At 49.7% G+C, this 70,823-nt stretch overlaps 1 protein-coding gene across 2 annotated transcripts; it reads right to left on the bottom strand.

Annotated features, from left to right (window-relative positions):
• Positions 1-10,918: 10,918 nt before the first annotated feature.
• TBX3 (T-box transcription factor 3) lies at positions 10,919-30,747 on the bottom strand. 2 transcript variants are annotated; one of them, XM_081538115.1, is made up of 8 exons: positions 23,502-30,747; positions 21,578-21,845; positions 20,613-20,672; positions 20,206-20,352; positions 18,165-18,241; positions 16,900-17,057; positions 14,789-15,465; positions 10,919-12,968 (listed from the first exon to the last, which is right to left on the bottom strand). In XM_081538115.1, the coding sequence occupies exons 1-8, from the start codon at positions 23,888-23,890 to the stop codon at positions 12,492-12,494; spliced, it is 2,253 nt and encodes a 750-aa protein (XP_081394241.1). In that variant the 5' UTR covers positions 23,891-30,747; the 3' UTR covers positions 10,919-12,491. The 2 variants fall into 2 exon arrangements, with proteins under 2 accessions (XP_081394241.1, XP_081394242.1); XM_081538116.1 differs by lacking the exon at positions 20,613-20,672.
• Positions 30,748-70,823: the final 40,076 nt, after the last annotated feature.

Genomic DNA, 70,823 nt, shown 5'->3' on the forward strand with positions numbered 1-70,823 from the left:
CCAGGAGAAGGAACTGACTGGGAGGTCTGGGAGTTGTTGGCTTGTTTCTGGAAATGCACCGGCTTATGTCCACTTTAGCAGACGGTATCTCAGACTCCATCCCTGATAATAACGGCAGGCGGGCATTGGACTCACTCTGTCGGTCCCGGACTCTCTGCTGTATCTATATTATCTCCCGACAACCCCGTAAAGCAAGGATTACTATCAACCCTGTTTTAAGAGCAGAGAAATGAAGGTTCCTGGAGCTGAAGCTTTTTTTTTCCTCCCAAAGAAACTGGAAAGGGGGTGAGGTGGGGGGTTGGGAGGGTGGGGGGTGGGGAAGGATGGGGGGATGGAGGGCAAGGATGGAAGAGGGGACAAAACGACTCCGCAATTCCTTCTCTTCTACGAGATTAGAGAAGATTCATTTTCAGTTTTTAAAAACTCCTCTACCATTTCCTTTGGACAAATCTGCACGATTATCGATTCCAGTTTCTCAAAGCCAAAACTCTCCTGTCTAAAGATGTCAAGGAAACTAGTCTGGCAAACAAAAAGCATAAAAGAGAAATAAAAAAATCCTCCTTTTTGTGCCTCGTTTTCTTTTCTAATGGGCGCGCACACACACACAGAGGTGTGCGAACGCTCTTGTGGCTTTGATGTTTCCAACGTGGAGAGTGTTTCCACTGTCAAATTGCTGGGGGGCGGAGTGTGCCTCCTGGATGGGGTTTTGATGGAAACACAAAGGTTATTGACCTCAAACACAAATTGGCTTGGCCCTATAGAGTTTGCCCGGCTTCTAGCCCGCTCTCCTTAGCTACCGGGGCCCTGTTCAACCCCGGACAAAACAAACAGGGGCTGTCGGGAGAATTGCCTCTTCAAGAGCACAATGAGAAGAAGTGGAAACAATTACGCCAATAATTCAGACCGGGATGTTAAAACACTCACCACACAACCCCGACGTTTACCTAAATTATCTGGGTAATTGCCTCCATTTTCAGCTTGGATTTGGGCTCTGTAAATCCTGGGGCTTCCGAATGATAAATAAGGAGGCTCTTCCTGAAGCCAAAGCTGAGAGAGAGGGAGGTAAGTCATCACTGTAGACAGAACAGAGGAGGAGTCCCCGAACTTCTCGATGAAGTCACCTCTCGGATGCAAACAGTTGGGCTCAGCACTGAAGTTCTCGGAGCCCCCATTCCCTCCCCCTGATCCTCAGAATGAAGGCCGCTATCTGGAATAAGGTGGAAGGAAGGAAGAATGGGAGGGAAGGAGCCAGGGAGGGAAGGAGAGAGAGAGAGAGAAATGGAAATGGCTATAGCCTCTTTTGTGTTTTGAATCACTACAAGCTGTGGAGAGGAATAAACATGACCTTATGGCGCCCCCATTCATACCAAAGCAAAGCAAATCACAAAAAAAGTCATTCAAGGCAAGCCTCAGCCTTTGTCTCTCCTCCCTTAGGCCTCCTGCTTTTCTATTCCCTGAGTGTGAGACCTAAAACAAAGCTGATTCCACCTTGAGTCTACACAAGCCCACCCCATGCTCTTTCCTTAGGCTCTGACAGTCTGTTATTTGTAAACTTCGTCAGAGATTTTTAAAACCGAAACCAGCTTACTTCACTTTGTGTAATAGGCTCTAGGTTCATCCACCTCATTAGAACTGACTCACTCAAATATTGTATACTGACGTCAATATATGAAATCTAGAAAGATGGTACTGATGAACCTCTTTGCAGGTCAGGAATAGAGACTCGGACATAAAGAACAGACTTATGGACAGAGGCGGGGGGTTAGGGGAGGAAGGAGAGGGTGAGATGCATGGAGAGAGTAGCATGGATTGTCTATACACTACCATATATAAAATAGATGGCCAAGGGAAATTTGCTGAATGACTCAGGGAACTCAAACTGGGGCTCTATAACAACCTAGAGGGGTGGAAAAGGAGGTGGGAGGGAGGTTCAAGAAGGAGGGGACATATGTATACTTATGGCTGATTCGGGCTTCCCAGGTGGCTCTGATGGTAAAGAATCTGCCTGCAATGCAGGAGACCCAGGCTCCATCCCTGAGTTGGGAAGATCCCCTGGGGGAGGGCATGGCTACCCTCTCCAATATTCTTGCCTGGAGAATCCCATGAACAGAGGAGCCTGGAGGGCTACAGTCCAAGAGGTCATACAGAGTCTGGCTAATTCATGTTGATGTATGGCAGAATCAAACCAATATTGTAAAGCAATCATCCTTCAATTAAACATAAATGAATTAAAACACACACACACACATGCAAGCAAATTAAGAAAAAAACAAAGCCAAACTGAAACCATCTACATCTTGCAACTGGTGCCTTTTCTCCAGGATCCTGTGCCCCTGCCCCGAGGAGGTGACCTTATTGAGAACCTACTAAGCGCTGGGTGTCTCCTCCTGCTGCAGTTCATTTCTATTTCGAAGAAACTTTGAAATGATTACCCTGAGCTTCATGTAACACATTCTGAATCCAACCTTTAGGCCGGGAGACATTTTTAGTTTGTTTGTTTCCCCAAAGCAATGCAGGAGACCTGGGTTCAATCCCTGGATTGGAAAGATCCCCTGGAGAAGGGAAAGGCTACCCACTCCAGTATTCTTGCCTGGAGAATTCCATGGACTGTATAGTCCATGAGGTTGCAAAGAGTCAGACATGACTGAGCGACTTTCACTTAGAAAGAAAGAGCTTCCCTGATAGCTCAGTTGGTAAAGAATCCACCTGTAATGTAGGAGACCCTGGTTCGATTCCTGGGTCGGGAAGATCTGCTGGAGAAGGGATGGGCTACCCACTCCAGTATTCTTAGGCTTCCCTGGTGGTTCAGCTGGTAAAGAACCTGCCCGTAATATGGGAGACCTGGATTTGATCCCTGGGTTGGGAAGATCCCCTGGAGAAGGGAAAGACTACCCACTCCAGTATTCTGGCCTGGAGAATTCCACGGACCGTATAGTCCATGGGGTCACAGAGTAAGACACGAGTGACTGAGTGACTTTCATTTCACTTCACTTCAAAGTCCTCCAGACTTTCTCCAAATTTGTAGCGCCGTTTTCCATTTTGAAAAATCGGGGGGGGTAGTAGCTAATCTTTCCTTTAGACGTGAGGCCAGCAAACTTTTTCTGCAAGAGGCCACAGAAAGATTTCTGACTCTACAAGTCACACAGTCTCTTGTCGAAACAATTCAATCTGGCAGCCATAGAGAATGTGTAACTGAATGGGTGTGGCTGGATTCCAATGAAATTTGATTTCGGAATACTGACATTTGAGTATCAAGTCATTGGCACACGAAGTGTTCTTCCTTTGATTCCCCCACCCCCAACTATTTAAAAGTGCAAAAGCCATTTCTAGCTTACAGGCCACATGAAACGGGTGGCTCAAAGGACCTGGTTCTTTCTTCTGACATCTTTGCTCTCTCTGTATCTTACTTACAGGGGATGGCCATGAAGCTGGATTTACTGGGACGCAAATCTGATGAGAACAGAGATCAAGTCTCAGACACAGCTAGCTATTTGCTTAATAAATAAATGGATAAAGAATGAATGACTCTTCACCCTTGAAAGTCTTGAAAAAGCGCCCTGCACTTCCCACAACAAACCAGCAGATGGCGGCAAAGGAACGGCCAAGCAAAGGCGCCAGAGCGGTGGCGGTGAGCCGCTTTCATTTCTGATTCTCCCTCCCCTGAGCTCTGCAAAACAGGTAGCTCGAAAAGAAATTTTTTTTTTCAGCCCGGAGGAAAAACCAAGAGTTAGTGTTGATTGACTGTGCAGTCCTCCCTTCCTGTTTGAGTTTTCTCACCTCCTCTGCTCTAACTCAGAGACCAGGATGTATCAAGAAATCGGGGGAAGTAACACTAGAGAGGCTTTTGTGTCAAATAAAACCAGCACAGAAATGGCCTGTTTATTGACAAATAGAGAGAAAGAGAGAAAAAAGAAACGCTGCATCTTCATCTCCCTGAGTCAGGTCCAGGCTTTGGTCAAACACTGGTCACGCCATGCACGCTTTTCTTGTGATTTTAGTGCGGGAAAGCCTTGGGGGAAAGTTTGTGGTGAAATTGGGGCAGCGGGTAGGGGTTGCTGATTCAGGAGGGCTGAGAAGGTATGGGTGGAGAGAAGTAAGGAGCCCTTGCTTATATCACCTCCTATGAAATCCATCTTGTCTTGACGCAGGGAGGAAATCCATCTCTAAGTGGCCAAGTGCCACCAAAAGGTTATTTTTGCTTTTTTTTTTTTTTTAAGGCCAAACTTAGGAGTGGAGATGGGGGCTTCCCCTGGGGCCCTATGTTATCAGAGAGGAAACGGGGGAACCCTCCCTTCTCTCCTCGCACATTCTGCCCTGTCTAGGAAGTTTCTTTTAAGTGCTTGTGAATTTTCACGTGTGCTTGGTGTGTTCGCCTAAATAAAACAAAAGAGGGAAGCATGACAGAGAAAAATGCAGGCGACGTTTTAAAATGTTTCCACTATAACCTCTGCCTGCTAAGTTAATGGGGTTCCTGAGCAAGTTTAGGCTGGCCTCACACACAATTTGGGTAGGCGCCTACTTTGTTCTAGGCTCTACTGGGCAGTAAAGATAAAGGCAGTTTTCTGCAGTGAAAAGAGGTCCCCGGCTTCCCCTTGTCCATCATTTCCCCCCAGGGTGGGGCAGGGGGAAGCTCTGGTGACCCTCAGATCCTAAACACTCAGATCCCCACCCTGGTCAACACATACACATCTATCTTCCAAAATTTATGTCCCTGATTCCACCAGGCATGATTTTAATTTAAAAAAAAAGAAAAATTCAGCCCTTCGCAAGATCTAAATAAAGATGAACTCTGCCACCTCCCCATGATGTACATGGAGGTGGCTCTAAGGGGGTGTAGATGCAGGGGGACCCCTAACCTGGACCCCAGTGTTCTCTCCCCAAAGGAGACTCCTCTGCGGCTCCCCTTGCCCTGAATCTTAAGGTGGGAGGAGGGTGTGCGGGGGGGAAAAAGCAATTTTGTTTTTATGAAAAGTGGTTTCCTTTTATTACCTGTGATAGTCGAGTGGGGGGTGACCTTAGCAACAGGAAATTAACACAGAATTCATTGGGAGTGATAATGACTGTTCATAATCATTGGGTTGATAAGTTAATATCATTAATTAGTCAGCTAATTAGACTATGCCTGAAGCCTTCCGGGTCTGGAGGCTCAGCTTCAGAATAAGCCAGGAAACAGTATCCTTGCCGTAGGTGAGCAAGATGGATACCCAAAGAGATGGAGCTGGTCCCCAAAGCTGCATTCCACGTGACCAAAACTAAACTCTCCGAACAAAACCAGAGTCTCCAAACTCTGGAGGGTTTCCTCCCCAAACCCTCCCCCCATTTCTTTCTGCACCTCAAGCACAAGTGCACCTTAATTTGCTTGGGTTCATATACCTCTGAGAAGCTGACAAAAACTGTATGGTTTCCTGCTTTAAATCTGTACATATACACAGTACAAAATTTTTGTATATGATTTCTGGGGATCGGCTGAGGTCAGGAGCCCTGACCTCCAGTTAAGAGCCCTCACCCTAAAGAATGCCCAGTAGCTAAACGGTGAGTGCTTTCTGGAGAGGGGGCGCCGGGGCAAGGCCTGGTGTTGACTGGGGTACACCACTGGTAGCCACACGACAAACACCGGCTCCAAACAGGCTCCTACCCCGGGACTGGGGCGTGGGAGCAACTAAAATAACGGCCGGCGGCAACTGGCGCTCCTCAGGAGCTCCTGAGAAAGCGAGGGGTGCCTGGTTCCAGCACAAAATAAGGAAAAAAAAAAGTGACCTCGAAGATGCCCATGCTGGGGACTGGGGTGGGCGGCAAAGCGCAAAAGCCGGAGGCAGTCAGTGCCTCGAGCCTCAGTTCCGTGCCTGGGTATCCTTGACACTTTTCGGACCTTGAAAGGGACCAGGGGTGCGCCCCGGCCTGGGCCCGCCGCGCCGGCGGGGGGAGAGCCTAGAAGGAGAGGGGTGGCTGGTGCGGGCCCGGAGAAGCAGCCCTCAGCTCCGGGTGCCATTCGCCAACCCGAAACCAGAGCCCGGGTCATTAGCGGGAAACCGAAGTGGCGCGGGGGATCGCATTTCAAAAGCTCAAATAGACGGACTGACTCGGATCGTTGGACTGGGGAGGGCGAGGGGGTGTCGAGAGCCGGACGGCTCGGACAGGGCCAATGTCCCTTCTCTAAGTCTCCCCCCGTACCCCACACTCTCACCCCCACCCTAACCCAGGACTGGCTCGAAGTTGCGGCATCCGAGGGACACGGGCCGCCAGACTTCATCCCAGCCGCGAGGGAAGAAAGCGCCTGCACCTGGGGCACGCGGAAGAGGGGTCCTTATTCCCTACCCAAGCCCAAGGTGGGGGTGTTGTGTCCACCCGTCACCCCCGCTCCCCGCCTCGTCCTCGCCCAGCCTGCATCCAGACCCCGGCCTCGGTCCCCGGGGTGCTTGGGGCCTCCAGATGCCCAGGCTGGAGAACCTGTGCCGCGCTGTTCGCTAAGCAGACACCCCCTTTCCTGAGTGGGGCGGCGCCCTCGGTAGCCCCCTCTCCCGCCTCTCGGAGGATCTATCTCCCCACCTGCCAAGCCCTCGGCTCCCACCTGGGACCAAAGAGTTCAGAGAACGAGACAAAGTAAATTTGCTTAAGTTCCTGGAAGCTGATCAGGATCGAACCAGGAAAGAAAAAAACGATGCCTGCGGCCGGGAGTGTCCCCACCTGCGGTCCCAGCCTCCGCGCCTGGGCAGATGGAGCACAGCGAGGGCTAGGGACGCAGGTAAGGACCTGAGGGCGGCGGAGAAAAGCCCGAGTCTCGCCCTCCCACCCGGCGGGAGAAGGAAACGAGTTAGCGTGGTCACCCCGGCGCACGCCCGCACGATCGTACGCCCTGTCCCTCTCGATCTGGACCAGAACACCGTATCCACTTGCGTGCCCCGCCGCGTGCGTTTATAAGTGGGGTTTTGTCCCCAGCCCACCTTCGCTGCATCCGCCTGGGAACCATGGCCCCAAGCGTGCGGTCTCCTCCCTTCACCCGGGAGGCAGGGCCAGAGAATGACACCCCGAGATAGAAACTGCACTTTCGCAATGCCGGACAGACGCCCGAAGAAATGTAAAATGTTCTCTCGTCTGAAAACCCGCTGAGACACACACCAAAATCCGACACACACGCCCATAGATTTCTCTACATTCGGGATATACGCACACCTCCACCTGAACTAGATAGAGTGGTTCGAGTGGATTCCGGGGCCCACTTGGTCTCAAATGCTGGCTCCACAGTTTCCCCGGGTGCTCCCGGGTCAGTGGTTTCATGGTTCTGAGCCTCCGTTCCCCCTACTTCGTAAACCAAGGCTAAAGGTCGTCCGCGCACACCATAGGGTTAATTGTGAGGCGGCGTTAAAGGCGATCTCTTTTGTGGGGCGCTGAACCCAGTGCCTGTCTCTTGCACGTGCCCTGGTCTGCCAGTTCATTTTATTATTGTTGTTCCGTGTACTTTGAACGCCGACATCTGCAACATATACATCTTGATTATACGCATCTTGATTATAAAACAACCAAAGGCATCTACATCCGGAACTGTCTTGTGCAGCAACTTCGAAATACAAATTGGAAGAGACGTCTCCTGGTGGGGCACGTACAAGTCTACGCGGGCGCACACGCATCTACTTCTAACACCTGTAGCTCCTGGCCCCAGAACGCCCAAAGAGTTACCCACAGGTACGAACTTCCTAGAGCTTTGTCTCTAAGAGCTAGGTCGCGATCGAGGCCTGCCATCTACACCCCAACAGCCACTCTCTTGGCTGGCTGCCGTGAGGTCAAAATTGGAAACCAGCGAGGCAGAAAAGCGCACGGACGCGAAGCGTTTCAAGCTTCTCGCAGAGCCTAAAGGCGGCTGCCTGTCTGCTGGCTTATGGGAAAGGTCAGCACCAGGGTTTTCCTTCTTGGATGGAATTTTTGGAAAGGCCTACCCGCCGGGAACTTGCCCCACAAAAGAAGGGTGGGTTCTAGGACAGCTCAGATTCAGAGGGAGGCTCTACACACAGACACACACACTAGCACACGCACGCCCGCGAGCGCACACACGGCTCCATCGAGCTTGTTGGGACCCGGGAGGAGAGAGCGCAGGGTCGTGACCCCAGCCTCTGCTTGAGCGCGCCCTTCGGCCCCTGCAATTAGCGCCGGGAGGTCAGCAGGAACTCGGACGCCTTCACCCGCGGCTCAGAGCACAGCAAAAAAAACGAAGAAGAAGGAAAAAAAACGAGCCTGCCCCCTCCCCCGCCGCCGGTCTCAGACGCCTGGACGCAGCCAGACTTGGAGCCGACCTTCCCAAGGGGCGGGGGCGAAGGGCTCAGGCTGGCACCCGCATTTGTCACCTTAAATCTACAAATCACCAACGCGCTCGGCTCAGCAGGTTGCAGTAGCTGACCCCGGCCCGAGCCCTTTACGGACTGGGGCTCCGACAAGCCCGGTGCCCTTCGTCCCTGTAGAAGCGACCAGGGTAGAAACCAGAAAAAAAAAAATCCAGCGTTGTAAAGTAAGGAAGAGATAGCGCATCAGGCACAAGGGAGTTGCATCCAGGGGAGATTCTGAGTGGTGTACAGTGGGGAGCGGGGATCCTTTCTCTCTTTATCTACAGATAAGGAACTCGGGTTATGCCCAGCCCGACAGGGCCGGGGAACAAGTGGAGGTTTCCACACGGATCAGCAGGGTACTTGGAGAGAAAATAATGAGAGAGGGTCCCCCTCACTGAATTTCCGAAGGCTCCTGGAAACCCAGAGTCGGGAAGGACTGTTTTTCTCATCTGAGGCCCAAACAGGAGTGAAAATGATATTCAGGAAAGAGATGAGGGCGGCTTCTTCCGATGCTGGGGGGTGGGGGGCGTGCCGGGGTGGGGGGCAGAGAAGGAGGGGAGCCCAGGGTGGGGGTGGAGAGGATGAGAAGGGGCAAAGGTGAAACGCTCCAGCTCCGGAACCCGGGAGGCTCCGGGGAGTCAAGGAAGTGGCCGCCACCGGGGCGCATTCGTGGGCCAGACAGATAGGTGGCACTCGAAGCCCGGGGAAAAAAAAAAAAGGCGAAGGCGCCGGCCCCGAGTGGCCTCCGCAGAGGCCGCCGCCACCATAAAGCCCGCGGCGAGATTGCGACCGGCGCCAGGTGAGTAATAGGCAACGAAATCCAGAGAGATTGTGAGCCGCTCACCCCCCCGTCCATCAGCGCCACAAGAGTTACTCATTAACATCACTATATACAAATAAGATACACGGGAGATTAAATTAAAAAAAAAAAAAAGAGGAAGCACTGGGGTAGAGAGGCTGGCAACACGTCTGAGCACCGTCCGAGAATTTGGGGGGTGGGGTGGGGAGGAGGTGAGCAAATCGGGACCGAGAAAGAAAAGCATTCGTTCCCTCCTGGAGGCCGAGGCTCTTTTCTGCCTCTCCCCACCCCGGTTAGGGAGAGCGCCTCCCGGGCACCCCAACCGACTGCCACTTTCCCGGGGCGCAGGCACTGCGCTTAATCGTTGGGTCAATGAACAGCCCCAGTCGGCTGCAGCTTCTGCGCCTAGGGCGCGCGCCCTGGAAATCTTCGGGCCCTTCGGGAAGCTAGCGCCCCAAAGGCCCCCAGGCCCCGCAAAGCTCCCCCACGGACCCACCTCCGACCCCGGTGGTTTTCCCTCCCACCCTGGGAGACAGCATTGGAGAGGCTGTGGGCTCCCCACGTGCCTGGTTGGAGATGGAAGGGGCTATGCCCCCTCTCCAAAAGGTCTCGACCTCGATCTCCTTCCAAGTACAGGATGGGGGGGGGGGTTGCGGTTCCTCCTCGTCGGCCATTCAAGAGGCCCCGAAGGTGACAGGGACTTGGGGCCGGGCTGGCGGGCACCAGGGAGGTGGGCGGGCGGGGGTGGGGCGGGGGAGAGTGGAAGGCAGCCGCCAGGCAGGCTCCGGCTGCGTCCTCACGTCAAGGCCCCCCGGGGCAAGAAAAGGCCTGGAGAACCTTCTCGTCCTCAATTCCACCCCCCACCCCGCCAGCACACACACTTACACACACCTCCGAGGAGAGGCTGGGGGTGGGGAGGCCAGGAGACCAAAGACTGTCATGGCCTCACCATTTTTTATTGAATGTTTCAAAGATAAATCGAACTTCAAAAGGCAACTCCCCAAACAGCCCCGGAGGCTGGTTGGAGGGAAGAACTGGAGGAGGGTGTCAGCCTCCTGGTGACTTTTCTCTCGGAGGGGGTCAAATATGTGCCCTGGAATTACCTTTTGGAAACTGCCCTCCTCTCTCGCGGGACACAAAGTTTGCGCAGAGCTGGCCGCGCGACGCACGCACAGTTCGAGCTGAGGACTCGGAGGGTTGCCTTGGGTCAGCCTAGTCCAGTCTGAGACACCGGGGATTCCGGGGGACGTTCGAGTCTGTCCCCTTCTCGGGCGGCCTGGAGGGTTGCTCCCTTGCCAGGCCGGGGCTAGCCACGGGGAGATTCTGTTTTTTTTTTTTTCTTTTTTGCACACTGGGGCAAGAAGAAATTGACTTGGATGTCCCAGACTGAAGCGCAGAGAAAGAGCGAACCCCAAACGAAAACGTTCTCGGTCCTCGCCCTCATTTTTGATCGGATTCGGCTGGGAAACACTGACTTAGGGAGCGAACATTCTTTTTCCATTAAAACTTAAATATCTGCAATTGCGATTCTATCCAATTCTAATCAGCCCTCCTTCCGCCTCTCGTTTTGCTTCCTAATTTCAAGGAAAAGTAATTTCAGATTGAAGCGGCTCCCTTCCGCCGGTTGAGTAAGGGACTTTTGTTTTTAGCTTTGTAACTTGAGTGACATCTCTTTTGGGTTCAGTGGGGGCGGTCTTAATTATTTAAAGGCAAAGAGAAGGGGCTAAAAAGGAAGCTAGGCAAAAAGACTTGACTCCACTTTCAGGAAGGATCCCTAAACAAAACACTTAACAGGAGGCCCAAAGACATTTCAATAAAAATTTATTGAAATTTCAATGAGATTTTTTTAAAAGGGGGGGAGATACAGAAAACCAAAGAACTCATCAACAATTATAACACAAAATATACCTTCATGAATTTTTGTCTTTAAACCACCTCTCAGCACCTGACTTTTTAACTGTGAATATCTCTCTCTAGAGGCACCAATTCAAAACATCAACACTGAAGACAGTAAGTAGTCAATTCCACTTTGTTTGGAAGAAATCAGACTAGCAAATACAAATAGGAAAGGAAAATTAGAAAGTCAAACCACTGCCTCTGCACTCCACACCCCCCCACCCGCCCCAAGCAATCTCAAAAACACTCTTAGGAATTTCAGGTGGGGCCCAGTTTTCGGTAAAATAGGCAAATAGCACTTTCCCCCAGTTTTGGACATTAAAAAAGAAAATTTCTTTGCAGACAACTCTTTTGAAAAGTGTTGGTGTTGGTGCAGAAAGTGTGTTTTCTACTTTTAAAAGTGTTCCTGTGACCTTGAAATAAAACTGACTATAGGAAAACAAAACCACAAAACCTGACAGCTGCAATCCTATTTACATAGAGCTATGTACAATGTCAATAAATTAAAGTTTAATTTTCCGAGCATTCATATTCCACCTATTTACAAGAGTTATCAAATAATTACATAAATACTTTGTCTAATAGTCTCGCTTCTTCTTTATTTTTATTTTTTAAAAACCTTGTTATTGCATATACAGGAAACAGAAAAGAACTGCCAGAGGGACAACATGAATCCTGCTACAGAGCTTAGATAAAATAAATTCATTTTGGTATCTTCCCCATCCCTTCCTTTTAAGTCATCCCCCTTGGGGTTGTCAATGATCTAGGAAAAGATAAGGGGTCATATTTTCTCTCTAAAAGCAAGCATTCAAAAATAAAACCCACAAATACATTACTGTGGAACATGCAAGAGACCTAGAGCTCTTAAAACATCACAAGAATTGTTAAAAAGACACAGATTTCCTTAATAGAGTCTAAACAAGGATGGCAGAGACTTCCTCCCCAAACAATGCTGCCCAGTAATTTATTTAGAACTGATATGCACCGTCACTAGAAAGTTTTTAATCTTCATGAACAGAATCATGTTAATGTATCCATTTGTCCCCAGTATTTTTTTTTTTTCAATTTTGTGTTTCCACTTGGGACGGTGAAGGAAAAAAAAATACATATATATATATATCTTCACTGGAGGAGAAACTTTTCAACACCTCCCCTCCAGGGGCCTGGCCACCTCGGATCTTCCCACAGCTTCCAGACCAGCCCCCAAGGAGGTACTCTCGCTGCCAAGGCTTTAACTCCTACCCCCAACAGCTCAATGCAACTGGGACGTTTCTGAGCCAGATCCCGGATGTATAAACCACAGCCAAGAAGACAGGGCCTGTTTCTAGCACATTCTCTCCAGGGAGTCCAGCACCCCTTTCCCAGACAGGGCTGCACAAAAAAGGGCTGACCTCACTGCACGCCCGCCGTTTATGTGACATCCAACAAAGTGCACTGCAGACTGGATTGGACTGGAATGAAGAGACTTTCTGGGGAGGGGTTTACGGGGAGGCGCTGCGGGACCTGTCCGGCTTGGCTTCCAGGCCGCTGACCAACCGCTGGATGTTCTGCAGTTCGCTGGTGGCCGCCTCCTTCTCCGGGCAGAGTTTGGGCGACAAGGACACGGAGCTGGAGGAGAGCGTGGAGGAGCGGCTGTTGAGTTCCGAGCCCGAGTCCACGGCCACCGAGGCCGGGCTGGCGGCCAGGGCGGCGGCCTTGCCGTCGAGGGGGCCCGCTGCTGCTGCGGCGGCGGCGGCGGCCATGGACGGCAGGGCGGTGGTGAGCAGGCCGCTGCTGTCCGGCACCGGCACGGGGATGGAGTAGGGGCTGTAGCGCAGCCGCGGGCGCATGGTGTTCAGGTTCAGGAAAGGGTGGCGGTGCACGGAGCTGGAGGCTGCCGCCGAGGAGGCGGCCGCCGCTGCGGCCATGTACGTATAAGGGTAAGGGAACAGGCTTCCAAAAGGCGACATGGCCAGGCCCTGGGCAAGGAGGAGAACAACAGGGCAGAGTGAGCAAGCGGGGTCTGCGCAGTGGGGACGAGCCGACCTCATCCACCACCTGTCCTCCACCCCCCCATCCCCTCAGATGGGTCCTAACCTCACTCCTTGCGGTGGGGGGGTGGGGGGGATTGGGAGCAGGACGCTCCAACTTATGAGTCTAGACCCAAATCTGAGCTGTGTTACCCGAAGCCAAATTACTCACTCCCTAGGCCTCAGTTTTCTTGTATGGCAAAAACGGAAAAGTTCACCAATTCGTATTCTTTCGGGGGACTCTGTGGGTATGAAACGAGCTGCTGCTACCTGCAATATGCTTCACACAGGGAGCTTGGCCATCGAGACTGCTAGAAATTCTCCCATCAGTCAGTTGTTCCACCTGTTAAATGGGGCTACAGTCTACCCCACAAAAGTAGCTGGCTGAAAACCAGAGGGCATACATACATTGTTTCCCCCTATTCTTGTTGCCCCACCTCACAGCCCTCCCACTCCATTCTAGAAGTTTCTTAAAAAAAAATCTGGGGAAGATGAGGGCAGGTTGGAAGGAGAGAGAGTAAAGGGTATTTGCTATGAACAGAGACAGAGAAATCACCTAGCCCCAGATATGCTGGTGGAGCCCCACATATTACAAGTGGAGAGACTGAGGTAGGCCCCAGGGTATAGGAAGTCACTCAGCTAGTAAGTGGCAGAAGCAGAATTAAAATCCTGGGGCCCTGGCTTGGGCTAGCTCTCTTGGACCCATTGCCTCCAGTACTGTTACTACTTGTTGATCCAGACAGCCCCTCGCCCACCTGTCACCTACCCACCAGTCTCCAGAAAGGGCTAGACCAAGAGATGGGAGGGATGACGGAAGGGCAGAAGCCAGCCCTTTTCTGGTTCCCTCCTCCCCGCAGGGGAGGAGGCCAGTCCTGCCTCTTGGCTCAGGGAAGGGAGACGAATGTGCTCAGACAAAACAAAAGGTAAGGGTGTGCAGAAAACCCCATAGAATCTTTTTGCCCGGGTTCAGAGCACTTCCAGCGGCCTGAGATGTCTCCCCAGCTGCCAGGAGCCCCTACACAGCTGTCTCAGCCTTACACAGGCTGCTAGGCCTGCCACAGCCCCAGTCTGTCCTCTGACATTTCCCACGTGTGCACAAACTATTAACCCTTTGGGGAGTAGGCTGGCCTGCTTGCAGTGGGGGATGGGAGGGGGCAGGGAAGTAACTTCATCCTGGAGGGTACAGACTCAACTCATCCGCAGAGTCAGTTCCCATCCCCAGGCAATGGTCTCTCCCTAGTCTTGGGGCAGGGCTGGCTGTAAAACAATTAAGAGACATTTCAACTCTGAAGCTAAAATCACAGCCCCTGGAAAAGGCCCCCAGAGTCTGAGTGCCTAGGGGTAGAGACGCCGGTCCACCACCTACTTCCACCACCTACCTACCAGCTGTGTGATCTTGGTTAAGTTACTCAACATTTCTGAGCTCTGCTCTTTCATTTAGAAGGTGGAGGTGATCATAGGATCACCGAAAAAGTCATAATAGATCAAGCACCGAGAAGAGAGTGCCTGGCACAAAGGAAGCGCTGTGAAGAGTTATTATCTATTATACCACCTAGTTACTCTGCTAGACATAGCCCTTAACTTAGGGAAAAATCTGTTTTAAGTTTTGAGGGGGGAATGTGAAGTTATGATGAATCAATGAGATAAGCCTTGCCCCTAGTAATAATAATATCATTATTAGGCAGGGAGACTCAGTGAGGGTCTGGTTCTAAAAGGCAGGCAAAGGAGAGTGAATGGAAGGAGGGGCTACAGAGGCAGCTGATAAATACCTGAGAGGCCAGAACGTGCTGCTGGAGATGGAAGGGCAGGGTGGCCGACGCCCCCGACAGTCCCTGCGCCGCGGCAGCCGAGGCCATGGCTGTGGAATCCAGGCCCGAGACGCCGGTGGAGGCCCCGGACACGGTGGCCAGCAGGGGCCCCATGCCGGCCGCCATGCTGGAGAAGGCGCCCCCCATGGCGAACTGGCCGGGGTGCAGGAAGAGCGGGTGCCCGTTGAAGAACTGCTGGCCGGCCAGGCCAGGGGCGAAGCCGAGGCCAGGCAGGGGGCCCTGGCCCAGGTGCGCGGCGGCCGGGTCCGTCTGCACGGTGAGCGGCGCGAAGGCCTCCTTGCCCGGCAGCGCGCGCGCCTCCTCGGCGGCCTTGGACGTGGCCGCGCTTTCGCGGCCCGGGCTCCGGCGCTCCTCGGTGCCCAGGCCGCGGGTGCTGGACGAGATGGTGGCCGGGCTGTGGCGCGAGTCGGGCGACGCCTTGTCAAGCCGCCCGCTGTCCCGGGGCCGGCCGCCGGGCTCGGCCGCGAAGAGGTGCGCCTTGACAGCCGGGCTGCCCTTGTCCCTGCACGGATCCTCCGACGTGGTGGTGGATATCTTAGCCGCGTCACTGGCCTCGGGGCCGTGCTCCTCTTTGCTGTCAGCCTCCGCGTCGCTCTCCCCCTCGCTGGGACACAGATCTACCGCGGGAGGGGGAACACAAGCCAGGCGGAAGGGCGTTAGCTCTAAAACCTGGGCCAGTATAACTCCAATGCCCCACTTGGAATCCCCAGCTCGGCTACTTCCCAGCTGTGCAACCCAGGGGAAGCCTCTTAACCTCTCTGGGCCTCAGTTTGCTCATCTGCAAAGTGGGAGTGTGACAATACCTGAGACTTTAGAGGAAGGGTTCCACCAGCTAGTCATATATTTCAAGTCTCTAGCTAGAACTGCAATCCTCCTTGCAACCCTCCCCAAAGCAGTAGTGAATTTTACTATTTTATACATGTGGACTGATCTCCTACTAGGTCAGACAAAGTTTCTACTGGCCTTTTCCCCCCACTGGATTGCAAATTCACTTTTTAAAAAATAAAAACTGATTTACACTAAAACTCAGGGCAGGAACACCTTCCAGTTACCCGCTTTGTTCCCTGAATGATTGATTTCCGTCCCTTCCACAGATTTGTGGACTCTTTCAGGAAGATTTGTTTGGAGAGAAGCCTGACGTCTGAATCGGTAGCGACAGACGTGAACACCCCTCCCCCAACAAACACACTCCCCCGAGCCTTCTCTGTTTGCCTCTGTCTCTTCAGACAGAGATGGGTGATGGTTGGGGGTGGGGGGGGCACTCACTGCCTGGAGACAATCATAGATTCTCTTTTGCTCTCACCACACCCTCTGTGGGTGTCCTACCAGAAAAAAAAAGGAAAAAAGAAAAAGCGATCCCATTTTGTGTTTAAAGCTTAAACAGATTGAAGATATAAAGGACTTTCATTTTATTTCACTTTAAAAACAGGTTTCTTCCCCTTGAGAGCATGTGTATTTTTCCAAATAAATAGTTCTTGCTCTTTAAACACAGGAAATCAACTGAGGATGGGAATAGCTCCTCCCCTTCCACCCCTGCCTTCCCCAGCTCCCACTCCCAGGGCTCCATCTCTCATCATAGGTCTAGGGTGGCTCTAGAGCGGAATTTTTCTCAGCCCGCTTCCCTGTTCCAAGTGGCAGAGAATCCCCCGCGTTCCCCAGCCCCCCCCCCCGCCCCCTGCCAGCCCAACACATTTTAAGCTAGAGTTCAAAGATATTAAAAAAAAAAAAAACCAGTTGTTACTTGGTTGGAGGTACAAGAGAGGGATGCTCCAGCCCCCCACCCCCAGAGGGGACACAGGAACAGAGACCACCCCCTCATCCCTTCCAGACCAATGTCTGGGAGAAAGGAATCTGAGAGCTCAGACTAACTTTGAAGGGATGGGGACACCCCTGATCACCCTTGGTGAGATTTGGCTTCCGCTTACAAACTTCTAGAAGGATCTGAAGCTTTGGAGGGGCAGGTTCCCTGGTGGATGCTCCCAGCTCCCAACTCTTCATTCAAACCTCCAAGACCTGGAGAAATCTGAGAAGTCAGAGGTGGCCAGGCTCACCTTTGAGGTTGGATGTTCCTACGGTGGACACGGCTGGGGAGGAGGACTGGGCGAAGCAGTTGAAAGCGGCCTGTTCGCTGGAGGACTCGTCCGAGGTGCCGTTCTCCTTTTTGTGTCTGTCATCAAACACCCTCATGGACTGTAGGGTGAGTTGCTTTCTGTGGCAGAAGCCGACACCCAGCATTATACAGGATGTTCCCCCCTCTCCAAAGCCTCACCCTCTCCAAAAGGTTCGGGCACACACACCTCCCCCGGCCTGCCCCCGGGGATGACACTAATTCCCAGAAATCTCTGTGCCCCGGGGGCGGCCACAGGGATCCAAGCATTGTTCAGGACCCTGGGACCAGGCTGAAGACTGTAGCCCAGGGGGAGGAAGGGAGGAAGAAGGATGGTATTCAAGACCAGAGGGTTTCCCTAGGAAAGGGGCACTGGCTGGGGCTTGCTCTTTAAAAGCCAAGAGCAAGAGGGGAGATGGGAGCTGGCCAGAGATCCGCTGAGCAGCCAGCCTCACAGACCAAGGAGAACAGAGGACTCAAAGTAGTGAACACAAACAGCAGACCAGCTCTGGACTGGTTGCTAAGATTGGGAGGAAGTGGTTATTTCATGGTGCACTTTACTGTAATCATTTCACCAACACATTAATCGGACTAAAAAAGAATCTATTTCCAGGTGAGAAATTATTTTTTAATGCCCACCCACTCCCCCAGGGGATAGGTTAAAAGTTGGGGCTGATTTTCTAGATTTTCAAAATTCTTTGAAAGCAAGTGGGGGAGGGGAGAGCTTCTTTTATATACTATCCAGCTGTCAGCTTAATGCAAAAAGATACGTGTCCCCACAGAAGGAGGGAGCCATATATGTCTCCAGGGGCCTAGGTTCTGTCTAAGAGTATTTGCAAGACAAGATTGCAAAAATTCCAAAGCGTTTTGTGAATGGCTTAGTTCTTTCCTGGGACCTGCCCAAAATGAACTTAAATTAATTAATTAGGAATTAATAGGTGTCTGTATATAATCTGTTATCCCTGGTACTTTTTTTCCAGAGACATCTATGGGGGTGGCCTAGCTGACTTTCTTTAAGGTAATATGGAAGAAGAAGAAAACATAGCTTAGTGAAATCCATCGATTCTTGATCAATGGGGAGTAAATTGTTTTCCACCCTTCCACCACCCTTCTCAAGATAAGGGCCTGCATCCCACTTCTAACAGCTGAGTCCTAGGACTCAGAAAAGTGATTTTCTAAATTATCTGAGAAATGACTGTCACAGCTCACCTTTTTTCTCTCCTGCCATTTCCAGTGTCCCGGAAACCTTTTGCAAAAGGGTTGTTGTCTATTTTTAACTGAGTTATCTAGAGGAGGAGACACAAGCAAGAAAGAGACATTGGCTTCATTTCTAGAATGTTCCCCGAGTGTTGCCCCCAACTCAAATGATCCACGCGAAATCTGTCTTCCAACCGGAGAAGTCATTTGGATATGCCAGGTTAAAGAGAGAGAGGAGAACACAGCAGAAGTTTGAGGGGGTTCGGGAGGAAAACCAAAGGAAAGTGTGCCATGGCTGGCATCGCCCATAGGAGACCAAACCAGGGATTCTGGGCTGCAATGATCCTGCCTGGGCAGCCAACAGCATGGGCTTAGAAATGGAAAAGTTGTCAAAAGGGCAACCTGTGGATCTTAAAATTATGCCTTCATTTTGATTTTTTTATATATAGTGCAATTGATCATAAAATATGTTATGGTATATTTCCTGCCCAAACACGTGCACACACATTCACACAGCATACCTTCCAACTTTTTCTGTACATCTAATAAAATTATTTATGGGGTTTCACTACCCTTGTGCTGGACTGGGTTTGATTTTTTTTTGCTGGGTGTTGGGGGTGGGGGGACGTGTTTGAGGAATTACAATATTGACAATTACAGATTTAAAAGGACTGAATGACCGCTGGAAACATTTGTTTTCATTTATATGTCCCTGCAACTGCCATTAAGTGGAGAAGGCCCATGGCTGCTTTGATCAAAAATGCTATATTTTATTATTCCATTAACAACTTAGATTCACAGGGTACTGAGTCTAGAAGGAGTGTGCATTTTACACACTAAGGAAAAATTGTATGTCGTCTTCCAAATCCCTTTCCTGGGATGGAGGCAGAGGAAGGGGATGATGTATACAGAGTTCGCTGGAGGCGGAAAAAGGGCCCCCTGGATGGAGTCTGCTTCTTGGAGTCAATTCCTGTTTGCACTTCTTTCAGGGAGAGGAGGCTGTGATGTCTTTAGTCTTCAGATGAAGGAAACATACCTGGAACACCCCCATCAGTGGGCCACAGAGGACCCACCCATAGTGAGAGTGAAATCAAAATGTAGGGTGGCATTGTTCGGTGAGCTGGATTGGCACTGAGGGCCAGGGTTCAGAAGTTGAAGGGCAGGAGTCCTCAGGTGCCCCCTGCCACCCTCACCCCTACCCTCAGTAACTGCCTGCTAACAGCCATGCGGGAGCCTGGTGGCCTGACAGCACTTTCTCTGTGTCGCTCTGTGCACACACCCATGACCTACAGGCCACTATGGCTTTACACACCAGGTGCTGTCTGCTCTTCCATTTGGGGGTACTCCTAATCCCCGGCCTCAGACCCAGGGAAGGAAAAAAAAAAACCTCCAAATGAAGTGGTGACTTTGGTCATCTCATCTCAAAAGCCTCAGACAACTCAATTAGCATGACCCTGTGATCAGAGTAGGTTTTTCCAAACACACACACACACACACACACACACACACACACACACACACACACCCCCCATAAAAAACACAGCAGCATAAAAGGTAATAAAAACCAGACCAGCTACTCGGGATTTCTGGCTAGGGGAGAAAATCTGGTCTCCGCTGAGACTCCCCTCCCAAGATCCCTACTGGCTTTTGCCTTCAGTTTTTAGCTGGTTCCTTTCAAACCAGATTTCTGGATCCTTCTTCCTGAATGAAAAGAGGATGAACCTTGAAACAGACAGGGGAAAGCTTGGGGTGGGGGTGGGGCAGGCAACCTTAAGGTGGTTACTGGAGCTTCTCACTGGCAGTGTTAGTTTGGCCTTTTTTTTCTCGCTCAGCATTGGATCTCTAGCTGGTTAAGGTTTTTTTAGTTTTCTTTCTGCCTCTGCCCCCTTTCCCCCAAACTCCACTGAAGGTCAAATCACAAAAGAAAAATCAGACTCCCATTGCAATGCTCTTGTAAATTTCTCATCCTCGGGCCCCAAAGCAGCTTAAGGGATGGGGGTGGGGGTGGGGAGGTGTTAATATTACCATTAAAAAGGAAAGCGACTTTAGTTACCTTATCATTCTGGTATGCAGTCACAGCGATGAATTCAGTTTCGGGGAACAAGTATGTCCGAAAAGTACTATAAGGAAGTTTTAAGATGTCATTGGCCCTCACGATGTGGAACCGGGGCTGGTATTTATGCATGGAGTTCAGTATAGTCTGCAGGGGCCGGAAGAGGAGAGACACACATCACAAGAGGATTTATCGGAGGACCAATGGGTTCCTAGGACCCCTGCCAGGCTGACGTCTACCCCACCGACGGCACCGGGGAGCCCACCTTCTCGGGGTACCTCGGTGGGAATCTTCAGCTCCCCACACGTTACATTCTGGAGAATCCAAATTGCTCCTCAGTTTCCAAAGGGTGCCCTCCCCCCCACCACCCTCACCACCTAAGGTTGCTTTGTTGAACCCTAGCCTACCTGAGTACCAAAACTATAATTCCCCTGCCACGTTGCTTGATCACTTGGGAAGGCCAAAGTCTTAAAAGATAGAGAAAAACATGCATTTTAATTTACAAAATGATTCAGTCTTTTAAGCGCCCACTAATTGATGAGCCCAATCCACTTAAAGCCCTGAAAGGCTGAACTCTAGAGAGGAATATTTATGCCTTAATCAAATCAAGGGCTTCAAATGCAATTCCTGCCCGCTGAAGATATGTCCATGCCATTCATGTCTTCCTGGGCCTAATCTTTCTGCTTATTCCTCACTTATCACTCTGTTTATTTTATTGAAATGTTGGGGAGGCGTAGGGGCAGAGGGCAAAAGGTCCCTTGCTTGACTTTTACAAGCAATCTAAGTCTCTGGAAAGTTTCTAGGGACTCCCGCACTGAATCCATATATATACTCGCAACACACATGCAATTTTTGTACTGGGAGATCTAGGTCTTATTTCAGGTAAACCTGACCTTCACCTGAGCCCGATTCTTTTTTAGTCCAAGGGAAGAAAAGTCTTTCAAAATCTGTACCCACACTGCCTCACCAACGCAGTCGAGGTTTCGAACCTTAAAACCCTCTCAAACAATACTATGACTGGTTTCAAAATAGAAGTATGACATCGTAAAACAAATCTTTTATGAACATCTAACTTTAACGTTGATTTTCCATCTTCAAGATGGGTTTTTAACTTTCCTGTCAAGCAGTTACCAAAACCTGGCCTTGCCACAGAACAGGAGCCGATAAAGTTCTCTCGCCCCTCACTTATTTTAGAACGCCAGGCCTTCTATTATCCGAAGAGAAACACCCTGGAATTCTCTGTGGATCGAAAAGTTTGCTATGCTTTGTAACTGAGAGCGAGGGAGAAACTGGATTTTACCTGGAAGCAGAAAGCACTGCCTTTGCTAGGGAGAAGACAGGAAATTTTAGGAAGGCAAGCAGTGAAACTTACAAATCCGTGTTTGTCCGAAATGTTGTTGGTGAGTTTCAGTTTGTGGAAAGTGACAACTTTGGACATCCACTGTTCCCCAGTAGCAGGGCTGTCGGGGTGAATGTACATTCTCTTCGGCATTTCAGGATCAGCCTTTCCTGCTACCATCCACCGGGAATTGTGAAATTTATAGCGACAGTCATCCGCAGCGATAATGTCCATCAACAAAATATATTTGGCTTTTTTATCCAGCCCAGAACACCTTACTTTAAATGGAGGAAACATTCGCCTACAAGGGAGAGAAGAGGGAAGAAAAGAAACGAAAAAAAAAAAATCACTCAGAACGTTGGGTTTGATCCTCTATGCTAAAATACTTCAATCAAATTTAAAACTTTCGGTTACAATTGATGATCTTGTACCAGTTCCGAGTAGGACGACTGGGTGCAAAATTGCTTCCTTCAGCAACAGAAGGATTAAATATGCTTCAATGTCTCTATTTTAAACGGCCCAAGATTCAAAACAAGTGAATAAGGGGCACTGGGTTTCTTTACATTGTCTAATAATTTCTTTATAAGTTTTTGGTCTCTTGTATGACTTTTTAGGTTGCCCTCCTTAGAGAGAAATTCTTGCTTATGCCTTTTCCTGTGGGTGTCTAGTTCTAAACAGCTTGCGGCAGGATTTTAGTCGACTTTGGTTAATCAAGGCTAGAATTTTCCACCACCCACGGATGAGAAAATGTTAAACTGATCAAGAAAAGAAATGTCAAGTTGGGACCCCTCTTTGCTGTGGAACAGTAATCCCACTGCTGGCGAAATGAAACTACTTCGGTGAGTTCTCCAAACGAATTCTGTAGACTGGGGTGGACTCAGAGGCCTGATCACCAGCCTGCCTAGCGCGCTGCTAACCACATTCCCCCCACTGCTCGGGACCAGACCCAAAGTGCAAGACTCCACCACCAAACTGGTCTTTATTTCCCTGAAGTGTTAGCATTCTGTACTTTTGACTTAAAAGGGAGCAGGGAATGCATCGCTGTGAAACTGTTTTCTGGGCTGGAGGATAAGTGGCAAACTTTGGCCTCATTCAGCTTGGAAAGACACAGAGAGCTAAAGACAAGAGAGGGATTTTCCTTTTATGCCTTCAACTGCATGCCTTGGTAGACTTCAATGTCATTAAAAAGAAATCAGTGACTTTAAATGACAAGCACGTTTTGGTCAGGCCAGGACCTCTAAACAGTATGTAAAATATAGTCGACAACAGTCACACATGAAACAGCAGTACGTGTCTCCCTGCTGGCTCCTTGGGTCTGCAAACACAATCTGAATCATCCAGAGTTGCCTGTTGAACTCTCCCTTTGATTACAGACACACGAAGCAGCATGGACAAACCCCAAATGCCCTTCAATTTCTCTCTAACCCTGGCAGGGGGTAGGCTCAGGCCCCCTCCAGACCCAGAAGCTAGGCTGGAAGGTTGAAAGGGCAGGGCAGTTTCTGCCAGGCCTCCCACTACCACAGAAACAAAAAGAGCTGTTCAGTTTCTCTCTGAGAACAAAATGAAACAGACAAAAATACAACATCTACAAAGACACAGGGATGGTCCAGAAATGTTTGCACAGTGAGTTTTCCTGCAGTGTGGGTGCTTTTCTTTCTTCCTGCAGAAGATCTCTGCGTACCACTGAAAAATTCTATCTATCCCATAGAGAACCCGGTATGCAGAGCAGGTAGGAAAAATCACCCGCTGCAGACGCCCGGTAAGCTGAAATTTCCTATCACTGGGGCAAGGCCAGGGAGGTTTCTGTATACAGTTCTGGGCGGGCGGGACTAAGTTTTCCTCTAAGTCAAATAACTGGCAAACCGACTGTTCTGGGAGAAGATAAATAAAAGGAGAAAAGAAACCTCCAGTCGCTTAGGGGAGTTGTGGGGGCGGGGAGGGTGCGTGGCTTGCTTACCTTCCCGACTTGGTAATAACCATCTCCGTGCCCCGCTTGTGGAATTGATCCCAAAGTTCTTTGGCCTCCAGGTGTACCTTGGGGTCATCCTCTACTTCTTCTTCGGGTTCCATGGTCTTCAGGGGCCTCAGATGGGTCTGAGGTCCCAGGGACGAGAATGGGATGCCGGTCTCAGCCGCCCCCACCAATTGATCCATGATCGGCTTGGCCAGGGCGCCGGGCAGCGAGAGCGCCGCCGCGCCGTTGGGAGGCAGCGTCAGAGCGGGGAAGAAAGGCGGCTGATGACCCAGCACCGCGCTCATGGCGAAGTCCGGCGCCCGGTGAGGTAGGAACGGATGGTAGGCCATGCTTGTCCCAGGAATGACCGGATCTCTCATGGAGAGGCTCATCCACTCCAGGCGGGGCGCTGGGCTCCAGCCGGTGGCAAGTCCGCAGCTGCTGTTTAGTTTAGTTTTGTTTTGGTTTGTTTTTTTAACAGCAGCGCATAGTTTGGAAGGGGGAAAAAAGCGAAAGAAAAAAAAAGGCAGTGGGAGGATCACAACTAAAGCACCTCAAAGTGAAGAGGGGGAAGTGTCTTTGGGGCAGGGGAAGGCCGCTTTTAAAGAGGGCAAGGAGAGAAATCAGGAGACATAGTCGCTTTGGTGACTGTCCTGGTGTCTGGCGTTTCCAAAAAGCCGCTCCTGGAAGTCGGTTTCCGAGGCGAGGGGAGCGAGCAGGGTCTGGACTCGCGCCGGAGCCCTGCCGCTTGGCTCGAAATAGACACGCCTGCCCTGGGTCCCGGCGATCGCTCCCCAGCCCCCAGTTCTTTGTTGCCAATGCGGACGGCTCTCCTAGGAGACTTTTTTTTTTTTTTTTTTTTACCTTTTCTTCTCCTTCTTCTTCCCCCACCCCCCCGTCTCTAGCCTTTCCCTTTGGCTCGCGGGAGGCGTCTGCAGTTGCGCTAGACCGGCTGGAACTGCGAGCGAAGAGAGCGGAAAAAAAAAAAAGTCTCCTTAGAAAAAAAAAAAAATCTCTGATGGAAGCCCTCTTCTACCAGCACTATCAAAACTTGAACTGCAAGCGGGCTTCCGTTCGCCCTTCTCCTCCGCCTTCCTCCGCTCCGAGCCTCCGGAGGGTGTCTGAGTTTCAATCCGAATCTCGCAGTGTGTGCTCTGCTCCCGCGCCTCTCTTCCTTGTCCTAAAACGTGAGCGAATTCCCTTCCTAAATCTGCGTCCAGACGCGCAGGGCTGGGAGGATTTAGAGGGGGGGAGGAGGAGGGGAATGAAAAGAAGGGAGAGAGAGAGAGACGGAGTGGGAGAAGGAGCGCCAGGAGAGGGAGGGAGCGAAAGAAAGCCAGCGAGAGCTCCTCGCCACCCTCCTCCGCCTCTAGAATTCCCCGGGCGTCTGCTCGGCGGTCTAGAAGGTCGGGCTCTGCTGTGGGCTGCGGGGAGCCGGAGGCCTCTTGATTGGCTCTTTGACGCTTTCGGACCAATTGTGTTGCTGCATAGGCGTGGTTTTCACAGGTCGAGTGCTGGGGGATAGAGCCGAGTTATAAAAAGAAGGTGTCGGAAACTGTAACGTCGCAGCGCTGCAACGGTACTACTGCCTGTCCTGTGAATATGTCAACATGATCAGAGGGAGGGCGGGGAGCCACTGGGGAGCGCGCGCACCGAGTCGCCTCTAGGTGGCTTATCGAGAGATCGCCGCAGCCCCGGAGCTCGCTCGCTGGCTCTGGCTCAGTCCATGTCTGAAATGCCTCAGTCATCCTGCCCGGGATCGAGGGAGGAGGCTGGGCAGGAGGGAGCACGAGGGAGGGAGGCGGGAGCGAGCGAGCCTGGCCAGAAAGGCGGAGAGCGCGCCGGGCGCCGGGCAGGGGCGCTCGCCTCTCGCGCGCTCGGCTCGCCTCTCTGGCCGCGGCTGCCGTTTCTCTCTCCCGCTCACCCTTTTAACCCGGCTCCGGGCGAGCCGAGCGGACGGCCCCGGCTCCCGTGAGCTGCCATCCGGCCGCCGGGCGCGACAAAAGCCGGGCGCCGCGGAGAGGCGAGCGCCGCCGAGTCTCCAGGCTTGTGCGCGCTCTCCAGCCCCACGTGGAGCCAAGCTCCTCCCGGCCTCCGCTCAAGGGCTCCCGAGCTCGGGTGTTTCTCGTTGCCGGTCTGCCCGGGCAGCAGGGCTTGCGCGCGGGCTCCCGAGCACGCGGGTGCGGCCAGATCTCAGCCCTTGCGGGTGGGGGCTCCCTCCCCAGCGTGCCACACCCGAAACTATGCGCGGAGACCCAACCCCAGCACTTCTGTACGCGAACACACGGCAGTCCACTAGGACTCAGCCACCCGCGAAAACCACATACATGCAAACACTGACCCAGCCTGCGCGGCAGCTCCGGGTCTGCGCTCAACTCACTCCGGAGGCGGACTCGGGCTTTTTTCAAATGTATTTACCAGCCCTTTTAGATAGATCTCGTCTTCCATTTGGACTCGGGCTCCCAGTTTTCCACCTGAATGTGTGTGTGAGAGCAGAGGGGGTATCTGAACAAAGTGAGCACAGCGAGGGACTAGGTTCTGGGCCTGTCGGCGTCCAGCCGCCGCCCTCCCCTCGGCTGTCGGCAGGGTGAGGAGCTGCTGGAATGGGGAAGGCGAGCTGGTGGGCGGAGGTGCTCCAGGCCAGTATCTTCTCCAGGCATCGCAATTATCTCTTGGTGCCTCAGTTCTTTTCTCCACCCGAGGACTTATCTCGCCAGAAGTCGGGGGTGAATTTGTAAAACAAACCGTGAAAACGCCCCCACCCCAGAGGCGAGGTGACTGGGTCCAGTTAAGGTGTGTGTGTGTGTGTGTTGGGTGGAGGGTGCTCAGCAAGGGTGAAGGGGAGGGACGCAACCGGATCTTACCCATCAGACCTGTCGCCGAATTGGTAACTGTTACCGCAGGTCCCTGTCCGGGTCAGAGGATTCCCCAGACCCACATTTCCCAATTCTAGGGGCCAACGAGTCGGGCCATCCCTGCTTAGACCGACGGACGTCTTGAGGACAGTATTCTTTTACCCTTCCTAAGCTGGGAACTTCCTCCAGTGGAACCAAGAAAGGACTGATTGCGGAGCCTAGGGGGTTAAGAACCCCCAGGCTTGGGTTGTTCTCTGTGTGTGACTGTGTGTAGGTAACCAGCAGAGTCCTCTCTTACATTTTGCCTCGTGTACCCCCTAAACCCCCAACTCCCAGACTCCGAAGTGGGAGCAAGTTGGGGGTGTGTGTGTGAAAAATGCAGTTCCATTGTGGGCCGACCGCGCTGAGACAGGGGCAGAACTTTTGAGGCGACGAGATTTTTCCAGCCTCGCATTTTTGACGCACATGGTTAAGAGCGCTTGGCGCCAGCGCTAAGAATTCCCTGAAGTCACTAGAGAGAATAAGAGTGGTTCTGCGAACTCCCTCTGGCTCGCCATCTCGCCCCTTTCTCTCCCTTTCGGTCTTTCTTCTGGCCGTCCTTTCGGCCTCTCTCTGCGGTGGTGGAGCAAGAGGCGGCGGGGGTCAGGGTGGCGGCTCACGATGCCCCCTCCCGCGTCCCTGGCGGCCCGACCCCGGAAGGTGCGAGAAGCCCAGGCCTTTCCCCTTCTGACACCGACCACAGAGGTCACCGCAGGGTTTTCACCAGTCTCCGGAGGCTAAAACCTGCCCTTCCCCCACTCTGCTGGCCGCCGGAGCCTGGGGCCGCACCGCTGTGCTTCCAGCAGCAGCCCCAAACCCGGGGTCTGGTTTTGTCTGCACTCGCTGGCCAATCTCTGCTCCGACGAACCGAAGAGAAGGAAAGTAGTTCTGCAAGCACGAGATGACCCCCCCCACACACACACGACCACATCCACCCAATCGGTGTCCTAAGCGTGCAGATGCCCAAGAGAGATACATTTTACTCGGTCATCCGCATGCTGGCCTTGCTTCGGTTTGGGACTGTGGGAGGAGAGCTTGCTGATTTCACTTGTAAATATCTCGACTTGCCTTTGGCCTCAACAGTGGAGGTGGACTTAACCGCGATTTCGGCCCCTTCTCTCACGTGCCTGTTTTTGCCCATTGCTCCACCTTAACCCTGGGGTCACCCCAGTTGCCACTCCTGACCCCCCACTGCCACTCCAGCGCGCCAGAGAGGAAGGCGGGAGAGGAAAGTTTGTGGGGTTCCGAATCGAAAATGTCGACATCTTGCTAATGGTCTGCAAACTTCCGCCAATTATGACTGACCTCCCAGACTCGGCCCCAGGAGGCTCGTATTATGCAGGGAGGCCGCAGTAACTGGGGATCAAAAGCGGGAAGGTGCGAACTCCTCTTTGTCTCTGCGGGGCCGCCGCGCCCCCCTCCCGGTGGGTGATAAACCCACTCTGGCGCCGGCCGTGCGCTGGGTGATTAATTTGCGAACAAACAAAACCGGCCTGGTGGTCACCGCATTCGGGTTAAACATTGGCTAGCGCGTTCCGAAGACTTGTGCCAGGCCTGGCGGCTGAGACAACTCGCAGGCCAGCGCGCCCCGAGCCGGGCCTTTAGGCTCTAGCTGAAGGCTCTACCAAGGTCATTTTTTTCCCCCTCCATGCAGACCCCCTCGATTTTCTCGGTCTCTCTCCCCGCCTCAGGTTCAACAAAAGACAGACGGGGAAATACTGAAGCAGCCTAGCCTGCCCCTGGGCAGAGCCTGAGAAATGGTGCTTTAAAAGAGCAGGAAAAGAGGGCCAAAATTTGAATCCGAGAGGACGCGCCGAACTTCTGGTGTCCTTTCAATATTCCTCCATCTTTTGCAAGGAGTATTCACCTAATTGTAGGCCTGATTTTTTTTTTTAATCTCTCCAAATCTGGGATGTCTGAAGTGTTTAAGGTGAAGAATAGTATGAATGCGGATTTTAAGTGGGCAAGAGGCAAGGAGAAGCCTCAGAATAAATGTTGTATGTGCACACGCGCGCACACACGCACGCGCACGCAACCAAATCTATCCTCAGGTCAGGCCACGCAAGAGGCAGAGAAGCCCCCCTTGCCGAAGAATCCCCCCCAGGAAGCCTCTGCAGCCCCCACTTCTCCCTAGGGCATCGTCTGCCTCCCACTCTAAAGGGGGTCAGATCGACCCTTTTGTGACCGAATGGTGTTTATCTGGAGTTTACAAAAACCTCGCGGAGGGAGGGAGGGTGGGGGGTGGAAGGGGAAAGGATGGTGGGTAGGCGGGGTCGTTTACTTTGGCAAGTTTGCTGTAAATATTCTTTACAGCATGTGTGAGGTCTGGCAAGGGACTATTACACGCTTATTCCCCCTTAAACTTTCACCCACCGTTTGCTGCGCGGAGCTGTTTTTCAATCCGAGGTGTCGCTGAACTGGGAACTCTGTTGACATAAGGACATCCAGGGGTTTCTCCAGGAGGGTCTGGGGCCTAATTAAGAAGTTTACTATGGAGGTCGGTCAAAACGTAAACTTTATCTGGGGAGGGGCTTTCTGGGTAGAGGCGGTTCCCTGTTTCTGGCCAGTGCCCCCGCCCATGGGACCCCAGGCTCTTTTGATATTGACAGACATTGAAACTGACTAGGTGTCTGCTTCAGGACTCCCATCGTCCTTTGCGTTCAATTCCCCAAACCCTGGAGTTGATTTTTTTAGGGGCACCTCAGGGAGGCAGCTCCCCCGGGGTGCTTAACCCCCTAGGTTAAGTTCCTCCAACAGATCGCAGCCAGCACCCTCCTTTCCACATTAGCACCCCTGTGCTACCCCAAACCCTGACTCTCTCACACGCAGCTCTGAAGTCAAAGGGGGACTTCACAGACCAGGGAGGCTTGGTTTTCCTCCTGGAGTTTCGCATCTTTCCCCGCCTTCCCCCAGCAAATTTGCTTTAAGAGCCTAGTGCCTCTCAGGTCTGGAGGCTTCAGGATCAATCTTTTTGATGGAGAGTCAGTTTCCCCATCTTTCTTTCCCTCCAGAGGTAGGCACAAGAGTCTTGGTTGGACCAGACAGGAAGGACACCCATTTCTGTTTCTGTTTCTCTTTCTTCTTGGGCTGTCCTCTCTCTGTCCATGTCTTACAAAATTCCATGACTGCAGATCTGTGTTCTTTGTTCTGTTTTCTTCTGCTTTTCTCTTCTCTTCCTGGCATCTATCTTGTTCTCGGCTTCTGTAACTCCTCAGTCTCTACCTCCCAGCCTTCACTTCTCTCATTCTTTTTTTTTTTGTTTTTTTAATTTTTATTTACTACCTTTTCTGTTCTTCCTTCTTCTCTATTTTCTCTGGCTTTTCTTGTCCTCTCTGAATTCTCTTCTGCCTCTCTGTGTTTCTGTATTGCCTCTCCCCACTCTATCCTGTATCCACCCCCACCCCAACTCTTCCTCTTTTCCAGAAATCAAGACAGGCTTGAGTTACCTCTTCCTGGGGTTCAAGCAGACATCTTCCCCTCATACCCCTGGCTAGGACGATAAGGTATCCTCCAAGATAGCTGGGCCCATTTGTGCAGGTTTAAGTCTCACTTTCTGCTTTTAGTATTCCCCAAACCACCCTTGGCCCAGAGCTGGCCTCTCACCTCTGTTCCAATGCTCTGATCTCCCATCCTTTCTCCCCCTCCTTTCCAAGGCAGGAGCCCAGGGTGAAGGGCAGCATGGCAGGTTCTAAAGCCCCAGTTCCTAGCCTCTGTCTGGCCCCAGCAGCCCAGGGCTTTCCTGTAAGGCACATTTCCCTGTCCTCTGACAGCCCTCTAAATTATTGATCAGGGCGATTCAGTTCAAGAGCCTGAAGCGCGCGCGTGCATGTGCATGTGTGTGTGTGTGTGTGTGTGTGAGAGAGAGAGAGAGAGAGAGAGAGAAGATTGTCAAAGTTGTCTAGCTTGGGGAAGCAGTATTTTTAGTACAGAGGTTCACTTTGGCGCCAGTTGGTTTATGCTGTTTCTAGAGCATCATTCGTTATACACTTAATCCATGCTTATCATACCTCCCTTTAATGTAAATATGTTTTTGGCAGAGGCAGAATGAAAAGATTTCACCCTCTGCATTATTCTTATTAGCACCCACCTTTCATCAAAGCAGATCACTCTGCAAAATGGCAAATTTGTAAACGGCCAATGATTTAGAGAAGTTGGAAGGGAAGCAAGGAGGGAAGGATGAAGGAAGTAGTGTGTGTGTCTGGGGAACGTGCTTCTTATACATCTGTGAAAGGTTTTTTCCCTCTCTCTCTGTCAGGAAAAGGAACTAATTGTGGTTTCCTAATTTCAAACCAATCTACATCTTCAATGCTCTCTTTGTGTATTTTACCCCGATTACTTTAAAAAAAAAAAGAAAAGAAAAACCCAAGATAATGCAATGGATATTTCTTAGTCCAGCAGAAATGAGTTCACTGGGAAGAGGCTGGGAATTTCTCCTCTCATCTTATCTGATCAGCATCTGCAAGGCGCAGAGCCAGAGCTGACTTCAGTCTCAGGCACTGGGCACTGTTGACCACCCAAAATCTTTCTTCTTTCAACATCCTCTTTCCAGAAGTCTCAGTTGAGACAGGTAAGGGTGTCAATGGCACTTCAGCAATCTCTCCTAAGAATGTAGCCTCAGGGAGTGGTGGGAAGCTCGGGGACAGAATATTTCAAAGGGTGAAGGGAAATAGACCGGTGTATTCTCCAATCCCCAAATGCAGACTGAGGGTGTCCACTGACTGAACAGGAGCCCTTAATTCTGTGACTTTCTGCTTTTGCTTCTGTCCATTATTTCTGGTGTTGTTGTTAGGTGCCCCAGGGTGGGGGACAGTGGGGTCTTGCCCTTCGAGGGCACACAAGGCGGAGGGAACAAGGGACTGGGTAAGTGAGAGGGCATGGCAAATCAGATGACTACTACTACTGTGAGGGAGGTTGAGAGGGCAAAGAAAGATCAGCTCCTCTAAAGCTGCTGAACTAACTGTCCCCTAGAAGCCTCAGACACGTTTCCTCAATTTGAGCACACTATCCATTACTATTTCCCGTACTGGGTTTCAATTAAAAAGAGTGAGAGCGGAGAGGGAAGGCAGGAGATAAATGAAAGGGACCAGGGAGCACCCAAGTTGTGTGTGTCTCTGTGTGTGTTTTGTTTTTTCTTTCCATTTCTTTCTTGGAGCCTCTCCACTGCTCCTCGGACAGCCAGCCAATCTGCTTGTGTTCCCAAAGGTAATGTCTTTCTGTCTCCCAGATCAAGTAGGTGAAGAGACGGGGAAAGGAGGTAACACCGACAGAGAATCTTTTATCTCCAGTGAAGCCCACAAGAGATATAATTGTGTGTGTGCAGTGCCTTTGGGAAGGATTTTGCCTCGCCTATATAGGCATGGGGTTTCAGATATGGGAGGGATGTGAGCACTGAAGGTTCCAGCCTTTTCTGTCATATTGGAAACTGATCAAATCCCTCCTTCCTTGTACAGTCTTATGGGCAATCTACCCTTTTGCGGTTCTAAGACACAGGGTGTTTGGCAGCTGGTTTCACCTGCTCCTCTGGCATGCCTGGCATGTAGGGGGCTTGCTACACCAGCTTCCAAGGCCAGGATTTGGGTTGTGGATGCAGGGTCCCGACTCCAGGCCTTAGCCCGGCTGTCACTCTCCCACCGAACACACCTCTCAGAATTTGAAATGAAGCGCAAGCTCCTTTTCAGCCTCTGCGTTCTGTGATCACTGACCCTCTACCAGGGCCACTCAGATAACTGGGCAGGGGTCGCTGCACCTCTGTGTATTAATTACCTGACAGTCTGGGGAACCTTTTCCTCCGTGTCAGTAACGACTAGAGACCTCAACAATGGGACTTCATTTTAAGTCAGAGATGTCTTGCTCCCGACCTAGTCATCCTGGCCTCCAAATAAGATATAAATCCTGCCCGAGTTTTTAGCATATCCAAGGAATTAACCAGTAGGAGCCAGAGAGACAGTTCTCTGGCTCTCAACCAGAGCTGAAGGCTTGGGTGAAAGTTTTGGCCTTAGAGATGCCAAGAGCATTTAAACATCTCCAGCTTGGCCTTGGAATACAGAAGGGTTCCAGAAGTTTCTCTCTCTCTTTTTCTTACTTGCAAATTATCATACTGTCCTTTATTAGGACATATAAGAACTAATGCAAATGTGATGAGGAATAGCTGTCAAGTTTGTAAAAGCAATATTTTAACTCGCTGCTATTCTCTTTTTGGATTTTCTTTTTTTCTTTTCTTTCTGAACTTTTAATTTTGTATTGGGGTAGAGCCAATGAGGTGTGAAGGACTGGGAAGCCTGGTGTGCTACAAGTCCACGGGGTCGCAAACAGTCGGACAGGACTGAGCAACTGAACAAGAACCGATGAACACTGCTGTGACAGTCTCAGGTGAACAACAATGGGACTCAGCTATACAGATACACTTTCTTTCTTTTTAAATTTGTATTTCTGTTTTAGGGGAAGAAGAGAGAGAGAGGGCGGCAGGGACACACACAGACATAGAAAGAGGGAATGTTTGGAATTATGAGAGAGCTTTTCCTAAGAGTTGCTTTTGCTGGCGCCCAGGCCTCAGTACGTTTCATCTCCAAGCCAAATACTAAAGAAATCCTTCTGGCGGGACGCTTGGGAGGGCAGACAGGAGCGGCCTTCCCGATCTAGGAACCAACCTGTCCCTTGCGTCTCCTCCGGACGCCCTGTCCTCCTTTCGCTTGGGAAAGGGAAACTTCGGGCCCCAGGACGGAGAGGGAGAGAGTGACAGCCCAGGGCTCCCCCTGTAAGGTCCTTTTTGGCGATGGTTTCCCCTCCCCTTCCCCCGAGGTGGGGGGTTTTCACCTACCGCCGCCCCCTCCCTTTCCCCTTACCCCGGTTCCAAATACGGAAGCTGGACGTGCTTCGCTGCGGCTCCAGGCCTCGCCTAGCGCGGTACCTGAGAAGACGCTTGCGGCCCCGGATTACGGGTGGAGGGCGCCCGGGGCTGCGATCTGGGGCCCCCAGTGCCCGCAGCGGCCGGCGGGGAAGCACAGGGGTCCCGCACGGGCTGTTCCGCCCCGGGCCTCGGTGGCGACAAGGTCCTGCCAAGCACTGGCTCCCCGCGCGGGTTACCTGCCTTTCCTCTGCGGCGGCCGGGGCGGGGCGAGTCGGCTTCCCGGGTGGAAGGGCGGCCGGCCTTGCCGCGGAACTCACAAATTCTCCCCCAAACTAAGATCGCGGGGATTGAGTTAGGAGCCCCTCACCGCGTACCCCCACCCCCCCAGCCCACCCCCACCCCCACCCCCCCACCCCCCACCACGTCCGATGTGTCTTTTTGCAGCCTGGATTCCTAACTCCCGCCCTGCTCCGGTGGAAAAGGATTAATTGGGGGGGGGGGGATAGTAATGACCTTGGGAGGGGACACTAAACAGGAAAGAACCGCGTAGCACTCTCTGTCTCTCAATGGGGTGGAAAAAGCCATTGCAAGGGAGAGAGCCTCCTGGGAGAAAAACCGGGCTCAGAGGGAAACAGGCTGAGCCCGGCGAGATTTTCTGCGCGCAAAGGGAGGGTGGAGTGGAGGGAGCCATCTCGTCTCCCACCGCTGGGGTGTGTTTTTACATGTTTTCTCAGCAGCAAGTTCTATAAACAGGTCAGCCCTATGCTGCCAGGGATCTCTGGCTACCAGTGTAGCCGCCTCTCTTTCTCACTCGCCCCCTCTGCAAGTCAAACGCGCAGGGGATGCGGGTGGGAGTCCGGGCGGGGGGAGGGGCACCACCTTCCACTTCGGACTTGGAGGGTATATCTGCTTTTGAAATAGCTTCTCTTGTCTTCAGAGGGTAAAATATGAGTTCCCGCATGTCTGAGTCTGGTCTTCTGGTACCTCAAGCAGAATTTGGGGAGGGAAGGGCGGCTGTTCTAATTACCTCTGAGCTGAGCGGGGGTGGGGCGGAGGATTCTGTCTTTTCAGTCCGGTCCTGCTGGGGTGCCCCGCCGTATTATTAAACCCAGACGCTCCGTCCAGAAGTTGGGGCCATGCGGAAAAGATTTACAATTAAGCCAATTGGGGCCGAATACAACCATCCAAAGTTTGCAGGTGTAAATAATGCCTTGTTTTTTTTTTTCTTGACATTCCAAACGACTTTATTTCAAAACCCACCCCCCTTCCACCCTACCCACCCACGGCTGGACTCTAGTTCTTTTGGGGGAGAGGGGGAGAGAGTGTAAGCAGAGTTAGGATTTTTCTATTAAACAAGTTAAAATATGATGTTGCACTCACTTTTATGTCCGTGTATTAATGTCGTGGATAACCAGGACAGGCTCCTCTATTTCATTCCTCTGTCTAGAATTGAGAACTGTTGGAGTCAATGAAAGGCCTTTTGAAAGTGGGTTATGAATTCTTTTTTTAAAAAGGAATGGAACAGATTTTTATATAACAGATATTGGTGTTGGATTATTTTACAGATTTGTTCTTTTTTTTAGTTGCAGAAATTTGAGTGAGAGAGGATAAGAAAAAAAAAATTGCCTTTAGTTGGCATATCAGAATACTGCCCCAAACTGCATCTGGGGAAGAGGTGGTCTTTCAGACAGCAGAGCCAGATGCTTTCTAGAGCTTCAGTTTAGATCTTCCTAATATTTGGAGAAGGAAATGACAACCCACTCCAGTACTCTTACCTGGGAAATCCCATGAACAGAGGAGCCTGGTGGGATACAGTCCATGGCATCGAAAAGAGTAGGACATGACTTAGCGATTGAACAAGAACAGCGTTTGGAGAGCTAGTTAAACGATGTATGGGCCCAACTTCAAGGCTATACTCCATTGCATTATTTAAACATAATAAATATGTGTGTGTGCTTCTAGGATGTTCTGTGTGGGTACAAGTGTGTATATGTGGACTTCCAAGTAGCCCCAGATAGGAAATGAAATCTTGGATTTAAAGATGCTTTGCAATCACACCTCACGGGCAGACTCCCATTTGATCAATATAGACAGAGTTAAATTTGTTTTGCTGCTACGCAGTTACTCCTTTTCTCTTGGAGCAATAGGCTGTTACAGATTACCAGGAAATTGGAGAATGCGTCCCCCACCCCAACTGTTGTTCAGTGTTTTCAGTCTTGCACTAACCCACTCAATAATATATGTAATGTGTGTGTACACAGGCACTTTTCCAAAAAATTAGCGATAACATTTCAGCTGTATGAAAAGTGATGTTTTTCTCCCTCTGTAAGCAGCACTCGGTCTGTGACTGAGTTGCCACTCTGGAGACCTATTCCCCGGGGATTGACACCCACAAAGATCTAGAAGTAGGAGGCTTTCCAGCCCCGGTTGCATGCAAAGGCAGGGAATCAAGGCGCCTGACTCCCGCCAGTATAAGGTCATAGGAAGGCAGGACTTAACATGTCCGCAACAAAAAGAGAGAAAGCGTCAACCCAGCCTGGGGTGAAACCCCTGAACCGGCACAGGAAAAGTTTCTAAGCAGTGGTGGAGCAAACACTATTTTTCGCCTCTTCTTTCCTTTCTTTTTTTTTTTCCCTCCTTGAAAGAACTTCCCTGTCCAGTGCCTATGTTGGGCATAAGTAAAGAGGGGCGGTGTGTGTGTGGGGGGTGATTATTGCACGCTGGGTGAACCCGAATCAGCCTTAAGCAATCGCGGAGTATGTGAGGAGGGTAGAAGATAGACGTTTCCTAATTTGGAGTGAGAGGGGGTGGATGGAGGAAGGGACCGACTCCAGCTTGGAAACCTCCTCTTGGAAACCTCCTCGATCCTTGCAGCTGGAGGGACTGGCCAGGAACCTCTGCTCAGGGTGCCCTTGCCAACTCGCCGCTGGATGGCGCTGGGGGGAGATGAGGCTGGCAGGCACTCGTCCTCCTGTGCCCCTGCAAGGCCTGAGCAAACCTCCGCCAACTCGTGGGGTTGGGACCGTGGTTTTGAGCCAGCGCAGTGGCAGTCCTGATGCACCAGGAGGCGGGAGCTGTTTCTGGAGTCGGGGGCGGGAGAGGGTTACCCAGAGTCAACGCTGGACAAAGAGTATGGGCAAGAATGGGGATGTGGGAAAAGATGGTTCTCAGAGCCAACTAGTGCCTCATTTCTTGGGTGTCACCTGTTTACCTAGAAAGGTGTGTGGAGGTATGTGTGTGTATAGATGGGGGGAATGGTCTGGACAGGATGTCAGCTAGATAGGTATGGAGATTTGCAAAGGTTACAGGCTTTGCAGAACCTCATTGTCCAGTGTCACTTTTTGCAAAGGCCAATCTAATGGTCCCCCTCCCCCCTCTGCACCTCTCCCCCCCCCCCCGCCCGCCCGCCTGCCCGCCTGCCCGCCTGCCCAGGTATGCTCCATCTAATTGGAGTGGCTGGCCTTCCCGGCTGAAATTGTATCTGGGATTGAGAATTTCAGGGCTGGGGTGCACTCCGATCTCAGGCTCCCTGGGGACTGGGCACTGCACGTTGCCAGACTGATCTGAGTCCTCATTTGGGAGTGTCTGTCTAAAGGCACTTACAACCTCAGGATGGCTGTTCCGCAGCCAAAGGAAGAACTGTGGACTACAATTTGGAGAAGAATAAATTCATGTCGAACTTACAGAGCACTTACTATTGCACCAGGCACTGCGTTAGATGCTGCGATCTTGTCAAAAGTTACTTACAGAGCTAGGAAAAAAAAATTAACCTTAACCAAAGAAATTAATCAGTCTGGGTGTGTGTTTCTGTGGGAGTCACTCAATCGTGTCTGACTCTTTTAGACCCCCTTTACAAACTGTAGCCTACCAGGCTCCTCTGTCCATGGAGTTCTCCAGGCAAGAATACTGGAATGGGTTGCCATTCCTTCTCCAGGGGATCTTCCTGACCCAGGGATTGAACCTGGGTCTCCTGCACTGCATGCAGATTCTTCATCCTCTGAGCCACCAGGGAAGCCCAATCACTCTGGGTAAGAGTGTCTAATATCAGTTCTCCACCTTGAAAGCTCCTGGAGGGATAAGACTCCTCACATCTCTAGCTCTGTTTGGGAGGTGCTCAATAAATCATCTTTCAATACAGGAATGAGAATGAATGAAGAAAGGGAAAGAAGTCGAACTAGAGGTGATTTTCTTGCATATGAAAAATAAGTGACCACTTCAAAGAGCACTTTAAAAAAAAGCATCGAATTTGTAATCTGTTCGCCCAAACAGATCTTGACATGAGACAGTGAAAAGATGGTAGTGGGAAGAGAAATTTGGTGTAATGGATAGAAACATCCACTTGGTCATTCCACAAAATACTGACCGAGACTTCTCTGCTGAGCACCGGAGACACGGGTGAAAAGATGGGTCTTCGCCAGCTTGATGCTTATGGTCCTGAGTTTTGGTCACTGACTGAGTTTTGGTGGTTTAAATATATATATATATATATATATAGAGAGAGAGAGAGAGAGAGAGATCATTCCCATTTTAAAGATCAGGAAAGTTGAGGCCCAGGAGAGATGGTGTCCGGAGAGGACTCAAGGTCTTAAAGCAGGAAGGCTGAACTAAAGTCGGCCCTCAGCTCTTCTGTGCTCTAGGGCAGCAGAAGGCTGGGTGATTTTTGCTCCTGGGGAGTGTGGGGGCCCTGGGAACTCCGGCGGTGCTGACGAAGTCACCTCGGACTGGCTGCTTGGGGGGAAGGCAGAAGTTTATACCCTGATGAGGTTGCAAAGACCACCCCAGCTCTGCTTGTCCTACCTCCAACCTTGGGGCTATAATGAGGGATCTAACCTCCCAACTCTCCCATCCGCTGTTTCCTGTTCAGCGCGTTCACCTAGCCTTGGACGGAGAACTCTGGTGCCTTTTACAGACCAGAATTTGTGGGACAGAAAGCTAGGCAGTCTCGTCCAAGGTCGCCTTGCTAAAGGATGACAGCAAAGAAGACTCTACGACGACCCCCCCCACCAGGGTTTTAGGAGTCTGTCCAAACCCCTCTCCTCACTAGTACCCCAATGCCCTGTGCAGTCGGGGCACCTGCGGTGGGTTCATCAAGTGTTGGTTGATTGAATAAACTTAATTCTTATTTGGTTCCTTTGTTTTTAAAATTGCACAAACCAAAAAAATGGATCAGTGATCGAATAAAGGGGAATGGGTTGAGAAGCTCATTCCCCCAACTGGCTGCCTGGCGGTGGGACAGTCTTGGGTCACCGGCGCGCCCTCGCAAGGGCAAGGCCACTTCCAACCGGCTTTGCAAAGACGGTTGTGATTTCCTTCGGTCTATATTTTCGTCCTAGACTTCGTTGGGGTGATCGATGGAGGAGACAAGCTGACCCACCGTGAGGTCAATACAATCGATGCAGTCCTCCATGGACGACCTCTCGGAAACCGCTCGAGTGGCAGCGTGCTGGATTCCATCCGAAAGCTTTCGGGATTTCGGGTTTCTCACTCCACGCTGAAGTTACCGCACTGGAAGGAGGATGGGGGTAGGTGGGCGGGAAGAAGCCTCCGTCCTCACTGGAGGGAGCCTCTGGGAACACCGGGTCGGGAGAGTGTCTCTGCTCCCAGCCAGCCGGCCACGCGCTCAGGAAAGTCTGGTAAATTTCGTTCCGGAGCTTCCTGGCCTTGGAATCAGACACCCGTCAACTTTTTCCAGCGGGTCGGCTGTCCTTAGCCCTCGGTTACTCATCTGAGAAATGGGTTTGTTACGAAATACTGTTTTTTGGAGAGAATGTCTGTGAAATCCCCTTGGAGAATGATAATGTTCTAAGTCCTTTCCCATACATCGGCTCACCAAATACAACAATCCGAGGAGGAGGGCGTCTTTCACCGACCTCCATTTCCCAGATGAGGAAACTGAGGCACGCAGAGAAATACAGAGTTGACGGAGCTTGGACGGCCAGTGAGCCCCTCCTGGAGCTGAGATTCAACCTGAGGAGGGTCTAACTCCTTGTCTGGCCTTTAACGACAAGGTGATAGGTGCTGCGTGCGCGTGCGCACACACACACACACACACACACACACACACATAGTAGGTACACAAGGGCGATCTTTTTCTTTGCCCTTTAGGGAGCACACACTCCATGGAATACTTTCCCAAGCACATCTGTAAATTGCTTTGATCCCTAGGTCTCTTTCTTCTGGAAACAAATGCAATGGTGGTGGTGGTGGACAGGGTGATGTTCAAATCTGACAAATCTTAAACTCGGAAATCCAGAGCTTTCAAGGCAATTTTTTTTTTTGTACGAAGGAAGGAGGGGGACGTGTGTGTATGTAGAATCAATATGGGCCAGACAGCCCTTCACAAAGGGACTCCAGGCGGGCGCCTCGGCCGCACGGCCCCGCCCCACCGCCTGCGGCGAATTAATTGGGCCCTGAAAGAAGGGGCAACGTAGCTTCCAGTTAATTAGTCAAGAAATGAATCAAGCCCCAGCGGCCTGGCAAAGGCCCCTGGGGCGCGGGTTTTGTGCAAGCCAAATTGGTCGGTGGGGCGCTCCCCTTTGGGTCGGGTGGGGCTCGGCGGGGAGCAAGGCTTGGGCGCCTCTGGCTGCCCCGCGCCCGGCGCCCTGCACCCCGCGCCCCAGAGCGGGCTCCCGCGCTCCCTCGGGCTCTCGCTTTCGCCGCCTGTTTCCTTTTTTCTGACTCCCTCCGTCCGCCTCTCCTTTCCCTTTTCGTCTTTGCCGCAGCCCCTTCTCCCAGAAGTTAGCTCGCGGTTTCCCATCCCGTCTCCCAGCTGCGTCTGGCTCCAAGCTCTCCGTTTGGGGCATCTTCCTGTAAAGCCCCTGCCTCCGTCTATCACATCTGGGGCTGGGTAGTCTGGGAACGGCGCGGGGGATGTGGAGAAGCCCTGACTTAGGGGTCACAGGGTGGAAATGAGCCCTGGCTTTGGAGCCCTGAGGCCTGCTGTGTGTTCCTAGGTACACAACTCTTCATCCTTGGGTCGCCTAGGACCCGGGTTCCCCGCTGTGGTTAGGAGAACCCTCTGAGATAATGCAGGGCTTTGAAAGGGTTCGATGACCCATGACCCGTGTCCCCAGGCGATGAGGACTTAGAATTGAGGCACACCTGCCACACATAAGCAACTGTTGAGCGCCAGAGTTGTGCTTTCCTTATTTTGTTCCTCCACTCCTCCTCCAGTCACTCTGGGTAACTCAGGCAGTCAAGATCCCGGGTGTTTTCCGTCAAAGCAGCTCTGCTGGAGTGGAGGGAGGGGAGACACAAATCGTTAAACTCAGTTATTTCAAGGTCTTTTTGTGCCACGTACCAGCGGTCTCTCCTGAACTAAAGGGACGGAACTGGGGGCTCGGAGATGTGGACTGAACCTCCTGGAGTCACACAGCAAAGGGGAAGCAAGGCTGAGACTTTCACCCTCAACTAGGCGTTCTGGGCTTTGATTCCGTGCTGCCCTTTGAGCCCGCGAAGAGCTCAGGGGATCATCAGAGGTCCTGCTGGCCTGGCCTGGGCTCCGAACATTTATGTACAGGAAGAGGTTCGCCGGAATCACCTTGCCTCCTCCAGCTTGGAGCTAAGGCCCGAATCTCTCTCCAACTCTGCATTTCTTTCCCGTCTTTCTTTGTCTTTCGAGCTCCGTCTCTACTTTGGCCTCCCACCCTCCAGTCTTTCTCTCTCTCCCTCGACCCGCCTTCGAATGCAGAGGGCTGAGGTCAGAATCTCTCCCACTTCCTTCCAATTATCCAGGTAGCTGCTCACATCTCGCGGCTTGGAGCGGGGTTGACACCCATCTGCCGCCAACCGCCAGGATCGGAGCCACAGACACAGACCCGCAGACTCGATTCGATTCCATGCCCTCCCGTCTCTGCCGCTCGCCCCCCACCCCCAACTCTGCCCAAGCAGCATCCACCCGGTCCTAGGAGAGACCCCAGCGGATGATTCGAGGAACGCCTCAGTTCCACACAGGAGCGCGGAACCGCGTTTTTTCCTTTCTTCCTTTGCTTGCTTGACCGACTTTAGCTTCGCTCAAGGCCCCGAGGCGCCTGCGCCGCGCTTCGCTTTCCTTCCTGCCTCTCGAGGCAAGCAGGGGACTGCGGTTTCCGCTCGCCACGTCCCTGCCAGGCGCGCACGCAGGAGCTTGGCGAGCTTGACGCGCGCGGCGCACATTGCTTTGATCCTCAGTTTCCCCGCCGCTTTCGGATCTGACAAGCGCCAGACGAAACGGTTGGGACGGGAGGCTTGGCCAGCGGATTGGGTGGTGGCAGGCACCGCAGCTGGTGTGTATGGAGTGGAGTTAAGCCTGGAATCACGGCCGCCGCGCCTTGCCTGTTCCTCCTCTCCGCGGACTATTACCCACCTCCACGACCCCAGTCTCCCTCAAGTGCCACCAGCAGTCTGGTGGAGCTCAGTTGGCGGCATAGGGATGCTGGCTACCTCAAGGAGAAGGCGAGCCAGTAGGTGCGGGCAGGGCAGGTTCCCTGCAGTTGCCGGCTCCACAGTCATTGCTGGTGGTCTTGGGTACATAGGCGGCCTCGATCCATCAAAGTGTTGGCACGCACCTCCTACTGAGCTTTAAAAGGGGGCCTGTTAGAGCCTTGGAACTTTGGAAGAATTTCCTAACTCTTCTGAGCTTCAGTTGCCTCCTCTGAAAAATGGGGACGATAGGTCCTGCCGCGGAGGACCAAGGCAAGGAGTAAATGAGACCTCTTGTGTACATCACTCAATCTAACCCCTGGCACATAGTAAGTGCTCATTAAGCATTAGCTGTTTGGGCAACCTAATCTCCCTGTCTCTATATATCATAAGGCTATTTTGATAAAATAGATACACTTAGTATGTACTTAGTATATATGCATTTACTAAATGTATAGACTCAGTGCATACTTAGTATATAACGTGGGTGTATGCTCAGTCACTTCAGTACTGTCAAACTCTTTGCCACGCCATGGAGTGTAGCCTGTCAGGCTCCTCTGTACTTGGGATTTTTCCAGCAAGGGTACTGGAGTGGATTGCCATGCCCTCCTCCTCAGAATCTTCCCAAACCAGGGATCGAACCCGTCTCCTGCGTTGCAGGCAGATTCTTTACTACTGAGACACCAGGGAAGCCCAATATTTCACATATACACTAAAAATATATACTATGTATGTTTAGAGTATCCTTAAGACGTAGTCTTTTTTTTCTTAGACCACTACCTAGCATATATTAGGCCCTTTCCCTATTAGCATTGCTTTTACCCAGTTCTTTAAAAAAATTTTTTTTTGGCCACACGACATGGCATGCATAACCTTAGTTCCTCCATCAGGGGTCCAATCCGTGCTCCCTGCTTTGGGAGTGTGGAGTCTTAACCACTGGACCGTCAGGGAAGTCCCTCCTACCTAGTTCTGTTTCCATCTCAGCCTGAAGCCCCATTCCTTGTCCTCTCCCAAGTTGATCCTATAGTGATCAAGCCTCCCACCTCAGGCTTCATGCCGCTGCAGGCTACTTTCCGGAGTCCCGGGATCTCAGAACTGCAAGTACTCCAGAAAGTGTGCTCCCTTCTTGCCCTTGCACGGGAGTTCAGGCCCCAGAGGGACTTGGAGACCAGGTTCCAATGCCTTTTCAGCCCCGGCCATCTCCATCTCCTGACAGGAGAAAAAGTGTCTCTATCTATCTCTTGGGATCTATTGAGGGAAAAGCACTTGTGGAAAATAAAGGAATATGGTTGGGTGCCTGGAGCATCCTTGGGCAGAGCCCCCAGGGCCGAGAGCTCTGTAAATGAGGAGGGGCCTATGTGTGACCTGGGATGCGAGGAATGTCGGGCCCCTGGGAGGGTTCCTGGATGCCTCCTGGCTCTCAGCACAGCTGTGTGTGGCTGATGACAATACTCTCAGGCCCAGACTGCAGCTGCCCAATTGCTGGTCAGCAGCAGGAGCCTCAGTCCCCTTCCTCGGTCCTCTAGGGCATACTGAGACTGCTTCTTTTCAGCCTGAGAGTGAATGGCGTGGTGGGGAAGAGAGAGATGAGAAAGGAGAGATGGCAAGATGGAGAAGGAGGATGACCGGGAGTGTGGGGAGAAGCGAGTGAGAGCAAGAGAGAGAAGGGACGCTTGGGGAGAAGGGGGGAAGGAGAAAACAGAGGGAAACAGACACCCACCTGGAGATGGACAGAAGCCCTTCACACCTGGAGAGACTGGGAGAGGCAGAGAGAGAAAAACTCAGGAGACAAAGAGAGAAGCAACTAAGAAGCGCAGAGAGGGGACAGAAGAAGGAAGGAGCTTGGAAAGGAATGTCCCAAAGGAGATGGAAGCAAGCTGGTAGGGAAATGACAGCCCAGGGAGGCCTGGGCAGCCCAGCAACACCCCCGGCCTGCCCTCCTGACATATTACTTAACTTGCCAGGAGATTATCTAGTACAGTATAAATGCCTCCATTAAATCATGATTGAACTCCTCCAACCAAACAATTCCCGAAGTAGCCTCCAGCCCTAGGGGAATATGGTTTTCAAAACCCCTCAAAGCATCAGATACCAGCAATTTAGGAGATAAATTATCATTCACTAGGGGTTTCCAGGGGCCCCCTTACAAGGCCTTTGGGGTCGGGGTGGGTGAGTGTGTGGCTAAGAGCCTCCCAGTGAGCCCAGGAAAAGATGCCGCGTTTCTCTCTTGGCCTTCGGATTTGCCTGGAAGCCTCTCTCCTCCCCCAGTGCACAGCCCCTCAAACCCACAAGGAAGGTTGGGCTGGTAGGGTCCAAAGTTGGCCCAGAAGAGGAAACATTCTGCCGGAGTCCTCCAGATTCCCAGAGTGCACTGGGCGAGATGGAGGGGGTCTGTGCACGCAGTTTCTTAGCTGCTCCCTCTGGAGAGGGGTGGATGGAGTGGTGATGGAGGATGCCCCCAGCGACACCTGGGAAAGCAGACTTTCGTCCAACCAGGTCGGGGGGTTGGCGGTGAGAGACAAGGAGAAGGGTGAGAGACACTGGAGAAAAGCCTGGTTTAAGGCAAAGTCTCCCTACTTCCCCGTCTCATCACTCCAACTAGTTGACCAAATAAAGTAGGGCTCATCTTCCCTCTGACCCCACCCATCTTCCTCACTGGTCTCCCAGTGTGCTGAGAAAGGTATTTTCAAAGGTAGCAAATCAAAAGATTTCCTTTTTATTCCTCTTCCTCCCACTGCTTCCACCTCCTCTCCTTGCAAGGCTTGTTTGCTTTGCTTTAACAAACAGCTTATAGAGTTTGCTTTAAAGGAGCACTTAAAAAAAAAAAAAATTGTACCCCTAGGGCAGGCCAAGTGTTAACTACTTGTGTGTGTGTGTGTGTCTGTGTGTGTGTGTGTGTGTTTAGGCCTCCTGAGTGGGCTTGTAGTTATAAAGGGGACCTGTTTCAGGTGCAGAAAGCTGGGAGGGGGGAGTGGCGAGGAATGCCTGGGCAGATTTACACCTGTCCTTACAGCTGCCATCGACAACACTTACAGCCTCCAGAAATGACCCTTGGTGCCGACTTGTCTGGAAGCCATCAGGGTTAGTTTTGAAGCAGGAGTCTTCAAGTGGACCGGAGGGTAAATCTCTGCCCAGCCCCTCCCAGCCCCTCTTCCCTGTTGCTATCCTCAAGTGCTGCCCCTTCCCCCATGCCCACCAGCCCCCCTGACCCCCCCCACCACTGTTTCCTCTGTCAGACACATATCATCATTTGACTTTCTGATCCCTTGGTGCTACCGTCTAATGAGGGCGGGGCAGGGTGCAGAGCTTGCAGCCAGTGCATCCCGGCCACCCCCCTGCCTCCCCCCAAGGAGCTGGGTCTGGCCCCAGGAATCTGTGCCGGGGGGTGGGGTGGGGATTCCTAACTCTACCCTCCAGCCGGTTTCTGCCCCCTGCCACCAGCCCCACCCCAGCCCACCGGCCAGACAGTTTGAGCGACTGACTGATAATATCCAGACGCCTCTGGAATCCTGCTTGCGGTCCTCCCAGCGCTGCTCGGCCTGGTCTGCAGAAGTGGGGGCAGTGGGCAGCAGGCATTCTGCCGTGACACTTGTTGCCACCTCTCAGAGGCCGATGAAAGGCCCACTCAGCCGGGCCCTTCAGGACGGGGGACCCTGGAGCCAGGGCACTCAGAAGACATGTTTGACACTCATGCTGGGAACTTTGAGTCCAGTCCCCAACTTTCTCCGGTTGGCCCTGGCCCTGAAGAGGTCTAGGAGGCTGAGACGGGGGCAGATCGCAGGCCACTGGGGTGGGGCAGGGGTGGGCAGAGGGGCGGGGAAGTCCAGCACTTTGCCTGAGAAGTAGCAGGCCCTCAGCAAGTACCCAGCCTTGATTCCCTCACTGGCAAAATTGGGAGGGGTGAAGGAGGGAGATGTGAGAGCATCTTCATGTTTACATATCTTGGTCTCACTTTCACAATGATCTCCTTAACATATATTTCAGGCATCTTCTCACTTTTTATTTGGCCATGCTGGGTGGCCGGCGAAATCTCAGTTCCCCGACCAGGGATTGATCCCAAACCCTCTGCTATGAAAGCTTAGAGTCTGAAACCACCTGACTGCCAGGGAAATCTCCGTCTGCTGACTTTTTCAAAACACCTAACTTGTTGAAATTGAAACCTTTATCTGGGTACTGTAAATCAAACTCGTGTCTCACTTCCCAGAAGTAGAAAGAAAGTGGCGAGTGGTGGAAAGAAAGCAATACTCTGAGCAGGGCACTAATTGTTAGAAGGGTGATTGAGACAGGTAGGTGGGTGCTCATTTGAGGCTGGACTTAGTCTGAAGGTCCGAAAAAGAACTGAAGTGGGGCAGCGGGGAGGGACTTCCCTGCTGATCCAATGGCTAAGAAATTTCACTTCGAATGCAGAGGGCATGGGTTCAATCCCTGGCAGGGGAACTAAGATCTTGCATGCCACAAGGCACAGCTGAAAAAATAAAACAGAGGAAGTGAAAGGGGATCGGTTCTTCTTCTGGGGGATTTAGGCCCATGTAACGCCACTTTCAGCACCCTCTCGTGTGCCCTTTCGACATTTTGGAGATCACTCCTCTGTGTGGTCTCATAGCACTTTTTAATGGTGCTGAAGCACAAAGCAGTCTTCTGCTCTGATTTGGGGTTTCTAGATTCTGCTGTTCCGTGAGCCTCAGAATCATGGCTCAAGCCCTCCTTTCGTTTTCTCCATCACCACTAACGGCTTTACCACCTTTCTGGGCCATGGACTCCTCGGGCAATCTTGTGAAGCCTGTGGATACCGCCTCAGAATTCTTTTTTCTTTTTACAAGAGATGGGGTAACAATTTTGAAGAAAAAAAATATTAAAAATATAAAAGTATTGGGACTTCCCTGGCGGTCCAGTGGCTAAGACTCCACGCAGGGGGTCTGGGTTTGATCCCTGGTCAGGGAATTAGATCATACGTGCCGCAACCAAGAGTTTGCATGCCGCAACTAAAGGTCCCACATGCTGCAATTAAAGAAACTGCATAAGATCCCACATGCTGCAACTAAGACACAGTGCATCCAAAAAAAAAAAAAAAGCATAGTAATAAATGTGTACCAAATTCATTAAATCAGACAATCTAGCCATGGTTCTGATACTGTACATTTGAAATCAGGACGAGCAAAACAACATTTGGGGGTCTCAGTCATGCCTGTAATATGGTTATAAAAATACCTGTGATGCTACTGGTGACCATGTCACAGCCAGCGAGTCCTCCTGGGGGTGGTCACCTGGATTCACAATGGAAGAAAATACTAATTTCACTGTAAGTCATCCAAGTTCACAGATCCTGGAATTCTCTCTGAGGACACCCCTGGAAGAGTTCATTGGAGGACACCAGGGTAAGAACCCCTGAAGTGCAGAGGGAATAAATTGGGCTCTTGGTCTCTGTGAGGGACAGAAGAAGGTTCTCATGGGAAACAGGCCAGCTTTGAGAGCTGATGCAATCGCCAGATACCACGAGCTCAGGCAGAAAGGAAAGGCATTATCAACAACATTTCAAGGAATATTTCTCAACAGGCCCAGAGGGGAGAGAGAGGTCTGGCTTGGGAAGGTTTGTCTCAGAGAGGGGAATTTTCTCCCCAAAGAGGCCACCATCAGTGTCCCCATAGTAACACACCCGCGCTCCGCCTCTGGGGTGACGTTCTGGGCAACTCTGTAACCTCTAAAACGTCTGCTTTCCCACCTACTTAACGGATCGCCACCTTTCCCCCTCCACCAACACTGTAATACCCGCACAGCTACTTTGCCCCAAAGGATTTGTGGACAGGTCTGACCTTAACATCGGGTAACCCCTTCATAAATGTTAAGACACTGGACTGGTGCATTTTCTGCCTTTAGACAAAGCACTTAGTCAAACTTCTGTGATCAGGGAAGAGAAGTTGCAAATGGCCCCAGGACAGTACTTGTCACCGTCCTTGATGAAATATAGCTTAAAGAACTTGGAGTTCCTGGGACAGGCACTTGGAGGCCTGTTTAGGGGACAACCACAAACCAGAATGCTGGAAACTGTCAAAACACCCTCATGTAAATCAAGTGTAGCTTAACAGTGAACAAGGTAACCTCAGCAGATCCTGGGGTCCCAGCAAGAGGAGAACAAAAGCATTTATGGACCAGCTACTCTATGCAAGACCTATGCTCTATTCTTGGCTTGTGTTACCCGAAGGTCCCATTACCAGGTCTAATATTCATTCATTCAACTCGTTCCTTCATTTAGCAAATATTTACCAAGGGTCCACTATGTACGTGTCTCAGGCTAAGGATATAGCAGCAGCCAAGCACATAAAAATAATTGTCCCCGTGGACCTTCTAAGAGGAGAGCAAATAATGAGAAACAAAAATAAACAGGGAAAATAAATGTCTGGTAGTGAGGAATCAAATGAAAAACAAATCAGAAAAGGGAGTTGTGAGTGGGTGGTGGGGACTTCATTTTTATTTTAGTAATTTTTTTTTTTTTTAAATTATGACATGCAGCATGTGGAAAGTGGGATCTTAATTCCCCAACCAGGGATTGAACCCATGGCCCTGCATTGGAAGCACAGAGTCTTAACCACTGCCAGGAAAAGTCCTTATTATATTTTACTTCTTTTTAAAAATTTTATTTTATTCTTAATTGGAGGATAATTACAATATTGTGATGGTTTCCGCCATACATCAACGTGAATCAACCACATTTTACTTTTTATTTACTTTTTATTTTTGGCTGCACTATGAGGCATGCAGGATCTTGGTTCCCTGAACAGGGATCAAATCCGTGCTCCCTGCAGTGGAAGCTCAGAGTCCTAATCACCAGACCACCAGGAAAAGTCCTGGGAGCTTCATTTTTAAAGGAAGTATGAGAGAGAAGACAGGTGTGGGGGACCCAGCTTTACCTGAACACCTGGTGTATCCTGGATTCTGAGCCGGACACCCTCTATCCATCATCTCCATCATTATAGGTCTTTCTTATTTTCATCCCTGTTTTATTGTTGGGGAAGGTGAGGCTCAGAGAGGTTAAGTGACTCACAAAGGTCTGCCTATTGCAGAGTTACAATTTGAACCCAGGATTCAATTGCTCTTTCTTCTATCTCAGGCTGCCTCAGACACATTCCCAGGAAGACAGAAGAAAGGAAGAAACAGGAAGGTCATGGAGGAGTGGCAGAAGACCAATGAGTAAACTTGACCCTGTGAATCGTTGGCTCTGTCTTCTAAGACTGGGGAAACTGAGGCCCAGACAGGAAGAGTAATTGTCCAAGGTCACAGAGGAAAAAAAAAATCCCAATGTCTACACGACTTAGCTTATCAGCACCCGTTCTTCTCCTGGGATCATATGGAAAGTCACTTTGGCAGTCTGGGCCTCAGTTTACTTATCTGTAAAATGGAGCCAAATAGATCAGTCACCCACAGTTGATCAACAAGAAAGACAAGATCCCTCAGGAGAGATAATTTATCCTAATACTTGGCACAGAATTGATAAGCAATATATATTCGATTTCTTCACTCCTCCTCAACCAACATGATCCTTGGCACCATTTGGTCTAGAGTAGAGGGTCAAATATCTACTTTTTTTTGTGGTCTGAGTTAGTCATCTCTAAAATTATATATATATATATTTTTTTAATTGTTATTGGAAGATAATTGCTTTACAGTATTGTGCTGGTTTCTGTCATACATCAACATGAATCAGTCACAGGGATGCACATGTCCCCCACCTCTGGAACCTCCCTCCCATCTCCCACCCCATCTCACCTCGCTAGCTTGTCACAGAGCACCGGGTTTGAGCTTCTGGCATCATATAGCATATTCCCACTGGCTATCTATTTTATATACAGTAATGTATATGTTTCCATGCTACTCTCTCAATTTGTCCCACCTTCTCCTTCCCTCACTGTGTCCAGAAGTCTGTTCCCTATGTCTGTGTCTCCTTTGCTGCCCTGCAAATAGGTTCATCAGTACCATCTTTCTAGATCCCATACACATGCATCCAAACTTTTTTAATGAAACTTTTCCAACATAAAAGAATAGAGCGACTGCAGCAGGAACTCCCAAATACCCACCACCAGTTCAGTAATTATCAACTCATGGCCCATCTTGTTTCATTGATATATCCTCCCTGGATTGTTTTAATGCAAATGCAGACACTATATCATTTCATTTCTAAATACTTCAGTATGCAGCTCCAAAAGACAAGAATAAAAAAAATTTAAAAAACAACCACAAGACTATTATCACACATAGACCCCATAAGCAATCACTGGGTTATTTTGTGAAATGTCCTGTTAGTATTCAGTGTTCCCCAACCGTCTCCATTCTCCTTATTTTATTGCAGTTGGATTGTTCCAGTTGGGTTCCAGTTGGGTCTACACTGATTTTGATTTTATATCTCTTACATCCACTTTCCATTTTTCCCCCTGAAAAAAATTGTAAATGGAAGTAATGGAATCATTCTGGCTCCTACCATTTGCCCACCCATAGTGTCATTTGTTACATTTCTCTGTCTCCTTTATTTCCTATAGATTAGTGGGTAGAAAGAGAGGTTTGGTGAGCTTCAGAGTTGAATCTTTTGGCAAATCTGCTTCATGGATGACAGTATGTACTTCTGCTTTTACTATTTGTTTATTTCTGGCCATGGTGCGTGGCTTGCAGGATCTCCCTGACCAGGGATTGAACTGTGCCCCTTTCCGTGGACGTGCAGAGTCCTAACCACTGGACAGCCAGGGGACTCCTGGTGGGGTGTACTTCTACCAAAAGACTCACAAAACTGTTTGTCTTTCTTCTTGGTTTGTGAGCAGCCACTGAAGACCATTTTCAGCAGGGATCAATCATTTCTTTAAGGGTTTGCACAACGGTGATGTTTCATTCCTTTCATTTCATCTTCATTATGTGAAATACTCCCAGATTTCTCAAGAGGATACCACATCACTAAACGCGAAGGTTTGAGCAGACATTGTCCACTATCTACATTTTCACACTTTTCAATGATAAACCTCTTCCACTGAATTTGACGTATGATATATAATTGAACTGCACTCAACTGGAAATTAAAAGAGATAACCTTTGAAAACAAATGTGCCTAGAATTTCTTCCTGCAGTCAGTGGCCAGTCCATTCCTAATCCGGGGGCTGTGGGCAACTTTGTCTGGAATTTCTTTTCTTTCCCTTTTGCAAACATTATTGGAATACAGTTGGTTTACAATGCTGTGTTTGTTTCAGGTGTAAGGAATTTATTTCTGCATTCAGTCAGGAAATTCAGTTTGCATCTTGCAAATAAAATGGAAAAAGAGCCTGTGAAGCTCTCTGAAAATGTTGATTGATCTGTGGGACCCTCCCCCTGCCCCCTCCATCGCCCCCTACTTTTCACCAGTGCTGGGAGAAGGGAAGGTCTGTTTGGGAGAATCCTGAGCAGAGAGGGTTTGCAAACTGGAAGCTGCTTTAGGGAAAAGTGCATTGTTTCTGCTTTCATTTTTCATGTCAAAGTCCTCACACCATCAGAGCACACGGGAGACTTTAAACAAACCACATTGCCCCCAGGTCTGCTTCTTGAAGGAGGGGATTTACTCTTTACCCCTCCCCCTGACGAGTGTTAACAGCAGAATTAAGGCTGGGGAATCTGGCAGGGGCTCTCTTACAGCGGGGGAAGGTGTGTCTGCGCATTTTTGCAAGGCATTAATCACTTGTTTATAGAGGGGGAAGGAAAAAAAAAGAAAACAGAAGGAAGACAGTGGGGGCTGTTCCCCGTTTTGGGTTCCCTTCCAGGCAAACCCTCTTACCGCCACAAGTCAAAGTCGTTGTGTCCAACTCTTTGAGATCCCATAGACTATACATACAATCCATGGAATTCTCCAGGCCATAATACTGCAATGGGTAGCCTTTCCCTTCTCCAGGGAACCTTCCCAACCCAGGGATTGAACCCAGGTCTCCCGGATTGCAGGCAGATTCTTTACCAGCTGAGCCACCAGGGAAGCCCAACAATACTGGAGTGGGTAGCCTATCGCTTCTCCAGGGTATCTTCCCGACCCAGGAATCAAGCCGGGGTCTCCTGCATTGCAGGCAAATTCTCTAGCAGTTGAGCAATGAAGGAAGCCCTTGCATGCTCCCTGTGTTCTCCGGGGACCAGCTCAGCTGGTCTTGGTCCTGGGATCCAGGTTGGTCCCCTGCAGAGGTGAGCCTGGAGGTGTACCAGTGGTGAGGGCCAGGCTGCCCCACCACTCTGCACAAGGTGTGCAGAGCTGCAGGCCTGAACTACCTTAAAGTATTTAGAATCTCACCCCTGCCTCCCCACACACGTACACCCCTTTTCAAATGTATGTCTAATCACCATATTTCCCAAGTTGACACTCCAGACCCATGTTCTGAAAACAAAAACAAGAACACTATTATTTTCACATAAATACTTACCTAATGACACTGGTTTCTTATGTGGAATTGAACTTGGAAACAAGAATTGGAGGTGAATCTGCTTTCAACTGTAAACAATTTGGAACTGTGTCATCTATGGATGTCTAAGTTACAAAGGGGCACTTTTTTTTTTTTTTTTGCTCATTTGTTTGGTTTTTCCTGATAAAAAATTTAAAATATGTTTATGAGATAAATCTGAAATCTAGAGAAAAACTTAGTAACACACTCTAATAATAATCACTTTCCTTTTTCCCCCCATACATATTCTTAGGATAAATAAAAGGACTGCTTTTCTTTTGAGTGGGTTGTGTGTATATGTGTGTGCCCCCATGCATGCTCAGTCGTGTCCGATTCTTTGCGACCCCATGGACTGTAGCCCGCCAGGCTCCTCTGTCCATGGGATTCTCCAGGCAAGAATATTGGAGTGGGTTGCCATGTCCTCCTCCAGGGGAATCTTCCCAAACCAGGGGTCAAACTCACGTATCCTGCGTCTCCTGGATTGGCGAGCGGATTCTTTATCATTGAGCCACCTGAGAAGCCTCGTGTGTATATGTACAGGGTAACAAATCTAGGAGGTACAAAACGAGAGAGTGAAAAGTAATATTCTCTCCCATAACTCTCTCCATAACTCTATTTCCTCTCCTCATAAGTCACCATGGTAACAACATGTATCTAAGTGATTAATACACATGTGTATATATATATATACTAGTGTATGCATAATTTTCACTGATGTATCACTTTTGTTTGTTTTTTAAAATATATTATTCACGCCAGAATATCTTTTTTCAGAATCCCTTTTTAAATACATTAATATAGTGGAATGTTTTCTTTTAATAATTTGTATTTTCATTCAACACAGAAGGAATCATCCTTATCAAAAAAGAGAGAGTGAATTAGATGAAAATGGGCAATCCACAGGGAAATGGTAGCATGTGCAGCTAGAGGTAAATCACGAATATCCACTACGTAAACAGTAAACCTGTTGGGCCTGGTGTTACCCAGACACAAGCCATTTTTCCTTCACTTTTATCAATAATAAATGCAGTCCCCCATCAGCTGGACCTCAAGACTTTTGCCTACACTGCAAGCAGATCTTGTTAAATGGACAGAAACTGCCAAGCTGAGCAAGCGTGCTGAAAACATTTACACATTGAAACCCTCAGCAATTTGGCTACGTGTTTAAGAGTGCTGGCCCCTGAAGGCTCCAGTTGAATCCTCGTGCTCTTCACTGACCAGGAGCGCCTTTTATTGTGCCTGTGATGCTGGACAGGTCTTAAAACAAGCCACGACAGTCCCTCCGTGGTCAATACAGTCTACTGTTCTGCTGTCTCAAATCCATTTGCGATGGCTGTAAAACGCCGCCCGCCAATGCTAGCTGTAAATCTTGCCCTTTCATTCAAAAAGGCTGACAAGAGGGAAACAGCTTGAATTTTCACCCCAGCCTGGCAAAGTCGAAATCCTGCTGTGCCTACTTGGTCCCCAGTGTTCGACAGTGCCTGATCTTTTCTCGCCCCCTCTGTATTCCTCCCCCGTGGTGGCCTAGTGAGGACTTAAGCCATTGAGTCTGAAGTGTGGTCCCGTAGTGATGGAAGAAAGTCAGATTGTATTCCCTGCCACTCAGGCTGACGGCTGCTCAAATCACATGGCCCCCTCTCTTTCTGTGTCTTTGTGAAAAACGGTGAAATTTTGCTGGCAAACAGGTTTTTCTGGCTGATTACCCTTAAGATGGATGTTTCCCTTGACTGAGGGAAGCCAGGGACTTTCAGGAATGTTTGTAGGTGTTTGGATGAACCCTGGGACTTAGGTACAGACCTGCTTCTGAACTCACATTTTAGAACAGTCACTGCCCCACCTGGTCAAACAGTCCTAGCAAAACAGCATTGGCTGGACTTACTGATGGGAATATCATCACCAGATCAGACGGGAACTGGCTGAAAAGCAAGCCATGGGTTTTGAGTGCAAACCAGCTTCAGATTCATCCATTCCCAATATTGTGGACAAGTTAGCCAGACACCCTCCCCAACCCTCAGCATCTATCAAAGGGGGCTGAAGCTTCCTGCCCTGTCTTCTGGGGCCTGTGGATAAAATCTTCAACAAACTTAAGATACAGAATGTTTGGAAATTGGTCTTGTTATGATGGCAATTACAATAATAAGAGACACACCTCTGGGAGTGAGATGAATTGACACTTGTAAGACAGGTGGAAACCTTCATGCCCTCCATGCTGTAAAAGTGTGACTCTCGAGGAGCTTGTGAGATGGAGCCATAGAATTGTTACACCAGTTATGGGACTTCCCTGGTGGTGCAGTGGCTAAAACTCCATGCTCCCAATGAAGGGGGCCCAGGTTCAATCCCTGGTCAACAGACTAGATCTCACATGTCGCAACTAAGAGTTTGCATGCTAAAAGATCCCATGTGCTGCAACTAAGACCTGATGCAGCCAAATAAATAAATAAATATTTTAACAAAAGAATTGTTGTACCAGTCAATGTACAGATAAGCTGTTCTTCAGATGTGTGGAACGATAAATCCTAGGTTACCACCTTCTCTAAGGAAGAACTGGGTGTGTAAATGTGGTGGCATAAACACACCCACACATTCAAACACACGCAGGATCAAAAGCTATAGGGCATATGGAATTTTTTTCATTTCATCCCTTCATCCAATCTGCTTCCTTATAGCAGCCAGAGGATGGCTTTAGAATCCAAAGTGTCTCATTATTCACCATCACGCTGTATGTATTTCCAACAGCTTTCCATTATTCTCACCAGAAAGACCAAATATTTTCAATAGACCCTCAAGGTCTTCTCTGGCTCAATTTGTCTCAAGTTCTCAGTCATTTTTTCCTGCTCTTGCCTTGTGGTAGATTGAATTATTGAACCAGAAACCTTCACACTCTTATATCCATGCTCTTTGCTTGTATCTTGGTGGTTTCCCTCAAGAATAAAGTTTCTTCCGAGACTTTGGGCTTTTGGTATGCTCCTGTGACCTGCCCTGTCCAATCAAAAGTGGGCAGAATGGACAGTGGGCAATGTTTCCCCTTGTCCGCTTGTGTGTCAGTTACCACTGACTGAAGAACTTTCAGTTCCTGCTCCTTCAGGCTGACTCCCACTCAGATTGGACAAACACTGATGGATCTGCCTGGACCCCACCTGGGTTTGGGAGCTAAGCCCTGTCAGACGGGCAGCTTGAAGCTGAGAAGCCTAGCTGAGCCTAGCTAAGATCAGCCAAACTGCAAACACAAAAAAACCCAAGGCTTGTTGGTGATGCCAGTGAGATTTTTGTGGTTGCTTGTTTCACAGCAGTAGCTGACTGATACAAGATACACAGCAGTCCTCCTTGCCAGACTTCCTTGGCTACAGGCCCCTGGTGTTCCCCTCCTTATCACTTGAGTAACTCCTGCTCATCCTTCAGATCTCAACTCAAAGCTAGCTTCTCTTGAGAAGCCTTTTCTGACCCTGCAGGTTAGATATAAACCCTCTATTATATACCCTTCATGGCAGTTACCAGAGTTGTACCTTTATGGGAACATTCAACTGTTATCTGACTTCTTCCCTAAAGTTCTACAAGCACACAGGAAACTTTTATTTTTTTTAAATTCACACTGCATCCCCAGTTCCTAGCACAGAGCCTTTCCAGGCATGTAGTAGACACTCAATACATTTTGTTGAATGAATCAATGAATAAAGAAGTTGAACACAATTTCTCCAGGTTAAAAATATTATAAGTTTAAGACAAACAGCTTATACAGTCTAAAAGACCAGCACAGAAGGAAAGAATGAAGACATGAAACAAAGAAAAATTTGTACACAGCACATTAGCAAAGGTGACTGAAAATAAGATTGGATTGGTTGCATTCATTCATTCATTCAATCAGGTACAGGGCTTCCCTGACAGCTCAGTTGGTAAAGAATCTGCCTGCAATGCAGGAGACCCTGGTTCAATTCCTAGGCCGGAAAAATATCCCCTGAAGAAGGGGTAGGCTACACACTCCAGTATTCTTGGGCTTCCCTTGTGGCTCAGTTGGTAAAGAATCTGCCTGCAATGCAGGAGATGTGGGTTTGATCCCTGGGTTGGGAAGATCCCCTGAAGAAGGGAAAGGCTACCCACTCCAGTATTCTTGCCTGTATAGTCCATGGGGTCACCAGGAGTCGGACACTACTGGGCGACTTTCACTTTCACTTTCATTCAGGTACATGCTAGACCTGAGAGTCTGCTACACAATGTCAGGGAATACTTCTAGAGTGAATGATCTTTAGGCCGAGTCTCGAAGATTCTAGTGTCAGAACATGAAAAGCTGTGGAGATCTGAAGGAACAAATGATGAACTCTGGGGGCATAGTGGAATGCTTTGCTTGAAGGAGACTTTTGAACTGGACCATGTAGGTGAGTCAAAGTCCCCACATTAGATTGGAGGGGAAGGGAGATATTCAAGACAGAGGGAACAGCAGACATAAAGGTGGATCGGGGCATGAAAATTTTTAGAGGATAGCAAATTGTTTAATCATCCACTTCCACCATCAAGGAAGTTGGTCCTGTCATCTACCCGTTTTACAGATCAGGAAACTAAGGCACAGAGAGGTTGAGTAACTTGCCCAAGGTCACAAGAGGAGGAAGTGACAGTTTAGTGCCATTAGACAATCCCACAACAGCCTGTGGATTGCTGGGCTTAGCAGTTAGGACGGTGTCCTCCTGAGCCAAAGCAAACCACAGAAGGTTTTACACAATGGAGCATGGTGGCCAGCAGAGCACCAGTGGGAACTCAGGGAATGCACTGGTTAAACTGAAACAAACAAACAAAAAGGGGTTCAGGACAGGAAGTGATGACTCAACCTAGTCTGAGGTCAATTTCACCAGTGTCAGAGCTCTCCTGGAAAGTTCTAAGAAGTGGGAGAGGAGAGGTTGGCAGGTTGTGGGAGAAAATGAGAGAAACAGTGCGATGCTTGGGAAAAGATAAGGAGGATCTTAGTAAATATTTGGATGCTAGGGTGGAGAGAGGGGTATGGAGTGTTGGGGAGCCCAGTGATTTTTCTATGCCCAGACCTCAGAGCACGAGTTATCGGGAAAATCCATAACCTGGGGTTATGGAGTATGGGTGGGGAGAAGTCAGATGGAAAAGATAGAGGTATCAAAAGGAAGGGCTAATGGAACCACACGGGAGACATTAAAAAATAATAAATCTGGCAGCCTGGATGGTATTTACCCAGAAATTCTGCAGAGGATGGTTAACTCTTAGAACCCTGCTCACCTGGGGTTGGAGCTGGAAGGGACCCACGAGGGCTTTCAACAAGGGGTCTGGATTCACCCAGAGAAGAATCAGATCCGAGAAGAGGTGTGTTTCTAGGCTGAGTGCCACCCAGGGAGTTCTTGGAGCCAGAAGGGAGCTCCAATTTATGGGATACTGGGCTGGCAACGGGGCTCCATCACCTCACCCTCTGGGGAACACTCTGCTGAAGAGTTAATCAGCCCGTGGGAAGGGAGAACCACAGGATATAATTTATTTACCTACTCCCCGCCGAAATCCTTCCCAGAAGACCGTGGAGGCTAATTCTCTGTAATTATATCTCCTGCGAGGTTGTGCAGGCTCTGAGAGACACGTTAACTCATTAGTGTTCATAGCACACCTGGGACAAAGGTGTGGGGAGAGGCAAGGACTGACTTTACCAGCCAGAAGGAGGAAACCAAGGCTCCTTTTGGGAGGAGCAGAATTAGAACTGTGATTCCCTGAGTCCCAAGAGAGGAGAGAAAGAGATCAGACACTGGGGCTTGAGTTCCATTTCTCTTTTTCTCCATGTGATCTGGGGGAAGTCACTCAACCTCTCTGGGCCGTGGTTTCCTGATCTGTAAAAGCAGAGAGCTGGGTGCCATGAGCTGTATGGTTCCTGGCTCAAATGCCCATTTGCTTGGAAGTTTAACCTCCCTGAGTTATGAAGAAATAGCAAGTTTGTTGTGTAATAATGAGGGTGAATGTAGGTTAGACTGTAGGCTGAACTGCCGTGTTGTCCATTGTTCACCATTTGAACCATACTGATGAATTCCTCAAGGCCTTCAGAGGTTCGTAAATCTGAGATGAGACTTTCCTGTGAACCGAAATGACCAAAGAGGGACAGCAAAGTTGGGATGCCAGCTTGAGTGGAGGACTGGAAGAGGAACCGGTGGATTTCAAAGTTGTTTGCAAAAATTCTTCCCACAGTCCTTTGCACTGTGTTTTTTGCCACTTCTCCTGCTCCAAGAAGCTGGAACTGTGTCCCCCTCCCCTCGGACCTGGGTTGATCCCGTGACTTGGTTTGACCAATGGGATGTGGCAAACATGATGCCTGCACACATCTGAGGGTGGGCCTTCCAAGAGGTCTGTTCTCACGGCATTGTGGCCCAGGCGCCATGGAAAGAAGTTCCCATGGGACTCCTGACTTTTGAGAGCACTTGTGAAGGAGACAGCTTTTAGCTGTTGCTGCCAAGTTCCAAATATATGGAGGATGCTGTCTTGGGGGACCTCACCCCCTCAGACTCTTCATCCCCAGCCCACCCACCGAAAGTAATGTGCTATGGTCCTTTGAAGCTGTTACATTTCTGGTGGTTTGTTTCAAAGCTATGAGTAACTGATCAGAATGGGTAATAGAGGTTTTTCTGGTTTCTAAAAGTCCTGATTTTTCTGGCTGTTTGATCTAAACGCTGATGCCTCCTGCTCTTGATTCAGTTGCTGGAGACAATTGTAAGCTGTGTCCTTTCACCTCTGAGTTTCAACTTGCCTGAAAGCATAGAACAGCAACCTGTAAGTTGTTCTTCAACCATGATGCAATCCTAGTGTGTTGATATGATTTTTTTTCTCTTGCCTCCTTACTGATTGGGTAAAGGAGAGGAATTTAGGTTAAGGAAGAGGGAAGCTAGAGAAAGAGGATGAGAAAGAGACCAAGAATTTTCCATGTACCTACCTTGGTACTAGGTATGATGTGATTTGCTTTCCATCTGCTATCCTGTCCATCCAACAATCCTATGAGGTGGACGTCATTCCCATTGTGGTGCTGGTTTAGTCGGTAATTTGTTTCTGACCCCCTGGGTATGTAGCCTGCCAGGCTCCTCTGTCCATAGATTTCCCAGGCAAGAATGGAATGGGTAGCCATTTCCTTCTCCAGGGGATCTTCCCGACCCAGGGATTGAACCCGTGTCTCATGCATTGCAGGTGGATTCTTTGCTGCTGAGCCAGTGGGGAAGCCCCTATTCCCATTGTACAGATGAACAAACTGAGGCTCTGGGAAGTTAAGTGGCATGTCTGAGGCTTCCTAGCCAGGCTGTGACAGAGGCAGGGTTTGATCTAAGGTCCTTCTGTAATAGGTAAAATGACCATGTTTAGTCCATTCTCTCCCTGGGTTGGGAAGATCCCCTGGAGAAGGAAATGGCAACCCACTCCAGTATCCTTGCCTGGAAAATTCCATGGACTGAGGAGCCTGGCAGGCTACAGTCCATGGGGTCGCAAAGAGTCAGACACGACTGAGTGACTTGACTCTCTAACTTTTCTTTCCACCCTGGCCTGAGTTTGTCTGAAGAAAGCTGGAGGGAAGCAGTGCCTGAAGCCATGTAAGATCTTTTGACTTCTTCTCCTTTACCTTCACCTGAAACTGGCTTTGGAGAGAAAACCGGAAACCAAGATCTCTTCCCTTGAGTTCCACCCTTGATTTCAGATCAGGTAAAGTCTTCTTAGGAAACAGAACTCACCTCAGACAATTCAACCAGGAGAAGTTCAATACACGGGCTATTTATGGGGGGTGGGGGGATGGTGAGCAAGGTTAAAGAAATACAAAGGGATGCTGAGGTTCTCAGGGGCTGGCCACAGTGGGAGCTGTCACCACCCTTAGGGCTGCATGGGCCAGGGGGAGGTAGATGGAGCCAGCGAGGGCTAGAACCATGGAGCTGGGCTTTCCAGCGGGAGCTCTGGTCACAGTGGGTCACTTTCAAGAAAGGGCAGGGAATGGATACCCAGACAGGACCTCTTAACACCCACTCCCTCCTATCTCTACCAGCACTGCCCAGAAGGCAGAGGGCAAGGAGCTGGCGCTGTATCTGCAGGGGACCTCCCTGGGTATCGGGCAGAGCAGAGAAGATGGAACATGGATCTGTGTGTGTGCATGGGGCAGGGGTACAGAATAAGCAGCACAGGCCTGACCCCACCCCTGTCCTCTTTCACCCTCCAAATGGGAACACATTCAGTGACCTTGAGACTGTTTTCTTCAAAGAAAGGGGACTCTTGGGTGCCTTTCAGTAGGTGCGCTGGGAATTTCCTGGAATGGTTGCATGCTCACCGAGCCCTGCACAAAACACTCTCTCCACCTGTCAGCACCCAGATAGGTTCAAGTGCGTCTCTGTCGCACTTGGAGAGGAATTTGGAGTGTGTGTGTCTTCCAGCCACTCTACAGTCCCCTTTCAGGGGAGTCTTATTTTAAAGGTGTTTATTGGCTTAATCTGTTGACTGTGTTGTTTCCCAGCTGTGTGACTTCAAGGATGTCAGTGATGTCTCTGGGTCTCAGCCTTCTCTTCTGTAAAATGGGTTACGAAGTAGCATTGAATAAGAATCTCCATGGACAACACTTTGAACAATGCCCGGCGTCTATTAAGCACATAGAGATTGGTGATTCTTTTTCTTCTTTATCTTCTCCTCCTCTTCCTTCTTCCGTCACAGAGAATAGACAGTGTGTATCAGGGAAAAAACAGAGAAGCCCTATCACAGATATTCTTCCACCAAGTTGGAAAAGCACAAAATAAAAAATAACGGAATTCATATATCATCAGATCTTCTCCAAAGTGCTGTCCACTGTGATGAGCTCCGGATATATTCAGTTTGTATCTTTCACAAAGCTTTGGGAGGTAGATATTTCCATGCTTCTGGGCCAACCGAGAAACAGAGGCTTAGAGATTGAACTTGCCCAAGGCCACCCACCTGGAAATGGCAGGACTGAGATGGAAACCCAGGTCTGGCTGAGCAGCGGTAAACCCTTTACTGACCACCTACTATGCGCTGGGGGAAGACAGGTGAAGCCACGGGAAGCTGGGACCCCTGCTCTTTGGATTCGAACATGCCTGTGATAAGACAGTTGCCAATACCACGCCACCTTCTGTATGTTCCACGTGACTAAAGATGCTTCCTGGGTGTTCTCTTCCTATTTGAGATGGGCCAATACTCCATGTATTGAGTTCTGGAGGGACCGGGGTGGGCGGGGGTGAGCGTCAGGAAGTGGGACTTGAATGAACCAAACGGAGTGCAGACTTACGAACCACTCCTTGGAACCGTGGCCGTCTTTCTGGAATAGTGTACATTTAAAAATTGCATTAATGAAAAGGAAGTTGAAAATAAAATTAAAAAGGGGAGCTCCCTGGTGGTTAGGACTCCGGGTTTTGACTGCAGTGGCCTGGGTTTGATCCCTGGTCTGGGAACTAAGATCCTCCCAAGCCACAGGATGCAACCAAAAAAAAAAAAAGCCTATTGTGCTATGATAGCCCAGCTTGGGCTATCATAACAAAATACCACAACCTGGGTGGCTTAATCAACAGAGCCTTATTCTCTCATAGTTCTAGAAGCTGGAAGTTCAAGATGAAGGTGTGCCTGGCTCAGTTTCCTCTGAGTCTTCTCTCCTTGGCCTGCAAGTGTCTGCCTTCTCACCTCTTACATGGTTGTCCTTCTAAGCCCATGTGCCCTGGTGACCTAATCTCATTCCTAAGAACACCAGTCCATATGGATTAGCATCTGTCCTGAAGAGCTCGTTTAATTTAATCACCTCTTGAAACACCCTGTCTCCAAGTACAGTCATATTCTGAGGTCCTAGGAGTTAGGGTTTCAACATAGGAAATTGGTGGTGGGGGAAGACCTGATTGAACCCATAACAACGTCTTTATTGTTGTTTTTCAGTCGCCCTGTGGTGTCTGACTCTATTTGACCCCAAGGACTACAGCATGCCAGGTTTCCCTGTCCTTCATTATCTCGCAGAGTTTGCTTAAGTTCATGTCCATTGAGTCAGTGGTGCCATCCAAACATCTCATCCTCTGCCGCCCCCTTCTCCTTCTGCCTTCAATCTTTCCCAGCATCAGGGTCCAAACAATCAGCTCTTTACATCAGGTGCCCGAAGTATTGGAGCCTCAGCTTCAGCATCAATCCTTCCAACAAATATTCAGGGTGGATTTCCTTTAGGATTGACTGGTTTGATCTCCTTGCACTTCAAGGGACTTTCAAGAGTCTTCTCCAGCACCACAATTTGAAAGCAGCAACGTATTTATTATTATTTTCTTTTCTTGAAATTCTTTTTAAAATCAACTAATTTTATTGAAGTATAGTTGATTTACAGTATTGGGTGAGTTTCAGGTGTACAGCCAAGTGATCCAGTTATATGTACATATATATCTATTTTTTTTTTTCAGATTCTTTCCCCTTATAGGTTATTACAAAATTTTGAGTACATTCCCTCTGCTATATAGTAGGTCCTAGGATTATTATTATTATTTCTATAGCTAGTAAAAGCCTGAACCTCTTATGAGATTCCTGATAATCAACGCTTTGTGACCTGGAACAATGAAGACTTCATTCAAAGCCTGTCCTGCATTCCCAGTGACGAACAAAGGCACATGCATGCCCTCCCGACTGTGGTAACAATGCAATGTCACTCTGTGACTACAGCAAGAAACGAGCATGCAAGAAAATGGCATGCGGCAAAAGAAAACCGGCTAGGAGCTCTCTCAGCTCTAGAACTGGATTTCTCTTGACGGTCACACAGTTTTTCTGGGCTTGCAAACCTCCTTTCTTGTCCTACACTTGTGTACAGTGCATATCCAACCTGTGTTTCCTGCCATATGGCAGTTCAGTTTTGGGGGTAGGGAGCAGAGATAAACTGGGGGATTAACATATACATATTAGTGTATGTAAAATAGGTGAACAACAAGGACCTCCCGTATAGCACAGGGAACTATCCTCAATCTCTCTCTCTCTTTTTTTTAAACAATGTATTTATTTTTCATTGAAGGACAATTACTTTACAATGTTGTGTTGGTTTCGGCCATTCATCAACATACATCAGCCAGAAGTGGAAGTATGTCCCCTCCCTCCTGAACTTCGCTCCCACCCCTCTAGGTTTTCACAGAGCACCAGGCTGAGCTCCCTGTGTCATACAGGAAATTCCCACTGGCTATCTGTTTGACATACGGTAATATATATGTTTCCATGCTACGCTCTCCTTTCGTCCCACCCGCTCCTTCCCCCATGTACTCAAGTCAACTTTTTGGCCAACCCAATAAACACATGTATAAGTGAATCACTTGAAACTAATATAACATTGTAAATTAAGCACAGTTCAATTAAAAAATGCATTTTAAAAAAATAAAAAGAGGCTCACTTTCTTGTGAGTTCCTTCCTCTCCTCCCCAGCAGGTTAATCTGTGTTCCACCAAAGATTTCACTATGGGAGAATCAGCCAGCTTACCCACAGAGCAGTGGCTGTCAGGGTCCAGTTCAGTTCAGTCGCTCAGTCGTGTCTGACTCTTTGTGACCCCATGGACTACAGCACGCTGGTCCTCTCTGTCCATCACCAACTCCTGAAGCTTGCTCAAACTCATGTCCGTCGAGTCAGTGATGCCATCCAACCATCTCATCCTCTGTCACTCCCTTCTCCTCCTGCTCTCCATCTTTCCCAGCATCAGGATCTTTTCCAATGAGTCAGTTCTTTGCATCAGGTGGCCCAAGTACTGGAGCTTCAGCTTCAGCATCAGTCCTTCCAATGAATATCCAGGACTGATTTCCTTTAGGAAGGACTGATTGGATCTCCTTGCAGCCCAAGGGACTCTCAAGAGTCTTTTCCAAAAGCATCAGTTCTTCGGTTCTCAGCTTTCTTTATAGTCCAACTCTCACATTCATACATGACTACTGGAAAAACCGTAGCTTTGACTAGATGGACCTTTGTTGGCAAAGTAATGTCTCTGCTTTTTAATATGCTGTCTAGGTTGCTCATAGCTTTTATTCCACAGAACAAACGTCTTTTAATTTCATGGCTGCAGTAACCATATGCATTGATTTCGGAGCCCCAAAAAATAAAGTCTCTCACTGTTTCCGGGAGAAATGTCAATAACCTCAGATATGCAGATGACAACACCAAGAAGAACTAAAGAGACTCTTGATGAAAGTGAAAGAGGAGAGTGAAAAAGTTGGCTTAAAACTCAACATTCAGAAAACTAAGATCATGGCATCTGGTCCCATCACTTTATGGCAAATAAATGGGGAAACAATGGAAACAGTCAGGGTCCAAGATTCTCAAAAATGCAAACAACTTCTTCCTTAGGGTAGCCCTAAAAAGGGGTGTGTGGCTCTTATCCCCATTTTACAGACAGGGAAAATGAGGCATTGAGAGATTGCATCAATACAACTTCCCTCAAGTCCTACATGCCAGCAAGCGCTCTTAACCATTGTGCTCCACTGCCTTTGGCAGGACGGGTAAGTCCAGCTGGGGACATTGGAGTGAGGATGTGATGAGCTCTACCTCAGGCAGGTCACGGAGGCAGGATCTTCTTTTTCCAGGATCCATTCAAGGAGCAGAATTCTGTATCTTAGACCCAGATTTCCTCTAGTGCTTACTGTCTCTCGGGCAGCTCGTGTATCTGTGGCCTCTTTGCTAGGGGACTGGAAGTGACAGCTGAGACCTGCTCTGTGATGTGACGTCATGGGAATCTGAGAGCACAGAGACTCTGAGGTTAACGCCTCGGAGCATGATGGGGAGGATGGGTGAGATAGCCCAGGAGAGAGGTTGGCACGGTGCCGGGCACTTGGAAGTCACCCAGCATGGTGGTGATGGCTGGGCTTGTTGACTGTTCTGTAATCTGTCAGTTTGTAGGACTAGAACGCAGATTCTATACTCTAGGGGTACCTGATGGAACTGGTTTTTGCAGGAGGGGTGGGGAGCAGGGATGAATTAAGATTTGCAGAAACATGTAATGCAAGCCAGACACCCTGGGAAGCACTTGATATATATCATCTCAATATCTTTGCTAGCAAGTCTAGGACCACGACACCCACTTGACGGATGAAGAGACTGAGGTTTTGAGATAAACTTGCTCAAGGTCATGCAGCTAGTAAGTGATAGAATTGGTTCCCGAATGGTTTCCTGGTTTCTCCTGCTTCTCTCCTCTCTGTTTTCAGAATACTGGCTACAGGGATCTTAAGAGTGTAAATCTAGGTCAGGTTATTCCCCTACAAAAAATTCTTCTGTAACTTTTCATGGCAATTAAAGTACAATTTAGATCTCTCCATGTGCCTAGCAAGGTTTTCCATGATTTGGTCTTTGCTAAGCCCTTTGTCACTATCTCATGCTTCTCTTTCCCACAGAGATAAAGGTCAAGTCTTTCCCCCTGCCGCTTCAATAGTGAGCATTGTATCAGTTAGCTATTGCTGTATAATTTATCCAGCCAAACATAATCACTGGATCAGTGATTTGGGCATGGCTTAGCTAGACAGATTTGGCTCAAGATCTCGTGAAGAGACTTCCCCGGTGGTCCAGTGGTTAAGAATCCACCTTGCAATGCTGCGGACATGGGTTTGATCCCTGGCTGGGGAACTAAGACCCCACATGCTGCAAAGCAAATAAACCTACATGCCACAACTACTGAGCCCATATGCCACAACTATAAAGACTCTGCCACAACGAAAGATACTGCATTATGCAATGAAGACCCAAGGCAGCCAAGTAAATATTTTTTAAAAAACGATCTCTTGAAGTTGCAGCTACCATGTCCACTGGGGCTGCAGTCATCTGAAGGCTTGACTGGGGCAGTAGGATCTAATTACAAAATGGCTCATTCAAACAAATGATAAATTGGCATTGGTTGTTGGTTAGAGGGACCTCAGTTTCTCTCCATTTGAGACTCTTTATGGGTTGCTTGTTTATGTTTATGACAACAGGCAGCTTCCTTCTGGGTGAGGGATTCAAGAGGGAGTGAGATAGAAGCTACCATGTCTTTTATGACCTACCCTTGGAAGACATGGTCAGTCCATCCTTTCTGCCATGTTCTAGTCTTGATGCAGGTTGGCCCTATTTGATGTGGGAGAAGACTCTACATGGTGTGAATACCAGGAGGCTAGAAGCACTGGGGCTACCCTCTTCCTAGATCCCTAACCCTCTTTTCTTTATTTGTATCTTACTCATCGGAGAAGCCTGGTAAGCTACAGTCCATGGGGTCGCTAAGAGTCAGACACGACTGAGCGACTTCACTTTCACTTTTCCCTTTCATGCGCTGGAGAAGGAAATGGCAACCCACTCCAGTATTCTTGCCTGGAGAATCCCAGGGACGGCGGAGCCTGGTGGGCTGCCGTCTATGGGGTCGCACAGAGTCGGACACGACTGAAGCGACTTAGCAGCAGCAGCAGCAGCAGCAGCAGCATCCTTTAAACCTTGACTTTTGAGGTTATCTCCTGTAAGAGACCTTCTCCAACAGCCCAATTTATTCATTCCACAATTATTTACTGAACATCTCTCAGGTACCAAACACCATTCTAGGTGGGAGGATATAGCAGGCAGAGGTCCCACTGGACCTATTTTCAAAAATATCATATATTCAGGACTTTCCTGGTGGTCTGATGGTTGGGAATCCACCTGCCAGTGCAGGGAACACAGGTTCAATCCCTGGCCTAGGAAGATCCCACATGCTGCAGGGCAATAAGCCCGTGTGCCACAACTACAAAACGTGCACTCTGCAGCTACTGAAGCCAGTGAGCCTAGAGCCTGTGCTCTGCAACCAGAGAAGCCACCGCAATGAGAAGCCCGCACACTGTGACTAGGGAGTAGCCCAACTCTCCGCAACTAGAGAAAAGCCCTAGCAGCAATGAAGACCCAGCACAGCCCAAAACAAACAAATAATTAAAAACAAACAAACAAACAGCCCTGGAGTAAACAAATACATCCCCTTCTCCTTCCAAACTGGGTGCTCTTTCCATCACACCTGAATTCTTTTCTGAGCATCACACCCTGTATCTTTTCAACAGGGATGGATTACATCATCTCAGTCAACTTCTTGGGCTTTCTCAGTGGGTTGCATGCAATAATGGATGTAAGTGGGACTTCCCTGGTGGTCCAGTGGTTAAGACTCTGTGCTTTCAATAATGGATGCAAGAGCATCATGTAACAAAGTGTTATGCCAATGACCATGAGGATGGGCCTTGTTTTTCCTTCCCTCAGTCCTAGGGAGGGGTACCCCTCTTGGCTTTCTTTTTTGTGCTTCTCAGTCTGGCTGGTTTCCGTCTCCTTTCCTCCTCGGCCTTCAGGGATGCCATGTGGCTGTTTCATTATTCACAGTGGTGGCTGAATAATTGGATTGATATTGGTTTGGAGGAGGGATGGGAAGGGGAGAGAATTTTGCTACACTGTTTCTCTTTGGCTATTTTCATCTCCCTCTCCACCCTCCCAGTTATGATTTACTTCTGCTGTTGGCAGTCTTGCTTTCTGAACATTCTTTCATTGGCATGAAAAGGGAGGTTGATGATGGCAGGGTGTGTACATTTTGGGGGGTCCTTTTTGGATATGGGAGCTAGCTGAACCACTGACTGCATATGGTGAAAGGGGGTAGGTAATTTGGGTGTTGAGAATCTCAGGGTGCCCATCTGTGCTCCCAGCCTCTGAGTTGAACAGTTCTAATCTCTTAAACCCAATGGGCTTATGTACCTGCTATTTGTGCCTGCTATTTGTATGAGCACATTCACTCCCAGGATCACCTTTGAAAGGTGTTCCTATCCACATTTTGCAGATGGGAAAACTGAGGTTTAAACTGGTGAGGGGCATTGTACGATTACACGGTTATCTATTCCTCCCTAACCAATTACCCCAAATTTAGTGGCTGATAGACAACTGGTTTATTATGTTCACAGATTCTGTGGGTCAGAACTTTGGCCTGGTTCTGCTCCATCATGTCTGAGGTCTTAGCTTGGATGACCTGAACGGTTGGGAGTCATCTGAACATCTAGGGGCCCAGAAACATCAAAGGCTGCTTCACTCACCTGTCTGGCACTGGGGCTGGGTCACTCAAAGGCTGGATTCATGGGGGAGAGTTGATTGGAAGAATTCCACATGGCATTTTCCTGCAGCTTGGGCTTCCTCACATCATGGCAACTGGGTTCCAAGTAAGACTATCTTAAGACTGAACACCTAGAAAAAGAGATCACATGTAATCTGAATGGTCTTGTATGACCTAGTTTAGAATATCCTGCATCACTTGTTAGAATAGAATGCAGGTCTGAAATCGAACTGGGATGCACAGTGGGGAAATAGGGCATTTCTGGAGGAAAGTCATCCCCCACTCCCACTAACTCTGCCGAAGGATGTTTATTGAATAGGCCACCCTAGGGATACCCGAATCAAGATCACTCTGTGGGACTTCTCTGGTGGTCCAGTGGTTAAGAATCTCCATGCCAATGCAGGGGACGTGAATTGGATCTCTGGTCTAGGAAGATCCCACATGCTGCAGGGCAACTAATTCTATGTGCCACAACTTTCAAGCCTGAGCACTCCAGAGCCCATGAACTGCAACTACTGAAGTCCGTGCTCTAGAGTCTGTGCTCCGCAACAAGAGAAACCACTGCAATGAGAGGCCTGCGCACCCCAACTAGAGTGTAGCCCCTGCTTCTGCTGCAACTAGAGAAAGTCCACGCGCAGCAACCAAGGCCCATAAATAAATAAATGGTGCAAGCAACCATAAATAAATAAAAATAACAATAAGAAAAGGTCACTCTGAGAAGTATATCCATAATACACACACACACACACATATATATATTTTTGCAGCAGGAAATAAACCCCGGTTCAAGGAAAATCAGTAATGATGGTGGTATAATTCAGTCCAGGTCCAAAGGTCTGAGAATAGGGGAGTGTGGGGGTAGGGAGCAATGATGTAAGTGCCAGTCCAAAGGCCCAAGAACCAGAAGCATCAGTGACCAAGTTCAGGAGAAGACAAATGTCCCTGTTTACACACAGAACAAATTTACCCTTCTTCCAAGTTTTTGTTCTATTCAGGCTTTCAGTGGATTGGCCAAAGCCCATTCACACTGGTAAGGGCCAACTACTTTACCCAGTCCACTGGCTCAAATGTTAATCTCTTCCAGAAACACCCTCATAGACACATCCAGAAGTAATGTTTTTTTCAGCTCTCTGGGTATCCCTTAGCCTGTCAAATTGACACATAAAATTAACCATCTCACACACACACACACACACACACACACACACACAATTAACCATCACACCACCTAACTCTAGGTCATCATTCCCTATTTTTAAATTTTTAGTTCCTCAACCAGGAATTGAACCCAGACTCTTGGCAGTGAAAATTCAGAATCCTAATCATTGGACCACCAGGGAATTCCCCAGCATTCCAGCTTTGTAACTTTTGCTTTTTTTAAACACTTCCTGAAATAAACAGGGGAAAATATATCTGCTGGGGGAGAAATATGCAAAATAAATGCAACTTGGCACTGAATTGCTGCCGGGGACCTAGAGGTGAGGACTTCCTAGGTGGCTCAGTGGTAGAGAACCCGTCTGCCAATGGAGGAGACCGGGGTTCGATCCCTGGATCGGGAAGCTTCCCTGGAGGAGGAAACGACCACCCACTCCAGTATTCTTGCTCAGGAAATCCCGTGGACAGAGAAGCCTGGCGGGCTACAGTCCATGGGGTCACAAAGAGTCGGACATGCCTAAGTGACTGGGCACATGCGCACATCCAGAGGCCAAGGCAGGATACAAACTCCGATGTCAGATGGCTTCCTTGATGACAGCGGTTTCATTCCAGAGCAAGTGAGGGTGGTGCCGCGACCTTAGGCGGCTGACCCAGAGAGGGGCAAAGCCAGGGGCCTCACAGATGGGACCCAAAGAGGCCCTAGAGAGGAGTGCAGGCCTCAGGCAGCGTGGAGAGTTGGCCCCTGGGAGAGGAGAATGGAGGGTGAGTTTACCTTCCATGTCCCCTTCCCCTACTGATTCCCCAGAACAGAGAAACAGGCCAGTGGGTGTCTTCCTTCCTCGGGCCCACCCTCCGCTGGGCCATCTCTCGCTGGTCCTAGTGAGGGCCACACACAGACACAGAGGTCTCTCTGGAACGGACAGTTAATTATCTCCAGGCCAAGGAGACCTGAAGAATTAAGAGTTTTTCCGGACTGGACCAGGGCACAGGGGAGGCAGAGACCCTCCCCCACTGCCCCCTTAGGCACTCTCATTTCCTTGCCAGTTTTCTAGAAATCCAGGTCACTTTCAAAGCCTGGGGCTGCAGGCTGCTTGAGCACGGGGTCGCTTCCGAGGTCACAGGCTGGACAAGCAGGTCAATTTTAGCAGGAAATCTACATGTAAGTGATGCTGGTTAAGTGGAGGCTCTGAACCAGGGAGTTCTGGCCTCTGTCATGGGCTGGTCTTTCCGCTTCATTTTATACCTGGGGAGCCTGGGTCCTCCGGAAACTAACATTGATTACATATGCACACTCACATACAGGCTTAATAAATACATCCAAACGTCAGGTATATGGGAGGCCCTTCCAAATACATCTAATTTGCCATTCTCACAACCCGGAGAAGGAGACTTGATAGATTTACTTAGTTTTACAGCTTTGCATTGGATAGTGTTTTTGTTTTGTTTTGTTTTTCCCCTCACACATTTCCAGCGGACAGATTTCCGTTTAATAGAGGAGAAGACTGAGGGTTAGAGTGCTTAAGAGGCATGTTCGGTATTGCTCAGCTGGGAACCGTCAAGTGGGACTTGAACCCTTCTCCTCTGGCCCCC

The sequence above is a fragment of the Giraffa tippelskirchi genome, chromosome 11 (genome assembly GCF_054371585.1).
Source record: "Giraffa tippelskirchi isolate mGirTip1 chromosome 11, T2T-mGirTip1v1.2.pri, whole genome shotgun sequence".
NCBI lineage: Eukaryota > Metazoa > Chordata > Mammalia > Artiodactyla > Giraffidae > Giraffa > Giraffa tippelskirchi.

What these genes read in the sequence shown, in the direction of transcription:
- TBX3 (XM_081538115.1), bottom strand. Translation starts at nt 23,890, where the DNA reads ATGAGCCTCTCCATGAGAGATCCGGTCATTCCTGGGACAAGCATGGCC. An exon ending in GTTATTACCAAGTCGGGAAG is followed by an intron (nt 21,846 to 23,501) that starts GTAAGCAAGCCA and finishes TCTCCCTTGTAG; the next exon opens with GCGAATGTTTCCTCCATTTA. An exon ending in ATTATAGTTTTGGTACTCAG is followed by an intron (nt 20,353 to 20,612) that starts GTAGGCTAGGGT and finishes CGGCCCCTGCAG; the next exon opens with ACTATACTGAACTCCATGCA.